The sequence below is a fragment of the Aegilops tauschii genome, chromosome 2, assembly GCF_002575655.3.
Source record: "Aegilops tauschii subsp. strangulata cultivar AL8/78 chromosome 2, Aet v6.0, whole genome shotgun sequence".
Lineage (NCBI taxonomy): Eukaryota > Viridiplantae > Streptophyta > Magnoliopsida > Poales > Poaceae > Aegilops > Aegilops tauschii.
The window spans coordinates 379,376,972-379,449,060 of record NC_053036.3 but is presented as its reverse complement, the minus strand read 5'-3'; the positions used below and the strand labels follow the sequence as shown (position 1 = coordinate 379,449,060).

General features: G+C 44.7%; 3 protein-coding genes across 3 annotated transcripts; 2 read left to right on the top strand and 1 right to left on the bottom strand.

The window, feature by feature from the left end:
* The first annotated feature begins 33,328 nt into the window (after positions 1-33,328).
* LOC109786005 (ABC transporter B family member 29, chloroplastic) lies at positions 33,329-37,838 on the top strand. The gene is made up of 10 exons (XM_020344591.4): positions 33,329-34,143; positions 34,358-34,444; positions 34,540-34,647; positions 34,739-35,005; positions 35,754-35,837; positions 36,208-36,424; positions 36,587-36,672; positions 36,905-37,092; positions 37,190-37,319; positions 37,404-37,838. Exons 1-10 carry the CDS (start codon positions 33,532-33,534, stop codon positions 37,566-37,568), a joined length of 1,944 nt encoding a protein of 647 aa, XP_020200180.1. The 5' UTR covers positions 33,329-33,531; the 3' UTR covers positions 37,569-37,838.
* A 310-nt stretch (positions 37,839-38,148) lies between these two features.
* On the bottom strand, positions 38,149-46,539 carry LOC109786004 (protein transport protein SEC23 D). Its single transcript, XM_020344590.4, has 14 exons — positions 46,092-46,539; positions 45,959-46,021; positions 45,310-45,363; positions 45,029-45,201; positions 44,723-44,909; positions 44,389-44,534; positions 44,162-44,316; positions 43,353-43,434; positions 43,150-43,265; positions 41,000-41,095; positions 40,525-40,648; positions 39,349-39,617; positions 38,956-39,167; positions 38,149-38,687 (listed from the first exon to the last, which is right to left on the bottom strand). Exons 1-14 carry the CDS (start codon positions 46,423-46,425, stop codon positions 38,476-38,478), a joined length of 2,223 nt encoding a protein of 740 aa, XP_020200179.1. The 5' UTR covers positions 46,426-46,539; the 3' UTR covers positions 38,149-38,475.
* A 344-nt stretch (positions 46,540-46,883) lies between these two features.
* On the top strand, positions 46,884-47,477 carry LOC109786006 (uncharacterized). The gene has a single exon (XM_020344593.1). It carries the CDS (start codon positions 46,884-46,886, stop codon positions 47,475-47,477), a length of 594 nt encoding a protein of 197 aa, XP_020200182.1.
* The last annotated feature ends 24,612 nt before the right edge of the window (positions 47,478-72,089 follow it).

The following is a 72,089-nucleotide window of genomic DNA, read 5'->3' as shown; positions in this document are numbered from 1 at the left end:
GCTTAGTTAACTACCTAATTAACATTTATTAATTAGCCTAATGAACATATTTAGTCTAATTAAACCTGCTTAATTAAACTAGTCCATGACAGTGGGCCCCATTGCCCTGTTTGACCAGTCAACATTGACCCAGTCAACTGCTGACTGTGCATGCTGACTAGACCCATGGACCCCACTTGTCATCCACTAGGGCTAGATCCTAGTGGGTACAATAGGTATATTCTAGTTTATTTAGGATTAATATTAAATTTCAGAATATTGTTTAAACTTCGGAAAATCATATAAATTAATCCGTAACTCGGATGAAAATACTTTGTACATGAAAGTTGCTCAGAATGACGAGCAGAATCTGGATACGCTCTTCGTTCATCTGTCACATGTCCCTAGCATAGCGGACCTGCAACCGTCCCCCTCTATTTCATCTGTCCAAAAAATGCCAAACTTCGGGAAAGCATTCCTGGATGTTGTCCCCCTTCGCCGGTAGCGTGTAGGGCCACGTTAGAACACGCCTAGTGTTGCTTATTGTCATGTCATGCTTTATGTTTGCTTGTATTTACTGTTTCTTCCCCCTCTTCTCTCTGGTAGACCCCGAGACCGCTGTTGATGTCCCTGTGATCGACTACGTCGACGACGACCCTTCTTTCCTTCTCAGCGGAGCTTCCAGGCAAGCCCCCCCCCCCTTTGATCATCCAGATATCGCCCATTCCATTCTCTCATGATTGCATTAGATTTTGCTACTGTAATTGATTGCTCCTATTCTGATGCATAGCCTGCTTTTGTAACGTGCTCATTGTACCTTACCTTCTCATCCTAAACTGCTTAGTATAGGTTGGTTAGTGATCCATCAGTGACCCCCACTTGTCCTTGTTGCCCCTGCTTCAGCATCGATGCATCGATCAACGTGATCGACGACCAGAGCCCGACACCTCACATCACATCATGCCCCTTTAGTTGCTTGACTCTGCAGAGCTACTATCGAGTGCCGAGGGTGATCCCTCATAACGCACTCCTGATGATAATTCTGTAGTGTAGCTATTCGGTCGTGGTAAACAAGGGTGGTTCCTCTTTCACCATTCCCGATACGGCTCTGTCGTGCAACACCTCAAGTGTGAACCTTGAGGGTGGATCCTCTTACGTTCACCTTGATGATTACATCGAGTGGAATCCTCCATGGGTGATTCCTCGGGTTTTCCCCTTGATGTTTGGACACACGGTTACCTTGACTTTACTTGAGACCATTGTTGAAGTCGGGTCGGCCCTAAGGGGTACCCGCGAGTTGATGTGAGAGTCGGGCGGGCCCGTGGAGCACCCGCGAGTTTTCTATGTGGCACGGCCGGGCAGTCTGGGCCCTTGCCGTAAGTCCATGAGACGGGGCGACGGGGTCACATTATCGTGAGTCTCTGCTCATCTCCACGAGCCCCCAATGCAGTAATAGGTTTGGGTATTTGTTCTGAGTTGGCCTCTGGCCTTCATGCACTAACCACCACGCGAGAATAGATATGGGCCTCGACGTCGCAGTATTAGCCGAAGCTTTGTTAGACGTCCAGTTCAACATTGCGGCACGGCTGGGCCGGCACCATCCTGTAGTGGTGGAGCGTGGTCCGCCCTCCTCGCAACGACCCGGAGTGCAACGGGCGATGGGCCCAGACCCCGGAGTGCTTAGGATGTAGACCGGCGGGGACCTCTCTGCTGAGCCTAGGTAGGGCTACGACATGTTGATCTTCCGATGCCGGGCATTGACCCTAGAAAGGTGTGTCCGGCCAGAGCGATCGAGCGTGTTGGGTAACGTGGTGCACCCCTGCAGGGAAGATATATATTCGAATACCGTGTCCACGGTAATGGACGTTCAGACTTGTATCCCAATCTGATATAACTAGAAGTGGATACTTGAGATTGTGATGGATATGTGGCTCCGGGATTGCTTTCTCGTAGGGAGTCGAGGAAGGATCTCTGGGCGTTAATGCTACAACATGTTTGTTAAATATAAACTGCTATTCTTTACTCTTCTACATGCTGCAAGATGCTTGGAGCTGCTTGAAGATGCTAGTCTTCGATAGGCTAGGCCTTCCCCTCTATTCTGGCATTCTGCAGTTCAGTCCACAGATACAGCCCTTTCATTTGATACCAACGCATACTTAGTATAGATCTGATGCTTGCGAGTACTTTGATGAGTACTTACGGTTGCTTTGCTACCCCTTTCCCTCCTCTTCCTTCTTTCCGGTTGTTGCAACCAGATGGTGGATCCTTGGAGCCAGATGCCACCGCCGACGGATACTACTACTTGGAGACCACCGACGACCAGGAGTAGTTAGGAGGTCCCAGGCAGGAGGCCTTGCCTCTTCGATCGTGTTGCTTTTGTGCTAGCCTTCTTAAGGAACAACTTGTTTAACTTATCTCTGTACTCAGATATTGTTGCTTCCGCTGACTCGCTTGTGTATCGAGCTATGTATTCAAGCCCTCGAGGCCCCTGGCTTGTAATATGAAGCTAGGATCTTTTCAATTTGTGTTTAGAGTTGTGTTGTGATATCTTCCCGTGAGTCCCTGATCTTGACCGTACACGTTTGCGTGTATGATTAGTACGATTGAATTGGGGCGTCACAAAGAACAAGAAAGATTCTTCTTCTAGTAGTAACAATAATCATGTTAAATCCAATGTTGTTGCTTCTAGTAGTTCTCTTGATTCCACTAATGATTCTCTTAGCCAAGTTACACTTGAGCAAGAAAATATCTTATTGAAGGGAATTATAGAGAAAGGTGTTTACAAGAGCCTTGCCGGAAGTAAGCAATTTGAGGAAATTGTACGCAAGCAAGGAAGGCACCAGAAGAATCAATGTGTTGGTTTTGAATGAAAGTTCAATGCCAATGGAGTTGAGTGGGAAGAAGATCAATACCCCAAGATGAAGTTTGTTCCTCAACAAGAGAAGTATGATCCTACTTCTTTCAAGGGGACACAAGCTCAAGATGATCTTCCACCACAAGACCACAAGCAAAAAGGCAAGGACAAGCTTCAAGAGGAGATTGATGCATTTGAAGAAGCTCCCAAGGCCTTGGTCAAGTGGGTTCCCAAGACAACATCAAGTACGACTACAACTCCAAGGATTCCCATCAAGGTGATGTGGATCCCGAAGAAGAAGAACTAGAGAGTTCTTGAGGGTGACTCCGCCAACATACTTCACTCATATTATTTTGGCGAGGACAAGTGCAAACAACTTCCACATCTTGTACTAGTTCAAGGAGTCACACACCCTCTTGTTGGTAAGACAAGGGACAAGGTAACCTAAAGCTTTCATGGACATCAACATGTATGAAATTCACTCTATGTCTATGGATATCCTTGTTTGTTCCTTGTGGGACTAACCCGTGTAGGTATTGAAAGTGCAACTCACTCCAATGGATTGCTCCAAATGATCTACATCAACATTGAGCATCCACATCTTCAACATCTACATGAAGTCATCATCGACAAAACCCAAGGCTAGTTCATCCCTCTTAGGGGGGATATCACATCTAGGGGGAGCTTTACTCTAAATATTGAGCTAAAGCAACTCTAATGGTGTGAACACAACAATGCTTTATGTAAAAGTGGCAACCCCACTTGTGCTTAAACGATGAGTATGACCTATTATCAAATGTTCTCATTTGACTCCTAAGTCCATATACTCATATATAGATGACCTAGTCATCGCCAATTGCTTGATAGATGCTAGAGTGTTTGTGCATGCTTTGTCACATATTTCATTTGCTATTTTATTGTGTGAGCATGTTGGTTGCATATTTTACTCATTCAAGGACATCCATTTGTTGCTTTGATTGTTTGGCTCTTTTTGTTTTGCCAAATGGATGGACAAGAATGCCTAAGAACTTCCTCTAGCTATCTATGCTTTTCTTGTCTCAAACTCTATTCTTGCTACATCACAAAGTTTGATCAAGCCAGATTTGAACACTCTGTGTGAGGAGCACTCAGAGTCCTCGATTCGTCATAGACTTAAACTTTCAAAACCTCTCTGTGCATTTCAGTCTAACCGATACATCCTTTTCGGTCTGACCGAGTTCACTGAGTTGATCTAGGATTTCAATCCCGGTGCAACCGATTAGAACTTTTTGGTCACACCGAGTTGCAGTAACCGTTTGCGATTCTGCATCTCGGTGCCACCGAGTTGTTCCACTCGGTCACACCGACAGGGTCAGGATATATATACCGGCGGGTCAAATTTTGGAAATTCCTCCAAAACCTCTCAGCCCGCGCGTGTCCTGCTCTGCCGCCTCGGGTCTCCGGATTGTCCTCTCGTCGCCAGCGACCTCCCCCTGCTGGTCTCCGTCGCCGTCAACGGAATTCAACCCCGCCGTTGCCACCATAGCGTGCTCATCACCGAACTAGGGCATGAGTTTGAATCTGTGTACTGTTCCTTACTCTGATTCTTGGCACGCGTTTTCATCTTGACTCTCCGGTAGAAACTTTGGGGCACTCTTTGAAGTTCTTTGTGTTGGTTTGAACTAGCAATATGCCCGTGCGTTGAAACGGGAAAAATTAAACATATGTAATATGGTTAGTGAGTTCAACCATCTTTAATCATTGAAGGAACTTACATAAGGTGAGTTGATTCTAAGTAAATCCAATCCATTAAAACTTTGCACATTAGGTATTAGACCAGATGCGCATTTCGAACTGGGTCATTTCTTGTGCATCCAAGTGAAAAAAATTATCATGGGAAGGTCATGGATAAAGGGTAACATTTTCTCGGATAAAGAACACAAACTAATGAAAGTATGTAAACAAATAATAATTATCCATCATCTCACAACTTGAAAAAAATGGTATGGCATGTTGGTATGTTCGACCAGACATGAGGGAGACGATAGATCAATCAAAAATTCATTCCTCCTTGGTGTTGCATTGTCCACCTATAGTGCTTCCTCACATCCCTACCTTCCGATGCCGCAAGGGCCAAATGCCGAGCTCCTCAAGATTTCGGACTTGCAGAACCAAAGCAAGGGTTCCCATAAATAAACAAAAATAAATTTATCATAATAAAATCGCTGTTATAAAGGATGCAAGTATGATGAAAATATGCATCTAGGTTTACTTCCCTTATATCATCAGTAGTCATTACCCCGCAAAAAAGAAAAATCATTAGAAGTAATAAGAATTTCAGAACAAAACAGCAATGCATGGGGCAACTACATCAGCGACACATATGGGGCAGCCCCTTTTTTAGGTGCATGGGGCATCCGTTACACATGGGGCAGCTTTTTCTTAGGTGCATGGGTCATCCGTAGCACATGGCGCGGCCTTTTTTAGGTGCATGCATGGGGCAGCCGTTTCTAGATGTGCGGAGATTAGTATTTGCGTTTATAGTGAGCAGTGGTATGGTCTGCCTGCCGAATTTATTTTATTTTTTGAGAAACCCCGCTCCTCCTATAATATATATAGAAGTTTCCTATGTTTGCACACAATCACAAGCCATATGAGTTGGTTAGTCTTCTGTGCACACTTCGTGCCCACCTTGGTTCAAGACCTCATGAGTGCAATTTTTTCCCTTTCTGTTTTACAAAACGGACAACGTACAAAAAACATAAAAGGACGACGTACAAAAGGACCCGATGACCAAAAAAAGTGGAGAAACAATCCTCCTTTTAATATTAGGTAAAGATAGATGAATCTAAGATTGTGTGATGCATATCGTATAAACAAACCCGCGGATATTTGTGGTGACATTGGAGTATCTAGGTGACATTAGGGTTTTGGTTGATGTGTATCTTAAGGTGTTATTTTAGTACGAACTCTAGGGCTGTTTGTGACCTTATAGGAATAGCCCAATAGATCGATCAGAAAGAATAACTTTGAGGTGGTTTCGTACCCTACAATAATTTCTTCGTTTGTTCTCCGCTATTAGTGACTTTGGAGTGACTCTTTGTTGCACGTTGAGGGATTGTTATATGATCTAATTATGTTATCATTGTTGAGAGAACTTGCACCAGTGAAAGTATGAACCCTAGGCCTTGTTTCCAAGCATTGCAATACCGTTTTCGCTCATTTTTGCTACTAGTTACCTTGCTGTTTTTATATTTTTTTCAGATTACAAAAACCTATATCTACTATCCATATTGCACTTGTATCACCATCTCTTCGCCGAACTAGTGCACCTATACAATTTACCATTGTATTGGGTGTGTTGGGGACACAAGAGACTCTTTGTTATTTGGTTGCAGGGTTGTTTGAGAGAGACCATCTTCATCCTACACCTCCCACAGATTGATAAACCTTAGGTCATCCACTTGAGGGAAATTTGCTACTGTCCTACAAAACTCTGCGCTTGGAGGCCCAACACGAGTCTACAAGAAGAAGGTTGCATAGTAGACATCATACGGCTCGATGACGTCTCCTCCTACTTGATGCAGCAAGAGAAGGCGGAGAAGTAGATGGGATCACAAGCAGCACAACAGCATGGTGGTGATGGTGGCGGTGGAGCTAGTTCAGCAGGGCTTCGCCAAGCGCTACTAGAACAATGACAGAGGAACTACGGAGTAACGGGAGAGAGAGGGGCGCCAAGGGCTTGGTGTGTCCTCTTGGGGCGCCCCCTCCCCTATATATATAGGTGGAGGGGCGTGGGGAACAGCCCCTCCAAGCCCTAGGGCGCAGCCTGTTGGGGAACGCAGTATTTCAAAAAATTCCTACAATCACGCAAGATCTATCTAGGAGATGCATAGCAACGAGAGGGGAGAGTGTGTCTACGTACCCTCGTAGACCGAAAGCGGACGCGTTTATCAGCGCGATTGATGTAGTCATACACCTTCACGATCCGTCCCAATCAAGTACCGAACGTACGACACCTCCGCGTTCAGCACACGTTCAGCTCGATGACGTCCTCGCCTTCTTGATCCAGCAAGAGGGGCGAAATAGTAGATGAGTCCCGGCAGCACGACGGCGTGGTGACGGTGTTGGTGAAGAGCAATCTCCGCAGGGCTTCGCCAAGCACTATAGAAACTATGATGGAGGATAAACTAGAGGGGATGGGGTTCACGGCTTGGTGATTCTTGATCTCTCCTGGGTGCTAGCCCTTCCCCTCTATTTATATGTTGAGCCTCGGGGTCGAAACTATTGGGGAACGCAGTATTTCAAAAAAATCCTACGATCATCCAAGATCTATCTAGGAGATGCATAGCAACGACCGGGGAGAGTGCGTCCACGTACCCTCGTAGACCGAAAGCAGAAGCGTTTAGTAACGCGGTTGATGTAGTCGAACGTCTTCGCGATCCAACCGATCCAAGTACCGAACGCACGGCACCTCCATGATCTGCACACGTTCAGCTCGGTGACTTCCCTCGAACTCTTGATCCAGTTGAGGCCGAGGGAGAGTTTCGTCAGTACGACGGCATGGTGACGATGATGATGAAGTTACCGACACAGGGCTTCACCTAAGCACTACAACGATATGACCGAGGTGTAAAACTGTGGAGGGGGCACCGCACACAGCTAAGAGATTGTCTGTTGTTCTATTGGGGTGTCCCCCTGGCCACGTATATAATGGAGGGAGGGAGAGGAGGCCGGCCTAGGAGGGGCGCGCCTATAGGGTGAGTCCAACTAGGATTTCCAATCCTAGTTGGAGTCCCCTTCCTTTTCCAAGAGGGGAGAGAGGGAAGGAGTAGGAGAGGGAGAAGGAAAGAGAGGGGGGTGCCGCCCCTCCCTAGTCCAATTCGGACTTGCCATGGGGGCGCACGGCCACCCCTTGAGGCCCTTCTCTTCTTTCCCGTATGGCCCATTAAGGCCCACTACTTCCCCCGGTGAATTCCCGTAACTCTCCGGTACTCCGAAAAATACCGGAATCACTCGGAACATTTCCGATGTCCGAATATAGCCTTCCAATATATCGATCTTTACGTATCGACCATTTCGAGACTCCTCGTCATGTCTGTGATCTCATCCGGGACTCCGAACAACCTTCGGTACATCAAATCACATAACTCATAATACAAATCGTCATCGAACGTTAAGCGTGCGGACCCTACGAGTTCGAGAACTATGTAGACATGACCGAGACACATCTCCAGTCAATAACCAATAGCGGAACCTGGGTGCTCATATTGGCTCCTACATATTCTACGAAGATCTTTATCGGTCAAACCGCATAAAAACATACGTTGTTCCCTTTGTCATCAGTATGTTACTTGCCCGAGATTCGATTGTCGGTATCATCATACCTAGTTCAATCTCGTTACCGGCAAGTCTCTTTACTCGTTCCGTAATGCATCATCCCGCAACTAACTCATTAGTCACATTGCTTGCAAGGCTTATAGTGATGTGCATTACCGAGAGGGCCCAGAGATACCTCTCCGACAATCGGAGTGACAAATCCTAATCTCGATCTATGCCAACTCAACAAACACCATCGGATACACCTGTAGAGCATCTTTATAATCACCCATTTACGTTGTGACGTTTTATAGCACACTAAGTGTTCCTCCGGTATTCGGGAGTTGCATAATCTCATAGTCATAGGAACATGTATAAGTCATGAAGAAAGCAATAGCAATAAACTAAACGATCATAGTGCTAAGCTAACGGATGGGTCTTGTCCATCACATCATTATCTAATGATGTGATCCCGTTCATCAAATGACAGCACATGTCTATGGCTAGGAAACATAACCATCTTTGATAAATAAGCTAGTCAAGTAGAGGCATACTAGGGACACTCTGTTTTGTCTATGTATTCACACATGTACTAAGTTTCCGATTAATACAATTCTAGCATGAATAATAAACATTTATCATGATATAAGGAAATATAAATAACAACTTTATTATTGCCTCTAGGGCATATTTCCTCCAGTCTTCCACTTGCACTAGAGTCAATAATCTAGTTCACATCGACAGGTGATTTGACACCAATAGTTCACATCGCCATGTGAACAACACTCAAAGGGTTTACTAGAGTCAATAATCTAGTTCACATTGCTATGTGATTAACACCCAAAGAGTACTTAGGTGTGATCATGTTTTGTTTGTGAGAGAAGCTTAGTCAATGGGTGTGTCACATTCAGAGCCGTATGTATTTTGCAAATTTTCCATGTCTACAATGCTCTGCATGGAGCTACTCTAGCTAATTGCTCCCACTTTCAATATGTGTCCAGATTGAGACTCAGAGTCATCCGGATCGGTGTAAAAGCTTGCATCGGCATAACTCTTTACGACGAGCTCTTTATCACCTCCATAACCAAGAAATATCTCCTTAGTCTTGTAAGGATAATTTTGACCATTGTCAAGTGATCCACTCCTGGATCAATATCGTACCCCCTTGCCAAACTCATGGCAAAGTACACAGTAGGTTTGGTACACAGCATAGCATACTTTATAGAACCTATGGCTGAGGCATAGGGAATGACTTTCATTCTCTTTCTATTTTCTGTCGTGGTCGTGTTTTGAGTCTTACTCAACTTTACACCTTGCAACACAGGTAAGAACTCCTTCTTTGACTGTTCCATTTTGAACTACTTCAAAATCTTGTCAAGGTATGTACTCATTTGAAAAAACTTATCAAGCGTCTTGATCTATCTCTATAGATCTTGATGCTCAATATGTAAGAAGCTTCACCGAGGTCTTTCTTTGAAAAACTCCTTTCAAACACTCCTTTATGATTTCCAGAAAATTCTACATCATTTCCGATCAACAATATGTCATTCACATATACTTATCAGAAAGGTTGTAGTGCTCCCACTCACTTTCTTGTAAATACACGCTTCATCGCAAGTCTGTATAAAACTATATGCTTTGATCAACTCATCAAAGCGTATATTCCAACTCCGAGATTCTTGCACCAGTCCATAGATGGATCGCTGGAGCTTTGCACATTTTGTTAGCACCTTTAGGATTTACAAAACCTTCTTATTGCATCATATACAACTCTTCTTTAAGAAATCCATTAAGGAATGTAGTTTTTGACATCCATTTGCCAGATTTCATGAAATGTGGCAATTGCTAACATGATTCGGACAGACTTTAAGCATTGATATGAGTAAGAAAATCTCATCGTAGTCAACATCTTGAACTTGTCAAAAACCCTTTCTCGACAAGTCGAGCTTTGTAGACAGTAACACTACTATCAACGCCCGTCTTCCTCTTGAAGATCCATTTATTCTCTATGGCTTGCCGATCATCGGGCAAGTCAACCAAAGTCCATACTTTGTTCTCATACATGGATCCTATCTCAGATTTCATGGCCCCAAGCCATTTTGCGGAATCTGGGCTCATCATCACTTCCTCATAGTTCGTAGGTTCGTCATGGTCAAGTAACATGACCTCCAGAAAAGGATTGACGTACCACTCTGGTGCGGACCTTACTCTGGTTGACCTACGAGGTTCGGTAGTAACTTGATCCGAAGTTTCATGATCATCATCATTAGCTTCCTCACTAATTGGTGTAGGCATCACCGGAACTGATTTCTGTGATGAACTACTTTCCAACTCGAGAGAAGGTACAATTACCTCATCAAGTTCTACTTTCCTCCCACTCACTTCTTTCGAGAGAAACTCCTTCTCTAGAAAGGATCCATTCTAAGTAACGAATATCTTGCTTTCGGGTCTGTGATAGAAGGTGTACCCAACAGTCTCCTTTGGGTATCCTATGAAGACACATTTCTCCGATTTGGGTTTTGAGCTTATCAGGTTGAAGCTTTTTCACATAAGCATCATAGCCCCAAACTTTAAGAAACGACAGCTTAGGTTTCTTGCCAAACCACAGTTCATATGGTGTCATCTCAACGAGATTTAGATGGTGCCCTATTTAACGTGAATGTAGATGTCTCTAATGCATAACCCCAAAACGATAGTGATAAATCGGTAAAAGACATCATAGATCGCACCATATCTAATAAAGTACGGTTATGACGTTCGGACACACCATTACGCTGTGGTGTTCCACGTGGCGTGAGTTGCAAAACTATTCCACATTGTTTCAAATGAAGACCAAACTCGTAACTCAAATATTCGTCTCCGCGATCATATCGTAGAAACTTTATTTTCTTGTTACGATGATTTTCCACTTCACTCTGAAATTCTTTGAACTTTTCAAATGTTTTAGACTTATGTTTCATCAAGTAGATATACCCATATCTGCTCAAATCATCTGTGAAGGTCAGAAAATAACGATACCCGCCGCAAGCCTCAACACTCATCGGACCAAATACATCAGTATGTATTATTTCCAACAAGTCAGTTGCTCGCTCCATTGTTCTGGAGAACGGAGTCTTAGTCATCTTGCCCATGAGGCATGGTTCGCAAGCATCAAGTGATTCATAATCAAGTGATTCCAAAAGCCCATCAGCATGGAGTTTCTTCATGCGCTTTACACCAATATGACCTAAATGGCAGTGCCACAAATATGTTGCACTATCATTATCAACTTTGCATCTTTTGGCATCAATATTATGAATATGTGTGTCACTACGATCGAGAGTCAATAAACCATTCACCTTGGGTGTATGACCACAGAAGGTTTTATTCATGTAAACAGAATAGCAATTATTCTTTGACTTAAATGAATAACCGTATTGCAATAAACATGATCCAATCATATTATGCTCAACGGAAACACCAAATAACATTTATTTTAGGTTCAACACTAATCCCGAAGGTAAAGGGAATGTGCGATGGTGATCTTATCAACCTTGGAATCATTTCCAACACACATCGTCACCTTGTCCTCAACTAGTCTTTGTTCTTTTTGTAACTCTTGTTTCGAGTTACTAATCATAGCAACTGAACCAGTATCAAATACCCAGGGGCTACTATGAACACTAGTAAAGTACACATCAATAACATGTATATCATATATCTTTTGTTCACTTTTCCATCCTTCTTATCCGCCAAGTATTTGGGGCAGTTCCGCTTCCAGTGACCATTTCCTTCGCAGTAGAAGCATTCAGTTTCAGGCTTGGGTCTAGCTTTGGGCTTCTTCATGGGAGTGGCAACTTGCTTGCCATTCTTCTTGAAGTTCCCTTTCTTTCCCTTGCCCTTTTACTTGAAACTAGTGGTCTTGTCAACCATCAACATTTGATGCTTTTCTTTATTTCTACCTTCGTCGATTTTAGCATCACGAAGAGCTCGGGAATCGTTTTCGTCATCCCTTGCATATTATAGTTCATCACGAAGTTCCAGTAACTTGGTGATAGTGAATAGAGAACTCTGTCAATCACTATTTTATCTGGAATATTAACTCCCACTTGATTCAAGCGATTGTAGTACTCAGACAATCTAAGCACATGCTCACTGGTTGAGCTATTCTCCTCCATCTTGTAGGCAAAGTACTGTTAGAGGTCTCATACCTCTCGGCACGGGCATGAGTATGAAATACCAATTTCAACTCTTAGAACACCTTATATGCTCCGTGGCGTTCAAAACGTTTTTGAAGTCCTGGTTCTAAGCCGTAAAGCATGGCGCACTAAACTATCAAGTAGTTATCATACCGAGCTTGCCAAACGTTCATAACGTCTATATCTGCTCCTGCAATAGGTCCGTCACCTAGCGGTGCATCAAGGACATAATTCTTCTGTGCAGCAATGAGGATAATCCTTAGATCACAGACCTAGTCTGCGTCATTGCTACTATCATCTTTCAACATAGTTTTTCTCTAGGAACATATCAAAAATAAATAGGGAGCTACATCGTGAGCTATTGATCTACAACATAGATATGCAAATACTATCAGGACTAAGTTTAAGATAAATTAAAGTTCAATTTAATCATATTACTTAAGAACTCCCACTTAGATAGACATTCCTCTAATCATCTAAGTTATCACGTGATCCATATCAACTAAACCATGTCCGATCATCACGTGAGATGGAGTAGTTTTCAATGGTGAACATCACTATGTTGATCATATCTACTATATGGTTCATGCTCGACCTTTCGGTCTCAGTGTTCCGAGGCCATATCTGCATATGCTAGGCTCGTCAAGTTTAACCCGAGTATTCTGCGTGTGCAAAACTGGCTTGCACCTGTTGTATGTGAACGTAGAGCTTATCACACCCGATCATCACGTGGTGTCTCGACACGACGAACTGTCGCAACGGTGCATACTCAGGGAGAACACTTATACCTTGAAATTTAGTGAGAGATCATCTTATAATGCTACCGCCGTACTAAGCAAAATAAGATGCATAATAAGATAAACATCACATGCAATCAAATAAGTGATATGATATGGCCATCATCATCTTGTGCCTTTGATCTCCATTTGCAAAGCACCATCATGATCACCATCGTCACCGGCTTGACACCTTGATCTCCATCGAAGCATCGTTGTTGTCTCACCAACTATTGCTCCTACGACTATCGCTACCGCTTAGTGATAAAGTAAAGCAATTACATAGCGATTGCATTTCATACAATAAAGCGACAACCATATGGCTCCTGCCAGTTGCCGATAACTGTGTTACAAAACATGAACATCTCATACGACAATTTATATAATCACGTCTTGACCATATCACATCACAACATGCCCTGCAAAAACAAGTTAGACGTCCTCTACTTTGTTGTTGCAAGTTTTACGTGGCTGCTACGGGCTTCTAGCAAGAACCATTCTTACCTACGCATCGAAACCACAACGATTTTTCGTCAAGTGTGTTGTTTTAACCTTCAACAAGAACCGGGCATAGTCAAACTCCATTCAACTAAAGTTGGAGAAACAGACACCCACTAGCCACTTGTGTGCAAAGCACGGCGGTAGAACTAGTCTCATGAACGCGGTCATGTAATGTCGGTCTGGGCCGCTTCATCCAACAATACCGCCGAATCAAAGTATGACATGCTGGTAAGCAGTATGACTATTATCGCCCACAACTCTTTGTGTTCTACTCATGCATATAACATCTACGGATAGACCTGACTCTGATACCACTGTTGGGGAATGCAATATTTCAAAAAAATTCCTATGATCATGCAAGATCTATCTAGGAGATGCATAGCAACAAGCGGGGAGAGCGTGTCCACGTATCCTTGTAGACCGAAAGCGGAAGCGTTTAGTAACGCGGTTGATGTAGTCGAACGTCTTCGCGATCCAACCGATCCAAGTACCGAACGCACGGCACCTCCGCGATCTGCACACGTTCAGCTCGGTGACGTCCCTCGAACTCTTGATCCAGTTGAGGCCGAGGGAGAGTTTCGTCAGCACGACGGCATGGTGACAGTGATGATGAAGTTACCGGCGCAGGGCTTCGCCTAAGCACTACGATGATATGACCGAGGTGTAAAACTGTGGAGGGGGCACCGCACACGGCTAAGAGATTGTCTGTTGTTCTATTGGGGTGCCCCCTGGCCACGTATATAATGGAGGGAGGAAGAGGAGGCCGGCCTAGGAGCGGCGCGCCTATAGGGGGAGTCCAACTAGGATTCCCAATCCTAGTTGGAGTCCCCTTCCTTTTCCAAGAGGGGAGAGAGGGAAGGAGTAGGAGAGGGAGAAGGAAAGAGAGGGGGGTGCCGCCACCTCCCTAGTCCAATTCGGACTTGCCATGGGGGGCGCGCGGCCACCCCTTGAGGCCCTTCTCTTCTTTCCCGTATGGCCCATTAATGCCCACTACTTCCCCCGGCGAATTCTCGTAACTCTTCGGTACTCCGAAAAATACCTGAATCACTCGAAACCTTTCCGATGTCCGAATATAGCCTTCCAATATATTGATCTATACGTCTCGACCAATTCGAGACACCTCGTCAAGTCTGTGATCTCATCCAGGACTCCGAACAACCTTCGGTACATCAAATCACATAACTCATAATACAAATCATCAACGAAGCGTGCGGACCCTACGGGTTCGAGAACTATGTAGACATGACCGAGACACATCTCCGGTAAATAACCAATAGCGGAACCTAGATGCTCATATTGGCTCCTACATATTCTACGAAGATCTTTATCGGTCAAACCGCATAAGAACATACGTTGTTCCCTTTGTCATCGGTATGTTACTTGCCCGAGATTCGATCGTCGGTATCATCATACCTAGTTCAATCTCGTTACCGGCAAGTCTCTTTACTCGTTCTGTAATGCATCATCCCGCAACTGACTCATTAGTCACATTGCTTGCAAGGCTTATAGTGATGTGCATTACCGAGAGGGCCCAGAGATACCTCTCCGACAATCGGAGTGACAAATCCTAATCTCGATCTATGCCAACTCAACAAACACCATCGGAGACACCTGTAGAGCATCTTTATAATCACCCAGTTACGTTGTGATGTTTGATAGCACACTAAGTGTTCCTCCGGTATTCGGGAGTTGCATAATCTCATAGTCATAGGAACATGTATAAGTCATGAAGAAAGCAATAGCAATAAACTAAACGATCAAAGTGCTAAGCTAACGGATGGGTCTTGTCCATCACATCATTCTCTAATGATGTGATCTCATTCATCAAATGACAACACATGTCTATGGCTAGGAAACATAACCATCTTCGATAAACAAGCTAGTCAAGTAGAGGAATACTAGGGACACTCTGTTTTGTCTATGTATTCACACATGTACTAAGTTTCTGATTAATACAATTCTAGCATGAATAATAAACATTTATCATGATATAAGGAAATATAAATAACAACTTTATTATTGCCTCTAGGGCACATTTCCTTCAGAAACTTGGAGTAAAAGCCTCCACAAAGTCGATTTCACCCGAAAGGCGAGAGTCCTTCGCGGACTCCAGGGCCAGACGCCAGGGTTCCTGGCGTCTAGACCCAGACGCCAGGGACCCTGGCGTCTGGCCCCTGGACTCCGCAAAACTTCCTTTTGCGCTTTCCAAAAACCTTGTGGGCTTTCCCCTTTGGCCCAAATAAAGTGTTCTCGTACCCAAACATTTTGGGAAACATCCAGAACCCCTTCCGGTGAATTCTGAAACCCTTCCGGAGACCAAACACTATTATCCCATATATCAATCTTTATCTCCGAACCATTCCGGAGTTCCGCGTCATGTCCGTGATCTCATCCGGGACTCCGAACAACATTCGGTCACCAACATACATAACTCATATAATACTATATCGTCAACGAACGTTTAAGCATGCGAACCCTATGGGTTCGAGAACTATGTAGACATGACCGAGACAACTCTCTGGTCAATAACCAATAGCGGAACTTGGATGCCCATATTGGCTCCTACATATTCTACGAAGATCTTTATCGGTCGAACCGCATAAAAACATACGTTGTTCCCTTTGTCATCGGTATGTTACTTGCCCGAGATTCAATCGTCGGTATCACCATACCTAGTTAAATCTCGTTACCGGCAAGTCTCTTTACTCGTTCCATAATGCATCATCCCGCAACTAACTCATTAGTCACATTGCTTGCAAGGCTTATAGTGATGTGCATTACCGAGAGGGCCCAGAGATACCTCTCCGGCAATCGGAGTGACAAATCCTAATCTCGATCTATGCCAACTCAACAAACATCATCGGAGACACCTGTAGAGCATCTTTATAATCACCCAGTTACGTTGTGACGTTTGATAGCACACTAAGTGTTCCTCCGGTATTCGGGAGTTGCATAATCTCATAGTCCGAGGAACATGTATAAGTCATGATGAAAATAATAGCAACAAACTAAACGATCATAGTGCTAAGCTAACGGATGGGTCTTGTCCATCACATCAATCTCTAATGATGTGATCCCGTTCATCAAATGACAACACATGTCTATGGCTAGGAAACATAACCATCTTTGATAAACAAGCTAGTCAAGTATAGGCATACTAGGGACACTCTGTTTGTCTATATATTCACACATGTACTAAGTTTCCGGTTAATACAATTCTAGCATGAATAATAAACATTTATCATGATATAAGGAAATAAATAATAACTTTATTATTGCCTCCAGGGCATATTTCCTTCAGTCTCCCACTTGCACTAGAGTCAATAATCTAGTTCACATCGCCATGTGTTTTAACACCAATAGTTCACACCTTTATGTGATTAACACCCATAGGGTTTACTAGAGTCAATAATCTAGTTCACATCGCTTATGTGATTAACACCCAAGAGTAATAAGGTGTGATCGTGTTTTGCTTGTGAGAGAAGTTTTAATCTATGGGTCTGCCATATTCAGATCTGTAAGTATTTTGCAAATTTCTATGTCTACAATGCTCTGCACAGAGCTACTCTAGCTAATTGCTCCCACTTTCAATATGTATTCAGATTGAGACGCAAAGTCATCTAGATCGGTCTAAAAGGTTGCATCGACGTAACTCTTTACGACGAACTCTTTGTCACCTCCATAACCGAGAAATATTTCCTTAGTCCTCTAAGGATAATTTTAACCGCTGTCCAGCGATCTACTCCTAGATCACTATTGTACTCCCTTGCCAAACTCATAGCAAGGTATACAATAGGTCTGGCACACAGCATGGCATACTTTATAGAATCTATGGCTGAGGCATAGGGAATGACTTTCATTCTCTTTCTATTTTCTGCCGTGGTCGGGTTTTGAGTCTTACTCAACTTCACACCTTTGCAACACAGTCAAGAACTCTTTCTTTGACTATTCCATTTTGAACTACTTCAAAATCTTGTCAAGGTATGTACTCATTGAAAATCTTATCAAGCATCTTGATCTATCTCTATAGATCTTGATGCCCAATATGTAAGCAGCTTCACCGAGGTATTTCTTTTGAAAAAACTCCTTTCAAATACTCCTTTCCGATCAACAATATGTCATTCACAAATACTTATCAGAAGGTTGTAGTGCTCCCACTCACTTTCTTGTAAATACAAGCTTCACCACAAGTCTGTATAAAACTATATGCTTTGATCAACTCATCAAAGAGTATATTCCAACTCCGAGATGCTTGCACCAGTCCATAAATGGATCGCTGGAGCTTGCACATTTTGTTAGCACCTTTAGGATTGACAAAACCTCCTGGTTGCATCATATACGACTCTTCTTTAATAAATCCATTAAGGAATGTAGTTTTGATATCCATTTACCAGATTTCATAAAATGCGACAATTGCTAACATTATTTGGACAGACTTAAGCATCGATACGAGTGATAAAATCTCAACGTGGTCAACACCTTGACCTTGTTGAAAACCATTTTGCGACAATTCGAGCTTTGTAGATAGCAACACTACTATCAGCGTCCGTCTTCCTCTTGAAGATCCATTTATTTTCTATGGTTTGTCGTTCATTGGGCAATTCCATCAAAGTCCACACTTTGTTTTCATACATGGACCCCATCTTAGATTTCATGGCCTCAAGCCATTTCAGGGAATCTGGGCCCATCATCGCTTCCTCATAGTTCGTAAGTTCATCATGGTCTAGTAACATGACTTCCAGTACAGGATTACCGTACCACTCTGGTGCGGGTCGTGCTCTGGTTGACCTATGAAGTTCTGTAGTAACTTGATCCGAAGTTTCATGATAATCATCATTAACTTCCTCACTAATTGGTGTAGGAATCATTGGAACTGATTTCTGTGATGACCTACTTTCCAATTCGGGAGAAGGCACAATTACCTCATCAAGTTCTACTTTCCTCCCACTCACTTCTTTCGAGAGAAACTCCTTCTCTAGAAAGGATCCATTCTAAGCAACAAAGATCTTGCCTTCGGATTTGTGATAGAAGGTGTACCCAAAAGTTTCTTTTTGGGTATCCTATGAAGACGCACTTCTTCGATTTGGGTTCGAGCTTATCAGGCTGAAGCTTTTTCACATAAGCATCACAACCCCAAACTTTAAGAAACGACAACCTAGGTTTCATGCCAAACCACAGTTCATACGGTGTCGTCTCAACAGATTTAGATGGTGCCCTATTTAACATGAATGCAGGTGTCTCTAATGCATAGCCCCAAAACAATAGTGGTAAATTGGTAAGAGACATCATAGATCGCACCATATCTAATAAAGTACGGTTACAACGTTCGGACACACCATTACGTTGTGGTGTTCCAGGTGGCGTGAGTTGCGAAACTATTTCACATTGTTTCAAATGAAGACCAACCTCGTAACTCAAATATTCGCCTCCACGATCAGATCGTAAAAACTTTATTTTCTTGTTACGGTGATTTTCCACTTCACTATGAAATTCTTTGAACTTTTCAAATGTTTCAGACCTATGTTTCATCAAGTAGATATACCCATATCTACTCAAATCATCTATGAAGGTTAGAAAATAACGATACCCGCCACGAGCCTCAACACTCATCGGACCGCATACATCAGTATGTATTATTTCCAACAAGTCTGTTGCTCACTCCCTTGTTCCGCAGAACGGAGTCTTAGTCATCTTGCCCATGAGGCATGGTTCGCAAACATCAAGTGATTTCAAAAGCCCATCAGCATGGAGTTTCTTCATGCGCTTTACACCAATATCACCTAAACGGCAGTGCCACAAATATGTTGCACTATCATTATCAACTTTGCATCTTTTGGCATCAATATTATGAATATGTGTATCATTACGATCGAGATTCAATAAACCGTTTATATTAAGTGTATGACCATAGAAGGTTTTATTCATGTAAACAGAACAACAATTATTCTTTGACTTAAATGAATAACTGTATTGCAATAAACATGATCCAGTCATATTCATGCTCAACGCAAACACCAAATAACATTTATTTTGGTCCAACACTAATCTCGAAGGTAGAGGGAGTGTGCGACGGTGATCTTATCAACCTTGGAATCATTTCCAACACACATCGTCACTTCGCCCATAACTAGTCTGTGTTCATTCTGTAACTCCTGTTTTAGTTACTATTCTTAGCAACTAAACCAGTATCAAATACTGAGGGGTTGCTATAAACACTAGTAAAGTACACATCAATAACATGTATATCAAATATACTTTTGTTCACTTTGCCATCCTTCTTATCCTCCAAGTATCTAGGGCAGTTCCACTTCCAGTGATGTTTCCTTTGCAGTAGAAGCACTCAGTTCCAGGCTTGGGTCTAGCTTTGGGCTTCTTCATGGGAGCAGCAACTTGCTTGCTATTCTTCTTTGAAGTTCCTCTTTCCTTCCCTTTACCCTTTTCTTGAAACTAATGGTCTTGTTAACCATCAACACTTGATGCTATTTCTTGATTTCTACCTTCGCCGATTTCTACATTGCGAAAAGCTTGGGAATTACTTTCGTCATCCCTTGCGTATTATAGTTCATCACTAAGTTCTAGTAACTTGGTGATAGTGACTAGAGAACTTTGTCAATTACTATCTTATCTGGAAGATTAACTCCCACTTGATTCAAGCAATTGTAGTACCCAGACAATCTGAGCACATGCTCACTGGTTGAGCTATTCTCCTCCATCTTGTAGGCAAAGTACTGTTAGAGGTCTCATACCTCTCGGCACGGGCATGAGTATGAAATACCAATTTCAACTCTTAGAACATCTTATATGTTCCGTGACGTTCAAAACATTTTTGAAGTCCCGGTTCTAAGCCGTGAAGCATGGTGCACTAAACTATTAAGTAGTCATCATACCGAGCTTTGTCAAACGTTCATAACATGTGCATCTGCTCCTGCAATAAGTCTCTCACCTAGCAGTGCATCAAGGACATAATTCTTCTGTGCAGCAAATGAGGATAATCCTCAGATCACGGACCAAGTCCGCATCAATGCTACTATCATCTTTCAACTTATTTTTCTCTAGGAACGTATCAAAAATAAACTGGAAGCTACATCGCAAGCTATTGATCTACAATATAGATATGCAAATACTATCAGGACTAAGTTCATGATAAATTAAAGTTCAATTAATCATATTACTTAAGAACTCCCACTTAGATAGACATCCCTCGAGTCATCTAAATGATCACGTGATCCATATCAACTAAACCATGTCCGATCATCACGTGAGATGGAGCAGCTTTCAATGGTGAACATCACTATGTTGATCATATCTACTATATGGTTCACGCTCGACCTTTCGGTCTCGGTGTTCCGAGGCCATATCTGCATATGCTAGGCTCGTCATGTTTAACCCGAGTATTCTGCGTGTGCAAAACTGGCTTGCACCCGTTGTATGTGAACGTAGAGCTTATCACACCCGATCATCACGTGGTGTCTCGGCACGAAGAACTGTAGCAACGGTGCATACTCAGGGAGAACACTTATACCTTGAAATTTAGTGAGGGATCATCTTATAATGCTACCGCCGTACTAAGCAAAATAGGAAGCATAAAGGATAAACATCACATGCAATCAAAAATAAGTGATATGATATGGCCATCATCATCTTGTGCCTTTGATCTCCATCTCCAAAGCACCATCATGATCACCATCGTCACCGGCTTGACACCTTGATCTCCATCGAAACATCGTTGTCGTCTCGCCAACTATTGCTTCTACGACTATCGCTATCGCTTAGTGATAAAGTAAAGCAATTAAATGGCAATTGCATTTCATACAATAAAGAAACAACCATATGGCTCCTGCCAGTTGCCGATAACTATTACAAAACATGATCATCTCATACAACAATTTATATATCATCACGTCTTGACCATATCACATCACAGCAAGCCCTGCAAAAACAAGTTAGACATCCTCTACTTTGTTGTTGCAAGTTTTACGTGGCTGCTACGGGCTTAGCAAGAACCGTTCTTACCTACGCATCAAAACCACAACGATTTTTCGTCAAGTGTGCTGTTTTAACCTTCAACAAGGGCCGGGCATAGTCACACTCGATTCAACTAAAGTTGGAGAAACAGACACCCACTAGCCACCTGTGTTTGAAGCACGGCGGTAGAACCAGTCTCATGAACGCGGTCTTGTAATGTCGGTCTAGGCCGCTTCATCCAACAATACCACCGAACCAAAGTATGACATGCTGGTAAGCAGTATATTATCGCCCACAACTCTTTGTGTTCTACTCGTGCATATAACATCTACGCATAGACCTGGCTCGGATGCCACTGTTGGGGAACGCAGTATTTCAAAAAAATTCCTACGATCACGCAAGATCTATCTAGGAGATGCATAGCAACGAGAGGGGGGAGTGTGTCTACGTACCCTCGTAGACCGAAAGCGGAAGCGTTTATCAACGCAGTTGATGTAGTCGTACAACTTCACGATCCATCCCGATCAAGTACCAAACATATGGCACCTCCGCGTTCAGCACACGTTCAGCTCGATGACGTCCTCGCCTTCTTGATCCAGCAAGAGGGGTGAAGTAGTAGATGAGTTCCGTCAGCACGACGGCGTGGTGACGGTGTTGGTGAAGAACAATCTCCGCAGGGCTTCGCCAAGCACTACAGAAACTATGACGGAGGATAAACTAGAGGGGACGGGGTTGTCGGCACACGGCTTGGTGATTCTTGATCTCTCTTGGGTGCTAGCCCTGCCCCTCTATTTATATGTTGAGCCTTGGGGTCGAAACTTGGAGTAAAAGCCTCCACAAAGTCGGTTTCACCCGAAAGGCAAGAGTCCTTCTCGGACTCCAGGGCCAGACGCCAGGGTTCCCGGCGTCTGGACCCAGACACCAGGGACCCTGGCGTCTGGCCCCTGGACTCCGCAAAACTTCCTTTTGCGCTTTCCAAAAACCTTGTGGGCTTTCCCCTTTGGCCCAAATAAAGTGTTCTCGTACCAAAACATTTCGGGAAACATCTGGAACCCCTTCCGGTGAATTCTGGAACCCTTCCGGAGACCAAACACTATTATCCCATATATCAATCTTTATCTCTGAACCATTCCAGAGTTCCTCATCACGTCCGTGATCTCATCCGGGACTCCGAACAACATTCGGTCACCAACATACATAACTCATATAATACTATATCGTCAACGAACGTTTAAGCGTGTGGACCCTATGGGTTCGAGAACTATGTAGACATGACCGAGACACCTCTCTAGTCAATAACCAATAGCGGAACCTGGATGCCCATATTGGCTCCTACATATTCTACGAAGATCTTTATCGGTCGAACCGCATAACAACATACGTTGTTCCCTTTGTCATCGGTATGTTACTTGCCCGAGATTCGATTGTCGGTATCATCTACCTAGTTCAATCTCGTTACCGGCAAGTCTCTTTACTCGTTCCATAATGCATCATCCCGCAACTAACTCATTAGTCACATTGCTTGCAAGGCTTATAGTGATGTGCATTACCGAGAGGGCCCAGAGATACCTCTCCGACAATCGGAGTGACAAATTCTAATCTCGATCTGTGCCAACTCAACAAACACCATCGGAGACACTTGTAGAGCATCTTTATAATCATCCGGTTATGTTGTGATGTTTGATAGCACACTAAGTGTTCCTCTCGTATTCGGGAGTTGCATAATCTCATAGTCAGAGGAACATGTATAAGTCATGATGAAAGCAATAGCAACAAACTAAACGATCATAGTGCTAAGCTAACGGATGGGTCTTGCCCATCACATCATTCTCTAATGATGTGATCCCGTTCATCAAATGACAACACATGTCTATGGCCAGGAAACATAACCATCTTTGATAAACAAGCTAGTCAAGTAGAGGCATACTAGGGACACTCTGTTTGTCTATATATTCACACATGTACTAAGTTTCCGGTTAATACAATTCTAGCATGAATAATAAACATTTATCATGATATAAGGAAATAAATAATAACTTTATTATTGCCTCTAGGGCATATTTCCTTCACATCCAAGGGGGAGAGGACTTGGACTCCAAGTCCAATCATATTCCTACTAGGACTCCCCTTTTTTCCCTTCCCTAGCCACATGGGCTTTTGAGGACTTGGTGCGCCTAGAACAATAAGGCCAGGGTGCCTCTCCTCAGCCCATGCCAGCCCTTGGATCATGGTGGACCCACTTGTGGACTTCCAGAATCCTTCGGAACCTTCTAGAAGCTTCACGGTACAATACCAAAAAACTGCATCTTTTTCCGGAACCCAAAATATGATTTCCCATATATAAATCTTTACCCCTCGACCATTCTGAGACTCCTCGTGACGTCCGGGATCTCATCCGGGACTCCGGACAACATTCGGATACCAATTGTCAAATATCCCAATACTACTCTAGCGTCAACGAACGTTAAGCGTGCGACCCTGCGTGTTCGGGAATCATGTAGTCATGACCGAGACACCTCTCTGGTCAATAACCAATAGCGGGACCTAGATGCCCATATTGATTCCTACATATTCCACGAAGATCTTTTATCGGTTGAAGCACGATGTCAAGGATTTGTTTAATCACGATATGTTACTTGCCCGAGATTCGATTATCTCCATACCTAGTGCAATCTCGTTACCGGCAATTCTCTTTACTTGTTCTGTAATACAAGATCCGGTGACTAACTCACTAGTCAGATTGCTTGCAAGCTCTTTAAGATGTTGTATTACGGAGAGGGCCCAGAGATATCTCTCTGTCATACGGAGTGACAAATCTTAGTCTTGATCCATGCCAACCCAACAGATACCTTTGGAGATACCTGTAGAGCACCTTTATGATCACCCAATTACGAAGTGACTTTGGATACACACTAAGTATTCCTCCATTGTTAGGGAGGTACACGATCTCATGGTTTAAGGAACAGATACTTGACATGAAGAAAGCTATAGCAAATAAACTAAATGATCTGATGCTAAGCTTATGGTTGGGTCTTGTCCATCACATCATTCTCCTAATGATGTGATCCCGTTATCAAATGACAACTCATGTCTATGGTTAGGAAACCTTAACCATCTTTGATCAACGAGCTAGTCTAGTAGAGACTCACTAGGGACACTGTGTTGTCTATGTATTCACACATGTATTCAGTTTTCGGTCAATACAATTCTAGCATGAATAATAAACATTTATCATGAACAAGGAAATATGATAATAACCAATTAATTATTTCCTCTAGGGCATATTTCTAACAGGACGTGCACGCCGACCCGGCCGTACTAGCGATGCACAAACGTCGCGTGCACCCCTGTCATCACCGAACTACCCGACGCGGCGTGAGGATGTCGACAGACTGGTTCGGATGGCTCGTCTAGCGTGGGCGCGACGCAAAACCAGCGCATGACGATGGCCACGCGCCTGCTGACCCGCCCATGCCAACAATGCGCAAACATCGTGTACACCGCCTATCGCAACCGAACAACCTGACACGGGGCGAAGATGCCGACAGACGGGTCCGGATGGCTCGTCACGCGTGGGGGCGGCACCAAACCACCGCATAACGATGGCCCCGGGCCCGCCTGTGGTCCACCCGTCAAGGACCGCCAGACGGGTCGTTCGGGTGCGCACAGTTCTGGCAGATCGGACGGTGTAGAGTGCCCCCAAGAGGCCTTCATTGCATGCCACCTGAAAACTAGCGGCGCAGAGGGGCCTCTCGCCTTCGAAGTGTTGGGGAACGTAGTAATTTCAAAAAGATTCCTACGCACACGCAAGATCATGGTGATGCATAGCAACGAGAGGGGAGAGTGTTGTCCACGTACCCTCGTAGACCGAAAGCGAAAGCGTTAGCACAACGCGGTTGATGCAGTCGTACGTCTTCACGATCCGACCGATCAAGTACCAAACGCACGGCACCTCCGAGTTCAGCACACGTTCAGCTCGATGACGTCCCTCGAACTCCGATCCAGCCGAGCTTTGAGGGAGAGTTCCGTCAGCATGACGGCGTGGTGACGATGATGATGTTCTACCGACACAGGGCTTCGCCTAAGCACTGATACGATATTATCGAGGTGGACTATGGTGGAGGGGGGCACCGCACACGGCTAAGAGATCAATGATCAATTGTTGTGTCTATGGGGTGCCCCCTTGCCCCCGTATATAAAGGAGGAAGGGAGGGAGAGGCGGCTGGCCAGGAGGAGGCGCGCCAGGAGGAGTCCTACTCCCACCGGGAGTAGGACTCCCTCCTTTCCTAGTTGGAGTAGGAGAAGGGGGAAGGAGGAGGGAGAGAGGAAGGAAAGGGGGGCTCCCCCCCCCTTGTCCAATTCGGACTAGAGGGGGAGGGGGGCGCGGCCTGCCCTGGCCGCCCCTCCTCTTCTCCACTAAGGCCCATGTAGGCCCATTAAACCCCCTGGGGGTTCCAGTAACCCCCGGTACTCCGGTAAAATCCCGATTTCACCCGGAACACTTCCGATATCCAAATATAGGCTTCCAATATATCAATCTTTACGTCTCGACCATTTCGAGACTCCTCGTCATGTCCGTGATCACATCCGGGACTCTGAACTATCTTCGGTACATCAAAACACATAAACTCATAATATAACCGTCATCAAACTTTAAGCGTGCGGACCCTACGGGTTCGAGAACTATGTAGACATGACCGAGACACATCTCCGGTCAATAACCAATAGCGGAACCTGGATGCTCATATTGGCTCCCACATATTCCACAAAGATCTTTATCGGTCAGACCGCATAACAACACACGTTGTTCCCTTTGTCATCGGTATATTACTTGCCCGAGATTCGATCGTCGGTATCTCAATACCTAGTTCAATCTCGTTACCGGCAAGTCTCTTTACTCATTCTGTAATACGTCATCCTGCAACTAACTCATTAGTTTCAATGCTTGCAAGGCTTATAGTGATATGCATTACCGAGTGGGCCCAGAGATACCTCTCCGACAATCGGAGTGACAAATCCTAATCTCGAAATACGCCAACCCAACAAGTACCTTTGGAGACACCTGTAGAGCACCTTTATAATCACCCAGTTACGTTGTGACGTTTGGTAGCACACAAAGTGTTCCTCCGGTAAACGGGAGTTGCATAATCTCATAGTCATAGGAACATGTATAAGTCATGAAGAAAGCAATAGCAGAATACTAAACGATCGTGTGCTAAGCTAACGGAATGGGTCAAGTCAATCACATCATTCTCCTAATGATGTGATCCCGTTAATCAAATGACAACTCATGTCAATGGCTAGGAAACATAACCATCTTTGATCAACGAGCTAGTCAAGTAGAGTCATACTAGTGACACTCTGTTTGTCTATGTATTCACACAAGTATTTTGTTTCCGGTTCATACAATTCTAGCATGAATAATAAATATTTATCATGATATAAGGAAATAAATAATAACTTTATTATTGCCTCTAGGGCATATTTCCTTCACGAAGCCCCCTAGAAGGCAGGTACTCCAGCATCCTTTATAGGAGTAATAATTGGACAAAAACACTTAACACAACTTTACACACATACCCTCGCACAAAAAACATAACACTATTTGCAAAGAAAAAATAACACTTTTGCCCACTTAAATAAAAGAAAACACTAAAAATCTGAGGTTAGATTTTTAGGCATGACAATCTATATTGACGTGACGACGGCAAATTTAGTGCCCAAGCAAGGCAATTTTCTAACAAAAATGAATTGAGACGGATTTACCACGCTCGTCAACTTAACTTGCCATCCTTAAAGAATATAATTTGTCATAAAAAAATTTGATTTACCATGACAAAAGTTTTAACTCACAATTTTTTAGCACCGTACAGACGGAAGTGCTCAAACATACGCGCATACACTCACCCCTATGAACGCAACACGCACACCCTACCCGTATGAGCATCTTCGAGAGACTGAGCCGGCATATCATCTTTAGATTTACGAAGTCACCGTAGGCGCCTCGTCGTCGACAGGAACGTCTCCTCCCACTAGAAGCGCATCGCCGGAAATCCTGAAATAAATCCAGGAATAATGCAAGCACTAGGACTTAAACTCTGGTGGGCTGGAGATATCACTGTCTCTCTAACCATCTAACCACAGGTTGGTTCACAGCGTCCTCCATCACGCGGATTTCGTTGGCGTTCTGTAACGCTCGGCCTTGCAGCACAAACGTCAAAGGAAGATGGACATCTCCTTAAAAAAGAAAGCTGGACATGACAAGGTATACACATATTGGTAGAATGGTACTCCCACTGTCTCATAATCTAAAATTATTTTTTGACACTATTGGGGCATCTCCAATGGCGACACGCAAAGTTCCTCCCGCATCCGTCCGCAGACAGGGGGGACCAATCCGTGAACACGGATGCGGAAGGCAGCCATCCAACCGTAGTTGCATACATTTCAAACTCTTTTTCAACAAACCGGATGAAATTCTTGCAAACACGGCCGAATTTTATATAAACATAACGGATTTCATATAAATCGGCCGAAAACGTTTACATTTTGGACTATTTTAACTAAAAATGGCAAAACTATATGCACATACGGTCGCGCGGAGCTCCACTCCTACGACACGGATACACTTCACTAATCTACTGTCGGCCGCGGCGGATCGCTTTGTCTTCCCCATGTCGGGTAGCCTGCACTAAAATGCCGGGAGGTATATACTTCAGCGCAAAGGGTAGCTCGTTTCCCTGCCAGCTGATGCTTCGGCGGAGGGGAAGGGGCGCCTCCGCTTTCGTGAAGCCTAGATGGGGGCCGACGATGGTCTGCACTGAAGAAGAACCGGGCAAGACACCGGCTGTGTACATCGGCATCGCCTCGGCGGTGGTCTTCCTGGGACCCAAGCGGCGTCGGCCTCCCGTGTTCTACTTTCCCTCGATGTTGGCGGCGGACGCGGACGCGCTGGCCACCGACTCGTTGATCTCCGCACAGCCGGCTTCTTTCTCTATCGGGAGGACACGTTTACACACGCGTTGACGACAGATGGTGCAGTCGCAGGCACAGGAGGGGCGGTACGACGTGGCATCGGCCACGACAACGATGATGCCTGTGCCGCCGTGCTCCCCGCCGTGCTGGCCTGGAGCAACTCGCCACTCCGCCGCGAGCTGGCTTGGAGTGGCGAGTTGTTGAACCACGCGCCGGCATGGGGCGGCAACTTGCTCTGTCGGCCAGGCGAGGGAGGTGGAGCAACGAATTGCCTCGCTCATATCCGGCGGGCTCGGCGGGCCTGCACCCAGCCGGCTTTTATGCAGGAGAACTGCTTCTCCTACTCGTCGGATGCCATCGAAAGGGCAGAGAAAATGGTGAAAGAAGGAGATGGGGAGCGGCAAAGTGGTGCGAGTCTTGCCCAGCGTCTGGCCTCGTTTAAATAGAGTGCGGATGGGGAAGCTTGCCTGGCGTTGCGTTTAATGCCAGCCCGGTCGTGAACGAACGTGTGGCTGGAGTAGGTTTCTCGGCTTCCACGCGGGTTTATTGGAGGCGTTTCAATGCGGTGAGGAGGCGTGTTCAGTCGGACGTGCAGCGGGTGGCACCCTCAGTCGGCGCGCCGCTTCAATGGCGGAGGCAGTGAGAGGTCGCGTCCGTTCTGAGCCGTCTGCAATGTGGAGTGGCACGCCCTACAGCGACATGAATGTGGGCAGCTGGCACCGGGCGAGAACACTCGGGCGAGGAAGAAGGGGTTTGGGTGGGTTTGGACGGTCAGAAGAGGGCTTGGAAATGGTCTGGACTCTGCGCGGATTGATACATAACCGTGTTTGATGACTTTTATGATCCGAACTAATGTGGGAGGTTTGAAGGTCCGCGTTGGTGATGATCGTTTAGTTCCGAACTACTAGTTCGGATCACATTATCCAACTTTCAACAAACGACTGTTTCTGCGGATAGCGAGAGCCGAGAGAGGCCAGGTATCTCAAGTGGCCCCTACCGTTGGCGCTTGATCCGTGCCATATCGCCATGCATGCGCCCGCTCGAGCGCAAAAGCCGAGGCTGCGCACCACCGGCCCCCACGGAGACCCGCTCTCGATCAGCTCGATCGGCGCCATTATCTTAACTGCCATCACGCGATTACGGATATATAGCCGGCGGCCGGCCACCTCTGCCGCACGTACGTACGTCGCGTACACTGCCATCCACCACCACTGTGCTTCCCCTTGCGCGCGACGACCGTTCGTCCGTCCACTCGGCCATGGCGCCCCCACCGCTCCACCTCCCGCCCTACTTAGCCCCAACCTGGCCCTCCGGGCGCCCCCGTCCGGCGCCATCATTGAGATCACCGTCACCGCTCCACCCCTTCTCCGACCTCCTCACCGAGGCGCTCGGGGCCGAGAGCTTAGACCCCGACGACGTCGCCATGGACGGCGTCCCCGCGGTCGAAGGCTGGGCCCAGTCTTGCAAGAGGCAGCAACACCACCTCCAGGAAGTCGACGACGAAGCCGACCAAGGGTTCGTGATGCCGAGGCGGACGAGGAGCGGGAGGGCGTTCCCGCCGCCGATATCGGTCATCGGCAAGGGCGGGCGGCCGTGGCTGACCCTCCGGGCGCACCGGGAGGACGGCCGGCTCGTGCTGCGGCAGATGCGGCTGCCGTCGCAGGAGCTGCTCCAGTCATGCAAGGAGGACGGGAGGTTCAAGCTGTTTATGCACCCTGAGACCGGTGGCCGATGCGTCGCCGGCGCGGGATCACGCGCCACAACGGCCGTGGCGCAAGACTAGGAAAGCAAGCGCACTTTGAGGCGCCGATCCACCAGATTGATCTGTAAATTAGTGCGTCGGTGACATCACTCGAGTTATTCCTCTCCTTCCGTTAACGTTGGTCGTGATCATCTTGCCTTCCCGTATAATCCATCCACGCATGGCTGGAACAATCGCGGCAAATCATCGCTCACGCGGTCAAGTGTCGCTTGATCTAATCTGTTTCATTGCATGAGAAGTTCAATAACTGAGATACTGCATAGAGACAGTTCAATCACTCAAACACAACAAACACCAATCGCATAAACAAACCATACAAAAAAAAACCATTTTCAGTATTACACTCAAAATCATAATGTAACTCAACTAGTTTTTATCCCAAAAGATTCTAATTTCAACTCTTACAGTCAAGGTGCACTTGTAAATGGAAGCTACTCCCATACACCTTAAATATTTACTCAAGGTCAACTCAACAAAAAATTACTCAAGGTAAAAAAACATAATTGATGGGCATATTTTTCGCAAATACAGATATAGTGTATCATTTTATTTATAGAGAGTGAAAAGAATACAAGGGGTGGATATCCATACTACGTGCGCACTAGAGCGTAGTAGCAGATACCCTAGAGTAGGAGGGAAGGTTGCTCAGCCCAAAGGATTTAGTCACCAAGTTACACGGATGATGCAATCGATGCTGCGGGTGTCTGCCTTTCTCCAACGCTATGCCTCCTCCTCGATTGAGCTGATCATGGCCATGACAGATGGTTGAGCGTTCTCGAAGATGCATGCATTATGATGCTTTCAGATGGTTCAGGCGGTGAGGATGACAATCGAGTCCATGCCCTTACGCATGCAAGATGGGGGTAGCTTCCATGCCATACGACCACCATTCGAAGAAGGCGATTGTGCCAACGGGCATAACTGATGGGCATTATCTATGTGAGGAGGACCTAAGCTACTTTGAGCTTATTTGTGGAACAAGGCGCGTAGGTGTATCCAAAGTGTTTTTAGAAGTGGCTTTCATATACTTCACTTTAGTATTAATAAAAATAAATAATAAAAAATATTTTTATGGGAAAGAGTGTAGATAGGCGACACATGTCTTTAGAGATAGCTATCATACAACTTTGAATAAATAAAATAACCTTATTATATTCCCAAAAATTTCACAAAATCGTCTAAAAAGTTCAGGTATCACTTTCATTAACAACGCCAGGTGTAGCTGGCCCAAAGGCTTGCTTGTAATATCTTAGTGTTTATTTCCGACGAACAAAGTTTGGCCAATCCCGGCTTCCTCGAAGAGTGTGTAAGGCTTGTTTTCCGGTCTGGCCAGATCTAGGGTGTTCTCTAGGCCCTCTCTGGCATTTTTTTTCTACGGGGCTTTACTTTGCAGATTGGTCGCGGGCGTGTTCTGGTCTACATAGATGGCCTCTCGACTGCTGCTTCTCCAAGCTCCTAGATCTCAACAAGTTTATCAGCTAAGATGGAGGTCCAGTCAGCATCGAACTTTTGCTCACAACACCTCGACGTTGGATGTCGTAGGAAGAAGACTTAGGCACCACAGCATCGAACAAAGTTTTTAATTTTTGTAGTAGTGTTTTTGCAAGGGTATGTGCTACTTGATATATGACCTTTGATATTTTCGCAAAAGAAAAGAATTTAAATTTCGCCCTTGTAATTTATTAAATAAAATCGAGCAATACCTGATAGAGATGAATAAATGGTCATAGAGAAAATTAGCCCATGTCACAAGTTAGAAAAAGGAGACCCACAAATTTATTGAATATAATACTCTATAGTAAAGAATTTTTTTAGTCACCTCAAAAATATGAATTTGTTTAGTCATACTTCTTTTGTAACGGAGGTTTAGTAAATTCGAATCCAGTGATTGAAATGTATGAGTCCAGTTGTGACATCAAAATACTCTTCGTCCTATGTCCAATATGAACTTTTCAATTCTAGGCTCAATCGTGAACTGAGCATAGCTCACATGATTAGATTTTTTGTGGTGAAAGCTATCCATCTAGGTTCAAGTCTTAAGCCCTGTTTGTTTCAGTTTCACTTAGATTTTAATCACATATGGATTCGCTTCACTAGCAAAGCTGATTCGCCACCAAAGTACACTTTAAGGTGTTTCAGGATATTGCACTAAAAATTGCCCAAATCCATATTCAACTTCACTGGCAAAGCTGATTTTAAACAACTGTTTGTTTCAGATTCTAGATTCGGCTTCACTGGCAAAGCTAAATCCGGTCCCAGAATTCCAAACAAACAGGGCCTTAGATTTAACACATGTGATCGCATTTTTAGGATGTATTACAGGCTTTTCGGCCCTACTTTTTAAGCGGTATAGTGTGAGCGTCAACTACGAGGCATCTAAGACGACTTTGTCAATTTCAGACTACCCACAGTGGGAGTAACATAGGTAGTAACATCACACATATCTAGGTTAAATAGATGATGTGGCATTGCAATAAATGAAGAAAGAGATGAAAGTGGTAACATAGCTAGTTACTACTAGTATGAGTAACATCACACATATCAAGGCAAGATGTGTCTATAGCCTAATAAATGAAGTGTTACATGTTACCACACATATGTTACTCCCCACTATAGAGGTAGCAACATAGACTAGTAACATGTCATGTTACTAGTCTATGTTAGTACCCATTGTGGCTAGTCTCAAGATTCTCTCGAAAAAATGCTCATATGGGCAATTTATAAATATGTGTGTTCATAGAGATGAGTGTGTGCCTCTATGTAAGCGTCTGTTATGATTGTACTGTGTTTCTTTGAAATAGACTTGATTCATACCAAAAGTGCACTTTACCCACAATGAACTTGTTCTAAGGTTCACGTCACAATCCTAAACTATGATTTGATTCAATTTACCCCATGAAACTCTGAAAACGTTCTCCTTCTTAAAAGAATCTTAACACAATACAACACATATGTTGATATATATGCACATACCCTACCCTCACTTCTACTATGAACGTATGCACACATTCTATCACTCTGAGCACATTATCTTCAGATTGAGGTTGACAAAATCGGCACAGTCGTGGTGGACCGAAACGTTCTCCTTCTCAATTGACCGATTTGCAAACGTGGAAAACATATTTTTTGGGATTCAGGGTCAGTTCGTCCGGCAGAAGAGAACCTCTTCTTCCCGCACATTTCGCATCGCGTTCCAGGCTTCATAGCGCACAGCGCCGCCGCGGCGAGGTATCGGCATGGACTATGGCCATGGCGATGGCGAATCCTGCACCTCTTCCAACCTTCTCCTCGCAATCCCGAGCATTCACCCCAAACATCTCACTGCGAAGCGGCAGAGCTATATCGCGCTCCCGAGCCCTAGCTCTAACCGCAACGACCGCGTGCTCCATCCGCCTCCGCGTGCGGGCCGCCAAAGACTGCTCGCCCCCGCCGTCGTATCCACTCTCTGAGGTTTTCCCCTACGTCGCCGCAGAGTGGCGGACCATCGCGAAGGGGTGGGCGTGCGCCGCCGCCGCCGTGTACTGCCTCTCGCGCACGGTGCCCGCCGCGGGGCGCCTTCCGCGCGCTCTGGCCGCCGGCGTAGGCGGGGGCGTATCGGCCGAGGTTTCCAGGGGCGTGGTCGCGCTCGCGGCTTTCGCCTCTGCGCGCGCGGCCGCGGCGTACGTGCAGCAGGCGTTGCTCTGGGAGGCGGCGCTGCGGGCGGTATGGCGCCTCCGGGAGCGCGCCTTCGAGCGTTTGCTTGCGCGTGACCTCGCGTTTTTCGATGGCAGAGAAGGGATGGCCGCAGGAGACATCGCGCACCGGATCACGGATGAGGCGGACGACGTTGCGGACGCTGTGTACTCTGTTCTCAATGTGAGGTTCTTGCACCCTGCTAGATAGACGTGTTTGATAAAATGTACGAAAGCTGTTTGGAGAAATGCTCCCTCAGCAGTCAGTATAATCATTGATTGTAGAAATTCACTCCCTTTTTTGAACGTTCCTCATACTTGATAGTCATGGAATAGTGGATCGTTTTACTGCACTGGTAATTGTGCCATGCTAATTTTTATTTCTCATTTTCATGCAGACAATTGTGCCGACAAGCTTGCAATTGATAGCAATGGGTACTCAAATGGTGGCGATAGATCCCCAGCTCTCATTAGTTGCAGCAATGGTAACAAATCTCATACTAGTTTGGCCTGCTCTTTCATGGTAACTTCTATAGTTATGTGTGCACTGTTTAATCTCCACTCTACATTACATGGATAGGTAATTCCATGCATGTCCATAGTCATTGCAAAGCTTGGTGAAAGACTCCGTCAAATATCCAAGGAGGCGCGTCTTAGCCTCGCCATGCTCGCAGCCTATCTCAACGATGTCTGGTTCAGTAGCACTCAATTAGTTCATGTATAACAAACATACAAGGCTATGCACGAAAAATTGTTGTTTACTTGAATGCCCTCTGTAGGTACTTCCATCGATGCTCACTGTGAAGGTAAACAATGGGGAGCACAAAGAGATGTTAAGATTCCATGAGTTGGCTTTTGTTGATCTGAAGAATAATTTGGGTAAGAAGAAGATGAAAGCTCTCATACCTCAAGCTGTTCGTACTACATACATTGCAGGCCTGGTAGTGCTTTGTGCTGGTTCAGTAGCAGTTTCTGGAACCACATTTGATCCCGAGGGGTTTCTTTCTTTCCTAACAGCACTTGCTCTTTTTGTTGAGCCTATTCAGGTATCACAATTGCTGCTGAGCATTTACATTTGTCAATTCTTACTATATGCTGTATCGTCGCTTATTTCCCCTGCATGAATGTTACTGAAGTACAAATAAGTGTATAAAACATTTGGATGTTGTGTTAATATCATTTTCTTGCATCGGATTGATGATGTTCATAGAATTGGGAGTCCAACTAATTAATCATTTGTCCTCTGAAGAAAAGAAAAATTACGTGCACATCTTCTTTTACATTTGACGGGACGCATACAGCATTTCCACCCCCACCCCCCACCCCCCAAAAAAACCCTGTTGCACCTGAAGAGCTATTGTACCGGAATATGCAAAAACAATTGTTGTTGCTTTTTATTTCTGTAGCTGTATAGAAGCAAATATCATCAATTTTTTATGGTAAGTATAAGTATGATAATAAACTTAACTTTGACCATTAATTTTATCAACAAAAAGTGAGTTATATGCCATAAAAAGTACGTCATTGGATGCAAATTTCAAAGAACTTTCTAATGATACATTTTTTATGACATATAATCCATATTTTGTTGACCAAAATTATGAGTCAAAAGTGGCCTTGTATAAGGGAATGGAGGGAGTATCATTTTCTTTTGAGAATTTCATTTTGCGTTAACTCTCTTTTTGAGAATTTCTGAGTATGCTTTGTATCATCATGTCTTATTGCATGTTATCATGCACCACTTCCTTCCAACACTCTTGATTTGGTTCTCACGGGAATCTATTCCATGCGTAGGATTTTGGCAAGGCATACAATGAATATAAGCAAGGAGAACCAGCATTAGAACGCATATTTGATTTAACAAGGTTCATCCCTGAGGTAATCGCCATCTCTTGTTAAGGACTGCTTTTTATTAAAATTATAAGATCATCGAACAAATCATTAGTATTTTTTTCTAAGGTTTCTTATGTATGTAATATATGTATTATTTTCGAGAAATGCAATATCCTTAAAGTAATTTTCTTCTGGTTTGGATGATCATGGGGTTTTAATTACGTTTTTCTAGTGGAAAACTGCTTGAAGGTAAAAGAAGTCTATTTGGTTGTGTGAGAAACGAATTCCATAGCATATACCTTTGAGAAAGTATAATTTTGTGGTATTATGTTCTTGGATTTGAATTTCTGTTATCAAGGAAATTTTCTATCATAAGTCGCAACTCATACATCCATGCTGCTTTCGTGTGCTGTAGGTGAGGGATAAACCAAGTGCAGTTCACTTAAATTCTGTTAAGGGAGATATTAAGTTCCATGATGTTACATTTAGATATGTTGCTGGTATGCCACCAACAGTAGATGGTGTGAATCTTCATATCAGAGCAGGAGAAACTATTGCTATTGTTGGACCATCTGGTGGAGGGAAAACCACTCTTGCCAAATTACTCCTCCGTCTTTATCATCCACAAAGTGGTATTGAACTGAACATCAGTAGTACATTGGTGCAGAATCTGTAAACGGTCTTACATGTTTCACCTTTTTAGCTCAAGTTTGGTATCATGAATTCTGGTTTTCTTGGTTATCTAAGCTTCATGATTATCTTCTAAGATGGCTATCGATAAACTTCCCTTTTAGGATATATAGCTCTGGACAACCATGATATTCAAGACATTCAGTTGCAGTGCTTGAGAACACATATTGCGTTTGTTTCACAGGACCCGGTTAGTACCTGTGGTGTATCATTTCCTTCTGTGTCTTTGCGGTTTCAAAGCATCTCATTTGGGGTGTTCGAAAGGATATCTTGGTAATCTTTTGTTTGCAACTCCTGATGGAACTCTGTTTTGGTGGTATCTCAGCTTCCAACACACATAATTTAATATTTCTACATGTTGGACTAAACACATTTTGCACTGCCATTGTTTTCATGCATGTTCATTTCTTCTTATTTCATAGATGTTATTTTCCGGTACAATTGCTAAAAATATTGCGTATGGCGACCCTGTGGGAGATATTAATATGAGAAAAGTTGAGAATGCTGCTAAGATTGCCAATGCCGATGAGTTCATTAAGATATTGCCAGAGGGATATGACTCGTATGTAGGACAGAGAGGTTCTAGTTTAAGTGGCGGGCAAAAACAAAGGTAAAATTCTCCCCAGCACAATGTCTGTCAGCTTTTTTGACTGAATTGGTTTCGATGTTTCATTCAAGCCAACACCATGCGTATTTTCAATCCTCAGGTTATCTATCGCAAGGGCGATCTACCAGAACTCTTCCATACTGGTACTGGATGAAGCAACGTCTGCTCTGGATAGCAGGTCTGAGCTGCTACTGAAAGAAGCACTGATGAATTTGATGGCAAGCCACACTGTAAGTGGCGTATGCAGTAGGAGTATCGTTCTTCAGAGATTTCTATGTCTGCCTGTTTTCATGATGTTCTCCCCACATTTTCAGGTTGTCATCATTGCTCATCGGCTGGAGATGATCCTGATGGCTGATAGAATTGTTTTACTAGAGGGCGGTAAATTGCGAGAGGTCACGAGGTCGGCTTTCTTGTCCCTAGATGGCCGCTTCGGTTCACCACCAGATGTCCTCAGTCGAGAATTAGGAGAGGCTTGAGACTATGAGGGAAAAGTGGTTTGTTGCGCTGCAATGCAGACGTTGAGCCGCAGGCCCGCAGGCATGATTTGATGAGTGATCAGACGGTGGAAGCAGCATGTTTCCATGGACGCCTGTCGGCCAGAAAAGCTCCATTTGTAATAAGCGCATTTGGGCTTCCAAATCGCTGAACGTCAGAATCAGGTACCAAACCAAGTGATGCAGTTAACGATAATGCCACGCAAGAGAGAATCAGCAAATTAATGGTATGAAATGATGGACTTGACTTAACGACAAGTATAAAATCATGACTTGATTTCAATAACTAAAGTATAAAATAATGTTAACTGCTGCTGTTGTTGTAATGTTAACTGCGGCAGCACAGGCACACAGCTACAAGTATAAAATAATGTATTGCCGAAACAATGCAAATCGGAAAGTTGGCATCTATATCTGCTATCAGAAAGTTGCAACACAGGCACACAGCTTTGTTGCTCTCTGCCTATGCCTTGTAACTGCGAGCTGATAATATCAGCATAGTCCTGTGTTTCATGATAAATTGGGCAATATTTACTTTAGTATACGGAAAAGCACAAGCACGTGTGCAAACATTATATAACAAGTAATGATAATAACGTCCTCCCTCTGTCCCATAATATAAGAGTGTTTTTGACACTACATCATCACCAAAAGTGTGTCTGCCTGTTTGGGCAATGTACAAAGCACTTGTTCAAAGACATGCATATTCAACATGGACTATGAACTCCAGAAATATGCAATCATGCCATATTCAACAAGCGGTGATGGTTTCATATCATATCAATGGAGTGGCCCTAGCAACACAACGGATCCTATCCACGCAAGGCCCAGTATGACCAATCATCAATCTTGCATATTGAACAGCTTATACAACAGCTGAGACAGGCCTCTATATTCCAAACTCGGCTACTCTGCTTCTAACCTCCTCAAGGAATGATCTGAAGCCTGTAGAGCCATCCAGCTGAGTGCCATCCAGACCCCGATCCTCAATCAGGTATTTTTCAAATGTTGTTGTATCATCACGTGCACCATGAATAAAAGCAAGCCTGGGAGTTAAGGCCCTTTCTTGCTTCAACCTATCGACCGTTGATCTCAACAGACCTACAAACATAAGTTCAGTGTTAACATATGCATTGGCTGAAATAAGCCGTAACCATACATACTACTACATCCGTTCTTCTGTAGTTGAGGCCTTCAATATGCATGCAGAAATTTAAAAGTCATAACAACAGAATTAGTACTCCCTAATAATATAAGACGTGATCTAAAACGTCTTATATTAGTTTACAGAGGGATTACGATTTAGGGAGGAAACGCAGTAATCTCAGGACAACTAAGTGGCAGTTAAAAAAGATGGTGCTGGACTCACAGTCACGTGGAGGAGGAAAGGGAATTGAAGGGCTGGCTGTAGGCAAGTAATACACCAAAAGGTCAGTGTAGGCGTCAAGTAGGAATATTGGTCTCTCACTGGTGAATACACTGCGACTTAGAGACTGATGCACTTCTGCTTCTGTATCAAGAGAGGAGTACGAACTCAGTGTAGGACATATAGCTTGCCGAAGAGAAGCCGGTTCCAGTGCACTGTAAAGAAAAATAATAATGTTGAACATTATATAAGCAGTACTTCCGTAGCTCAAATAAACTACAGCAGTGAGATAATCTGGATTTTGTAAAAAAAATGTGGAAAGGGAATTTGTGGAATTTTGTCGTTTCTTCCTGTGAGAACTTTATGAACTGCATGGTAGCAAAATATATACTTTACCTGAAGAGGCACTGCAAATATGTCTGGTAATCTGGATGAATATGTTCATCCTGAACTTGAAGCAAGGGGCTTACTAGAAATGCAAATACAAGCCGTGCCAGAGGCTGCAATTGTGAGCAGTTTGAGAAATCAACGTCAATATGAGAAACTACAGAATCAGCAGGTCTGACGTTCTTGTATGCCTTGTTGTACTGGGCAATGAAAATCGCCAACCAATCATGGAGCCATAGCCTTGCTTCTACCACATCACTTAAAGAAGCCAAAATAACCTGGAAAATGAACTTTTTCAGTATCAAATGATCTTCTGCTCGATCTTCAGTGATAACTTTGGTTTTATTCGAGTCTAGAAATATAATTAGGTTTGACGATCATGAACATTTCTCTCCTGTTTTTACGGTCACCAAGATTAGCATTTATAACTAAAATACCACAGAATGCCAAAACTACAATATACATATAATACATTACGTCCCTGCAGAACCGTATTCATTAAACAAGCTGATTCAGATAAGGATTTAAGCTAGGCTAGGATTCCTTATGGTGAATTAATAGATTAGCGTACACTGCGGCCAAATTTAGCTTCTCTTCTTCCATATTAACAGAGTCCTGAGAGCATTTTGGAAACCCAGAACTCAAAACTTGTTGGGTTGGCTCGACTTCAATAAACTGGAAAAGCAGAAACTAGTGCCAGACAACCAGAGTAAACCTAGCTTCAGATTGCAGGGAAGAAGATAAAACAGGCCTGCCAAAATAGGGGCCTAATAGCTCCTAAGCCTAGAAGGGTTGAATAAATATCAATCTTGTAATTGTTGACGAACATTCAAATAAAACCATTAGATGAATATTCAAATAAAACAGCTAAATGAATGTTTAAGCAAAATACAGAAACACTAAGCTTGTGACCAGCTGTATCCCAGACAAAGTTTCCTACCCATAATTTTCTTGTAGAGTTGCACTTAATTGATGTAGCGAGATGTTATAGTCCTACAGAGGCTGTGGCAACATTTGATTGCTATAACTTTCTTGTAGTGGCAGTTAATTGATGTAGTAAGATGCTTTAGTCCTACAGTTAACAGCCTTCGTGCTTACGACAAACAGTTTATCCATCAAAGTTGTACTGCCGCCGTTACAATTTAGGGAGGAAATGCATGCATTAATCTGAAACAGAGGTTGTACCTGGTGTACAAGTATCGTCAATACCACATCTGGGTCAACAAAGTCATAAAGGTCCCAGATATTAGCAGTTGTGTTGTACTGGATAGTCCGCACCCTTAGCCGCCTTTGCACTGAGAACTTAGATCTGGACAAGGTGTATTTTTAAGTTAAAAAATATGAAAATATAGATAACAATGTGTATAAAACTGCTGCTAACATGGAACATCTGCAAATTGACAAAGAAATTGCACACTGCAAATTGACAATTAGACAAACATTAGCAAGCAAGCAATTAACTTGCAAGCCAGTATATCACAGAATCATCAAAAAATAACTTGGACAGCTCACACATAAGGACAATTGTCAGCATGCTTAAACTTATTGACACCAGAGGAATGGCATATCAAATATACTTTAACTTGTAAGAGCAAACAGTAACAATATGTAACATACTACTCAGTATTCACAAATCTGTGACAGGCGATATGAAATTTACCTACTACCAGAATTTGAAGCATCATCTGATGCATCACCATGGTGTACTATCATCGTGTACTTAAATGCGATTTGGAGAATAGGAGGCCTTGACTTCCTGCAGTTGCAAACATCAGGTTGTAAGGGTTTAGGAGATAATATACACGGTCAAAACTGTTTGGCTACAGATGTTATACTGATCATAGTTACAGTTCCCTTGTTTAGGCATGGAAGTTGTTATTGTTACTAAAATACATACTCAAGAAAAGACCGGACTCAATCAACGGTTAGAATGTGTCTTATGATTTACTCTCTGGTCGGGGTATACAGGCCCGCTTCGTATTTCGAGTCTAACATTGGTCACCGATTTAAATAAGAAAATATGATCTATAATTATATATATTGCATTCAAAAGATCTTTCCAACAGTTACTTTTTATGGAACATAGCGCATATTTTACTGGTTAAGTCGGTGGTCAAAGTTAGACTCAAAGTACAATAGGGCCCTGTGTAACCGACCGGTGGTAGTAGTATCCTTTTTGTATTTGTATAGCATAGTTAGTAAGATCCCTGGTAGATAGAGCTTACACATTGTGTACTTTTTTAGTCTTTTTAAGAGCAAATCCCAGACATCCTAACTGGGAATTAGGTTGAAACATCTAAAAGATGATAGGTTCATAGGGGAAAAAAAGGATGGTTAGCTTTAATGCTGAAAATTCTATCAAGATTCCCGGTAGATAACATGCTTATACATTGTGCACTTTTTTAGTCTTTTTAAGAGCAAATCCCAGACACACTAATTGGGAATTAGGTTGAAACATGTAAAGGATGATAGGTTTCATAGAAGAAAAAAAGATGGTTAGATTCAATGCTGAAAATTCTAGTTTTTTTCCCTTTTGACAATGAATGGTATAGTTTATCGGGTTTTCTCCTTCTCTTAGTAATGTGCTGAGCCCATCCTAGCGTGTTTTGTTTTACAAATATCTATAATATTTAGAAGTAGAGAAGGAACAGCTAGGATTAACTAGACATAAGCAATAGAAAAGGAAAGCCTCAGATTAATTTGGCATATATAGGTTAAAAAGAAGCACGGATTGATTGGAAGGAGACATCTAAATAACCATAACCAAGATAGTTTAGAAGGACGACCAGACAAGGAGAACTTGCAAATGTATCGTAAATCTATTCCTATGGTGCCATAAAGAAGATCCCTCTTTTTTTGTGGGGCGTAAAGAAGATCCCTCGTGTGGTACAGATTAGTGATGCATATAAACTACATCAGGGCTCGCAGTGTAGGTAATTTTCCTAACTTACTATTGATAGAGGGATCACTAGTTCACTACTGTCCAATTTGTGTTCCAATAGATTAAGACTCATTGTGGGCTTATCAATTTGAGCAAGTGTGTAAGGCAAACACTCTATGTAATGGGGTGGCAACATGATGAACAAATCAATCATAGAACTAGGCCTATCGTTTTGTTTGCTCAGCATGTCCTATCACTATCCCCTGCACCTGGGGTTTCAGCCCTAGCCGCACACTTCTCCACGGTGCCCAATCGGTAAGTTCCTGACCTAGCCGAATCCTCCCATATTGCGTCTGTTCCAAAGGTTCAAGCACTAACAACAGGTAAGAAAGAATTTGAAAATCCTAGTTTCAGTTATGGGTGTGGATCATGATGACTTCTCTATTGGTGCAGTCAGTAACAAACTAAATTCATTTATCACAAGGCTTATACTTCTTCAACCAGACCAGCCAACTTGTGGATAATCTGATACAGGGATCCATATATAGTAGAATGAAACAACAGGTCCAATGGCAGATTTAAGCTGGAGTACAGAATACATAAAATCCTAAATGCTCGTCATTATGCAAAGGCTCGTGTACTCATTCGGTGTTGACCACAAAAAATGTCACCCTACCTGTAGGGAAGAAACAAATGTCTGATACAAAGATCTGGCTACGAATTGGCATAATTACTAGCAAGGCCCAACACTGTAAATGGATGATAGAGTTTCCTATTTGGTTATCTCTTTGAACCGTGGAAATCTAAACTTTCAATTTGTCAGAGCAAAGAAGGAAAGTACCACATTCCTGCTAGTTAGTTCAAGTTCATCAAATTTTAACACATATAAGCACATAATCTACAAAAGTTAGAAACAGCGTGACCTTTACCTGGAAAACTGAGAATCCTTTTCAAACTCAAAGTCGTAAGTGTAGCTAGCAAACAAATCACAGCAATTTATGTGCTGAACATGCATGTATTGAGGATCTGGAAAGAAATGACCATACTGTTGGACATGAATTAAACAATATCAGCTGAAGGAACATATAAAAAGGTTCACTAGGTAAATTTGCATATCTCTCAGAGTACTTACAGAATCAGCAATCTTGATCTCTGGAGATGTTCTCAACCGCAGTACACATCCAAAGGCATATGGACGCTTTAGCATTTTGTATCTGAAAGGTAAAAACGGTGGATAAATGCATATTACTGCTTCACAGCTATATTGTAATCAATGGCTCAAAGCATGTGAACGACATGTGGACCATATTTTCACATTCTTGCACATATATTCGTGTATAGATTGTATTTACCATGTACCAGGCATCCAACTACGTCAAACCCAGTCTGCTCAATTTATAGTATGGACATTTGGGGCAGTGCACAACCAACAATCAGATAATTTATTAGATCTTTGGCATCAGGCAAGTCAACATGATCTAAATCTAAGGTTCAACAGTGAGTAGTAACAGAACCTGTTGCCCACAAAAGAATACTAGGAAGAAGCCTATTCAGATCTCACCGCCCCAGAAGGCCAGAATAAAGCCCCAAAGTTAGCCTTGGGTAACAAACCCCCTGGCACGGAGACTTAACAAACAGCCATCACACGTTGAAATCAAATTACAACAAACAAAATCACTAAATAGACCTGAATGTCCATAGATGTGATCCCGACATTATGGGGGTTCCAAGCACACTATTTTCTTGAGCTACGCTAATGTACAAAGCATGAGCATATGTTATCCTATCAATCTGACTGACCTACAAAGAGGAAGCAAATAACATAAACAGACCAGACAGTGCTTGAGAACTGAACCACATTAGGATATCTCCTAGTTGAGGAGATACAGTTGGACTGCTGAATAAAAAGAGCACAGAGCCAGAGATGATGACTGAACTTACATATCTTGTGGAAGTGTTGATTCATCTGTATTTGAATACAGAAACAATGAGCCACCACTCTCAACACTCAGAACTTTTAGGGAAGTAAGATCAGTGTATTCATTTGTAATCGCGAAAAGGTCCACACATGCACCTGCTTGAACAGCACTAGCAGCCTGTGATATGGCAATCAGGATACCTCCCAAAATATTCTCAGAATGCATTGATCAATATTTATGCAAACCTACCAGATTTTTGTAGAAACTTGTCTCTTCGGGCAGTAATGTATTATTTGAATCCACCACTTTACCAGTATTGTGGTCCCCCTTGCTTCTTGCGTCTAGTTGGCCAGCCCCATAATTCGGAGGCCCAGATAAAAACGCAAATATTCTAGCTGTTACAAAAATACCAGGAGAATGCATAATATTAGAACGCAAGGCCATGTACTTTGAAGAGAATAAGTATGTTTTTTACTAATAAAGCCTTTAAAGAGAATATGTATATCTTCTACTAATAAAATAACAGAATAGTAGTGTAATCAATACAATAAGATGCCAAGTTCCCTGCAAAAAAATTGCATACCAAGTTCAAAGGTAGTTCCATTTTCCACACTTAGGTAGTTGACAAGAGCATCAATTGCTACCCCAAACCCACGGGTATGATGCAATGCGTGATCTTGAACTTGTGATGCAGTTGTTGCCCTTTCCCAGGAAGCTATTGGTTTAATTGTTTCTAGTGCTTCAGCAATGCGGTCTTTGAAAGTGCCAACCTGTTGAGATGTAATTAAAATAAGCATATACAGGAGAAACCAATGCTCTAGGGATACAGGTTGAGTACATGATTGAACTGAAAATTGAAGGAATTAAATTAAGAGGATAATGTACATACAGGAGCCAAAAATGAACAAAATGGCATGGCATCTTTAAGGTCCACGTGCAAGGTGCCGTCAGAATCAGGAGGGATGAAAACGTTTTTCACAATTGGTATTGGACCTTGAACATCATATAGTCCTATCTTGCTGCTAAATGTTAAAATCCCAAATAATGATCCTGGAGAAAGAGCTGCAAGGCATCAATAGATCAGTGTACGCGTAGCTGTATCATGTATGTCCTTTCAATAACAGAGTTGTATAAATAGATTAGCTCCTAAAGCTTGTGAGTGGATCTCACCTTCAAGAGCTGCCAGAAGAGCACTTTTGACTAGCTCCAAAAACTCCTCAGAAGCTAAAAACAACATGAAGAAATAAATTATGAGAAGAAGACATAAACAAGTGAGCTCTAAATAAAACAAAACAGAAGGTCTCAAAATTCTAGAGTTATTCTCATGAAAATCAGAAATATTTTGATCAGGACAACAGGCACCAAAGGTGGAACCTATCCTAGCTAGATGAATTCAAGCTAAACTGGGATGGATTTGGATTCATTAATCCATGCATCATGTTAGTGGAAAACAAAATCTACCAACATAACAAGATCTTGGATTGGTAGAGTTGCTCACTATAATGCTGCAATGATTTTCCCTTTTACAATACAAAGGAAGCAACAAAAAAAGGCGTCCAGGGGTGCCACAAACACCACACAGGAACCCCACGATCATATCAATCACTTACTGGACCGAACTAAGGACTGTTTTATTCTCCATTCATCTGTGGTACAATCTTATTCGATGTTCATATTTTGCCATATTTAGCAAGCTTAAAACTTAACAGCCATCCATTTCCCTTGTCAATTTATCACTCTTTTGTGTGGAGACGAAGGCGAGGGTACAACAAATAAGCTGAACCATAAGGCGAAAAATCTTGAGATCATCACATCTTACAGGATAAGTCGATCGCTGCCACGTACACGGGCGTCGTCGCAGCCGCTGCCTCACCCTCCTCCCCTGGAAAAAAACACAAGTCCGTCATCTCACTGCACCACATTGCACCAGATCGGCACTGCGGAAGCCCTACCCGGGAGGAGGAGGTCGACAAAGGCGGAGCGCAACTCGGGCGGGTCGTGGCTGCCGTCGCGCGCGTAGCGCGCGGCGGCGTCAGCGGAGAGGTCGTTGTCTTCCGAGCAGATGGGGCACGTCCACGACCAGCGGTGCAGCGAGCAAAGGGTGCTGAAATAGGCGAAGCAGGACGTGCAGCGAGGGATGAGGTCGCCCTCGTCGCCGGTGACCGGAAAGGAGCCGCGCTCGTCGGTGGAAGAGAACGGCGTGACGGCGACGCCCCACGGTAGGCCCGAGGAGTCGAGGAGCGCGTTGTCGGAGGGGAAGTACGCGAGGCTCGGGCGCACCGCCATTGCTGCGCCGCGCAGTTTGGAATGTGGATCTGGTGGAGTGGTGACGTGAGAGAGATCTGTGACGAGGGAGACGGAAGCGCGGCTGCTCAAAGTGCCTGCGCAGTGTGGCTTTGCGCTGAACTCTTCTGCTGCGGCAGACGATCAGGACCGTCCACTTGCTAACGTACGTCTCGAAGGCTAGGTGAGCGTTGACTGTGCTGCTAGAGCTCGACCAAAGAGCATCTCCAACAGCCGTGCCAAAAGACGCGCGCGCGGTAAACTGGCTTTTCAGCGCGCGCGGTACGTTTTCGCGCGCTCCAGCGGTGGAGGGGAAAACTAGTGCGTGCGGGAAAAGGCGGCAGCTCGCGTGCTAGATTTGACGCACCGCGTCCGGCGCGCCTATCAAATTGCAGCGCCCTCTGCCGCTCTCTAATCGCTCCTCTACCGCTTTCTCTCCTCGCCGCTGACACGACACCACCATGCCGCCTCGCCGTCGGGGAGCTTCGGGCTACCGCGACGTCCGCGTGCGTTCGTCCGGCACCTACTCCACCGAGATTCGGTCGGGCGGCGGCATGCGCCTCCGCCTCGGAACCTTCGACGCCGCCCAGGATGGCGCTCGCCCGTACGACGCTACGGAATGGCGCCTCCGGCGGTCCCGTCAAGACATGAACTTCCCCGTCGTGGCAACGCGGGAGCGAGCACAGGAGTTGGCGTCTTTCCCGCGGCTTATCACCGACGAGGATCGTCGCAAGAACCAGAGGCGGGAGCGCCGTCTCAACCTTGCCGAGATGGACGAGGAAGCCATGGCGTTGTGGAGTCACCGCTTCCCGCAAAACATCATCAACGAGGAACAGTTCTTCGCCGAGAGGAGAGCGGAGAGGGTGAAGAGGAGGGAGGAGCGAGCCGCCTATCGAGAGGACAAGCGAACGCGGAAGGCGGTCGCTAAATACAACATCGCGCTAGGAGATGCGTCCTCCTGGGGCTCCAGCGACGAGCGGTTCCTTGACGCCTACGCTCAGACATCGGAGGAGGACATCACCGAGGCAGAGTCCGAGTCGGAGAATGACGAGTAGTAGTAGTTTTTCGTTTTATTTTGTATCGTAGAAGCAGGCTATGTGACGAATTATGAATTATCTATCATAGGAGAAGACTATGAACTATCTACGCATTATTTTGTATCGTAGAAGCAGGCTATGTGATGATGAAGTATCTCCATATTTGTACTATCGAAACCAAATATGTATCGAATCGTAGTTCATCACATAGTAGGCAAAGGGGAAAAAAGATAAAATATAGCACGCCTGCTGGAGCGGCTCGGGCGCACTTTATTTTGTGGCGGCCGCTGGAGCGAGCGCACCGCTGCGCGCAAAAGCTGGCTCACCCGGCGCTGTATTTTGATTTTTAGCGTGTTGCGCGGCTGTTGGAGATGCTTTAAGGCCATCTCCAACGCGGTCCATCCAAATAAACATCCCAAATATCCACACATGCACAGACATATTCACAGATAGCTATAGAGGAGACTGCCATCCAACCATGTACATCAAGGGCGCGTTTGGTTACCTGTATTAGGTCGGCCAGGCCCGTGTGGACAGTATTTGGTATGTTTGGTTGCCTGGGTCGCATGCAATTCGTGGCCCGCATGAACCTCAAAGCAGGCCTGGGCCTGGCTCGGAGGAACGGCCAAATCAGCAGTTTTTTGCGAGCCAAGCTCGCTCGAGCCACGTGTGGCGAGCGCCTGCACGCCCGGGGAAGCGCGGGAGACGATGTGACGGCTCATAACTCCCCACGCCCCCTCACGTCACCTCCCTCACCAGTTCACACCCACTCCTTCTCTCTCACCTCACCACCCGTTCAGTTTCTCCGATGGCCACGCCGCCATCTTGCCACGCCCCACCCACTCCGGTCATCGCCGGCAGCAATCCCATCCAAGAGAGGTGGATTGCCGGCCTCTCCGCGGCCGGAGTAGATCTGGCGGCGGCACTGCAAGCTCCCTCCCCTTTCTGCACCATGTCGCCGCCCCGGGCCAATGGAGCGCCGGCATCGGTCGCTCCGGCTCCGCCATCAGAGTCAGTGATCCTCTCCACCGGCTCAAACCTGACGGGGATCCAATACCCCCTGGCGTCGTCCTTTGCAGGCCCCTCTTATGGCGGTGTTTTTACCCCCATAAGAGGGTTTTCTTCTCTGCGTCCGGTGCAAGGGGAGGGGAGCTCCAGAACGCCGGCGTCATCTTCAACCGGCGTAGGACGAAGTACACGGCCGCGGCCCTCGGAATGGTCGGGTCCTCTTCATCGGCGGCGGCAGCACCCCTCTTCCCGCCAGGTTTTTCGCCACGGTCGGCGTACGCTACACCGGCACCCCCACTGTAAGCTCTCAAATCTCCCTCTGCTTCGTACTTAGGGTTCTTAGGGTAGTTCTAAGTGTGTTAGATTAGATTGTGGCCCGTACATTGGACCTGATTCGGTCCGATTCGACTGGATTCGACCGGATTCAACCGGATTCGATCAGAATCCACTATTTTGGGGATGAACCAGAGTGCATGCTTACTTTGTTCATCCCACATGGCTACATTGTTCATAATGCAATGTTAGTTTGCATCGTTTTAGTGCCACAATGTTACTTTGTACTACCAAATTGTTAGTTTGTAGTGGCACATTGTTACTTTGTACTGCCACATTGTTACTTCTTAGTGTTGTTACTAGTGTATATGCTATTGTTCTTGTTGCTGTTGTTAGTTCTTAGTGCTCCTCTTGCTCTTGTTGCTAGGGTACGTGAGTGCATGTGGCATGCAAGTAGGACATATCTGAATGCCAAAAATAGTAGGTGCAAGTAGGACATGTGAGTGGTGGCCTCATCTGATCAGTGTTAGCACATCAGAGTAGCACTGCTCATCTGGTGGTAGTGATCATTGTAAGCTGTGTTCAGTGAGCATAGATGATGTCCTAGTTGTTAGCTTTCATCATGTGTCATATGTTGCTAACTGATGTCCATCTTGCTGACAAGATAATGAAGACGGGGTGGGACACAGCCGGCGATGGTGCGCAGGTCGTCGTCGGCGCAGAGGGGTGGAGAACCTCATCCCCACCAACCGTTGGTTGAAGAGGGTGGTGCTCCCTCGCAGGGTGGACTGCATGAGGATGCCGCTAGGCGCTGGTAGGAGGCTGAGGACCGGCCACGAGGAGGGTGCATGGGACCCTATCAGGTTCTACGTGCAGACCAGTGACCAGGAGGACATAGCCATGCTCATCATCCCGCGTAAATTCAGCCTCATGATGAAGCAATGGTTGGTCAACTGCCCTCCTCGCATCGTCAGCCTCTCCGCCAACAAGTGGTGCGAGTTTTGGTTCCAGGTGTAGATGTTCAAGGGGCACATGGTGCTGGGGCGCGACTGGGAGTACTTCTGCGGCCAACACAAGATCGTCCCCAGCGACCTTGTCGTCTTCAAGCTCTCCGGCCTAGGGCTGAAGGTGCAGATCTTCAACGCCAACAGCTCCAAACATCTGCATTCCGGTGCTCGAAGCACAGCTGCATCGGTGACATCACTTAGGCCCTCTAGTTCGCCTGTCAAGTCTGATCTCTCATGCTCGTAGTCTGAACTGAAGTAGTGTAGATTTGAACTGAAGCCCGATTGTCTCTTTTGCTGTGAACTTGTGTATGTTTTTCCTGGGGAGCAGCACCCTCGGGTCCAACAGGGCCATGGGATGCTCTGTTGTTTTAAACTTATGCCTAGTAGCATACGATATGCATGTTCTTTGCTTTGTTCTTGCTGTTTTTCTGCTACTATTGATCACAGTGTGCTGTGTGTTATCAAATGGGTGGTAAGTCCACCGCATTTGAAAGGGGCGAGCAGATCAAGAACTTGCACACACAACCAAACAGTTGTGCTTTGCATCTGCTCACACCCGAAGCACAAACACAGGCAACCAAACAACATGCATCCAACTAGGCCTTGATGCAATGCAGACAACCAATCAACATGCAGATGATGGTTTTTGTCTACATATGCTCAGCCAGGTCCAACTGGGTCAAGTATTCAAAGTGGCAAAAAATGGTGCAAGTAACCAAATGCGTCCTAGATTTCTGCAACTCAAGTTCGCCTTCCTCCATTTGACATGCATATTAGATCAATAGCAAATTATATAAAGTGCAAACATATGCAATCACAACCAAAAACACCGGATGTTCATAAGTTTTATACATGCGACAAATCCAAAAGTTGTCAGTCCGACTGTCTGTGCAAAAAAACTCATTTTTGGCCTTCCAGGCGATTCTTCACCATGCGGTTGGCTCCTCCAAATCGACCGTCAAGCGCTTCAACATCCTAGCACAATAGGCTTGCACGATCTTCACGGCATCGTGATCCAAGTCCTACATCTTCATGGCCAACATCTTGGTGTAATTTGAAGTGGCTACGAGCTCAACCTTCTTCTCTTGGAGCATGATCATCTTCTCTTGCACCAGATGAACTTGTCAAACCTCTCGCCCTTCTTTTCCTCCTTCACGGCATTGTGCTTGACTCATGTCTCCTTCTTCATGATGTCCTTGAACCTATCTGTGAACTTGGTCGTTGCACCTTCTTGCTTCTCCTTCTCCTCTCCCACTTCCTCCCCCAGTTCCTAGCCATCCTTCTGGTCGAAGCAAGGCCTTTTGTTGGATCACCATATTCACCTGCATTGAACATGGCGGCGGTCTTGATGGAGCTGACGACGACATTGAGCTACTTAGGGTGCACATTCAACTTCAACCAATAATGCGTGAAGATGAAGTGCTTCTTCTCTACATTAAGAGCAATGTGACCGCACGACCAGACAACAAAGAAAATGCATGATCAACTAGTTGCATATCGGGTCAAATGACTAACACATATAGCATATCCGACCAAATGACTAACACATATAGCAAAAAAACTCAACCTCTTGGAATGTCGCGCCGCTTGGCCAGTGGACTTTTAGTTATTTGTAATAGTCGCAATACTTGCTTTGTGGCTGCTTGAAGGGTGTACCATCGATTACTGAGTGACTTCGGGTTACTCGTTCACCACAATTCACAATAGGCATGAGGGTAGAACTTCTAGCGTATCTGGAATTGACAATTCATATCCTACCATAACTAGTTGGGTTCTATCTTAGTGAGGAAGTATCAACAAAAATAATACCGAATAAATATAACATAAATATATGTTTAATGATGCATCCAATGATATTTATTTAATATTATAAATGTTGATATTTTTCCTTATAAATGTAGTCAAAGTTTGACTTTTGAAATTTCTTATGTGCACTATATTTAGGAATGGAGGGACAGAAGGGCCATATATTTGTTCATAAACTTAGAAAACCTTTGCGTCATGTACAAGTTTCAAGGAAAATAAAATAATAGAAAGGGGCTATCATACCTCAGTGATGTTATCGTCTAACAATTTGATACCACTGTCGGTGTTCTGGGAACCAGGGTACCCAGACTTGCCTGCCTGCGGCCCACGGTACGACCCATCTGCAAGACCGCCAAGACAAGACCCTCGCGAGGGGCCAAGCCTCGCGAGGCGGACGACACCAAGACCTCCTGAGGGAGCGGCCTCCCGAGGAGCGGAGATTTCTATGCAGGTACCCAGCCTCGTGAGGCTACGATGACGCAAGCCATGACGACCAAGGCCAAACGGGCGCCAGCGGGCGTAGAGAAGGCAATTTCCTCTTTGGCGCTAAGGAGGCAAGGACAGGCGTGGGTTCCCGAGGAATCCGGCAAAGGTTTCCATTCCGGTGCAACAAGACCAAGAACGCCAGGACGGCAAGACGGATGTCATCGTCGAGCCCACTGCTGCGGCACGACCAGAAGCTTTGCAGCCGAAGACCACCTTTCGCCAGGATAAGATGTACTACTTGTCCCCTTTCAAATTGGCCACTGTTGGATGCCTTCCTGAAGGAAATATGCCCTAGAGGCAATAATAAAGTATTATTTATTTCCTTATATCATGATAAATGTTTATTATTCATGCTAGAATTGTATTAACCGGAAACATAATACATGTGTGAATACATAGACAAACAGAGTGTCACTAGTATGCCTCTACTTGACTAGCTCGTTAATCAAAGATGGTTATGTTTCCTTGCCATAGACATGAGTTGTCATTTGATTAAACGGGATCACCTCATTAGGAGAATGACGTGATTGACTTGACCCATTCCGTTAGCTTAGCACTTGATCGTTTAGTATGTTGCTATTGCTTTCTTCATGACTTATACATGTTCCTATGACTATGAGATTATGCAACTCCCGTTTACCGGAGGAACACTTTGTGTGCTACCAAACGCCACAACGTAACTGGGTGATTATAAAGGTGCTCTATAGGTGTCTCCAAAGGTACTTGTTGGGTTGGCGTATTTCGAGATTAGGATTTGTCACTCCGATTGTCGGAGAGGCATCTCTCGGTCCACTCGGTAATGCACATCACTATAAGCCTTGCAAGCATTGTAACTAATGAGTTAGTTGCGGGATGATGTATTACGGAATGAGTAAAGAGACTTGCCGGTAACGAGATTGAACTAGGTATCGAGATAACGACGATCGAATCTCGGGCAAGTAACATACCGATGACAAAGGGAACAACGTATGTTGTTATGCGGTCTGACCGATAAAGATCTTCGTAGAATATGTGGGAACCAATATGAGCATCCAGGTTCCGCTATTGGTTATTCACCGGAGAGGTGTCTCGGTCATGTCTACATAGTTCTCGAACCCGTAGGGTCCGCACGCTTAACGCTACGATGACAGTTATATTATGAGTTTATATGTTTTGATGTACCGAAGGTTGTTCGGAGTCCCGGATGTGATCACGGACATGACGAGGAGTCTCGAAATGGTCGAGACATAAAGATTGATATATTGGAAGCCTATGTTTGGACATCGGAAGTGTTCTGGTGAAATCGGGATTTTTCCGGAGTACCGGGAGGTTACCGGAACCCCCTTGTAACTTAATGGGCCTTAGTGGGCCTAGGTGGAAGAGAGGAGAGGAGGCTAGGGCAGGGCCGCGCCCCCTTCCCCCCAGTCCGAATAGGACAAGGAGAGGGGGGCGGCGCCCCCCCTTCCTTCCTCCCCTCCACCTCTTCCCCCCTTCCTCTCCTAGTCCAACATGGAAAGGGGGAGTCCTACTCCCGGTAGGAGTAGGACTCCTCCTGGCGCGCCACACCTCCTAGGCCGGCGGCCTCCCCCTTCCACCTTTATATACGGGGGCAGGGGGGCACCTCTAAACACACAATTGATCTACGATCTTTTAGCCGTGTGCGGTGCCCCCTCCACCATATTACACCTCGATAATATCGTAGCGGAGCTTAGGCGAAGCCCTGCGTCGGTAGAACATCATCATCGTCACCACGCCGTCGTGCTGACGAAACTCTCCCTCAACACTCGGCTGGATCGGAGTTCGAGGGACGTCATCGAGCTGAACGTGTGCTGAACTCGGAGGTGTCGTGCGTTCGGTGCTTGATCGGTCGGATCGTGAAGACGTACGACTACATCAACCGCATTGTGTTAAACGCTTCCGCTTTCGGTCTACGAGGGTACGTGGACAACACTCTCCCCTCTCGTTGCTATGCATCACCATGATCTTGCGTGTGCGTAGGATTTTTTTTGAAATTACTACGTTCCCCAACAGTGGCATCCGAGCCTGGTTTTATGCGTTGATGCTATGCACGAGTAGAACACAAGTGAGTTGTGGGCGATATAAGTCATACTGCTTACCAGCATGTCATACTTTGGTTCAGCGGTATTGTGAGATGAAGCGGCCCGGACCGACATTACGCGTACGCTTACGCGAGACTAGTTTCACCGTTGCGAGCACTCGTTGCTTAAAGGTGACTGGCGGGTGTCTGTCTCTCTCACTTTAGTTGAACCGAGTGTGGCTACGCCCGGTCCTTGCGAAGGTTAAAACAGCACCAACTTGACAAACTATCGTTGTGGTTTTGATGCGTAGGTAAGAACGGTTCTTGCTAAGCCCGTAGCAGCCACGTAAAACTTGCAACAACAAAGTAGAGGACGTCTAACTTGTTTTTGCAGGGCATGTTGTGATGTGATATGGTCAAGACATGATGCTATATTTTATTGTATGAGATGATCATGTTTTGTAACCGAGTTATCGGCAACTGGCAGGAGCCATATGGTTGTCGCTTTATTGTATGCAATGCAATCGCCATGTAATTGTTTTACTTTATCAGTAAGCGGTAGCGATAGTCGTAAAAGCAATAGTTGGCGAGACGACAACGATACTACGATGGAGATCAAGGTGTCGCACCAGTGACGATGGTGATCATGACGGTGCTTCGGAGATGGAGATCACAAGCACAAGATGATGATGGCCATATCATATCACTTATATTGATTGCATGTGATGTTAATCTTTTATGCATCTTATCTTGCTTTGATTGACGGTAGCATTATAAGATGATCTCTCACTAAAATTTCAAGATAAAAGTGTTCTCCCTGAGTATGCACCATTGCGAAAGTTCTTCGTGCTGAGACACCACGTGATGATCGGGTGTGATAGGCTCTACGTTCAAATACAACGGGTGCAAAACAGTTGCACACGCGGAATACTCAGGTTAAACTTGACGAGCCTAGCATATGTAGATATGGCCTCGGAACACGGAGACCGAAAGGTCGAGCGTGAATCATATAGTAGATATGATCAACATAGTGATGTTCACCATTGAAACTACTCCATCTCACGTGATGATCGGACATGGTTTAGTTGATTTGGATCACGTAATCACTTAGATGATTAGAGGGCTGTCTATCTAAGTGGGAGTTCTTAAGTAATATGATTAATAGAACTTAAATTTATCATGAACTTAGTACCTGATAGTATCTTGCTTGTCTATGTTAATTGTAGATAAATGGCCCGTGCTGTTGTTCCGTTGAATTTTAATGCGTTCCTTGAGAAAGCAAAGTTCAAAGATGATGGTAGCAATTACACGGACTGGGTCCGTAACTTGAGGATTATCCTCATTGCTGCACAGAAGAATTACGTCCTGGAAGCACCGCTGGGTGCCAGGCCTCCTGCAAGAGCAACACCAGAAGTTATGAACGTCTGGCAGAGCAAAGCTGATGACTACTCGATAGTTCAGTGTGCCATGCTTTACGGCTTAGAACCGGGTCTTCAACGACGTTTTGAACGTCATGGAGCATATGAGATGTTCCAGGAGTTGAAGTTAATATTTCAAGCAAATGCCCGGATTGAGAGATATGAAGTCTCCAATAAGTTCTACAGCTGCAAGATGGAAGAGAATAGTTTTGTCAGTGAGCATATACTCAAAATGTCTGGGTATAATAATCACTTGATTCAACTGGGAGTTAATCTTCCGGATGATAGCGTCATTGACAGAATTCTTCAATCACTGCCACCAAGCTACAAGAGCTTCGTGATGAACTATAACATGCAAGGGATGAATAAGACAATTCCCGAGCTCTTTGCAATGCTAAAGGTAGCGGAGGTAGAAATCAAAAAGGAGCATCAAGTGTTGATGGTCAGTAAAACCACTAGTTTCAAGAAAATGGGCAAAGGGAAGAAGAAGGGGAACTTCAAGAAGAACAGCAAGCAAGTTGCTGTTCAGGAGAAGAAACCCAAGTCTGGACCTAAGCCTGAAACTGAGTGCTTCTACTGCAAGCAGACTGGTCACTGGAAGCGGAACTGCCCCAAGTATTTGGCGGATAAGAAGGATGGCAAGGTTAACAAAGGTATATGTGATATACATGTTATTGATGTGTACCTTACTAATGCTCGCAGTAGCACCTGGGTATTTGATACTTGTTCTGTTGCTAATATTTGCAACTCGAAACAGGGGCTACGGATTAAGCGAAGATTGGCTAAGGACGAGGTGACGATGCGCGTGGGAAATGGTTCCAAAGTCGATGTGATCGCGGTCGGCACGCTACCTCTACATCTACCTTCGGGATTAGTTTTAGACCTAAGTAATTGTTATTTGGTGCCAGCGTTGAGCATGAACATTATATCTTGATCTTGTTTAATGCGAGACGGTTATTCATTTAAATCTGAGAATAATGGTTGTTCTATTTATATGAATAATATCTTTTATGGTCATGCACCCTTGAAGAGTAGTCTATTTTTAATGAATCTCGATAGTAGTGACACACATATTCATAATGTCGAAGCCAAAAGATGCAGAGTTAATAATGACAGTGCAACTTATTCGTGGCACTGCCGTTTAGGTCATATCGGTGTAAAGCGCATGAAGAAACTCCATACTGATGGAATTTTGGAATCACTTGATTATGAATCACTTGGTACTTGGGAACCGTGCCTCATGGGCAAGATGACTAAAACACCGTTCTCCGGAACTATGGAGAGAGCAATAGATTTATTGGAAATCATACATACAGATGTATGTGGTCCGATGAATATTGAGGCTCGTGGCGGATATCGTTATTTTCTCACCTTCACAGATGATTTGAGCAGATATGGGTATATCTACTTAATGAAACATAAGTCTGAAACATTTGAAAAGTTCAAAGAATTTCAGAATGAAGTTGAAAATCATCGTAACAAGAAAATAAAATTTCTACGATCTGATCGTGGAGGAGAATATTTGAGTTACGAGTTTGGCCTACATTTGAAACAATGCGGAATAGTTTCGCAACTCACGCCACCCGGAACACCACAGCGTAATGGTGTGTCCGAACGTCGTAATCATACTTTACTAGATATGGTGCGATCTATGATGTCTCTTACTGATTTACCGCTATCGTTTTGGGGTTATGCTTTAGAGACGGCTGCATTCACTCTAAATAGGGCACCATCAAAATCCGTTGAAACGACACCTTATGAACTATGGTTTGGCAAGAAACCAAAGTTGTCGTATCTTAAAGTTTGGGGTTGCGATGCTTATGTGAAGAAACTTCAACCTGATAAGCTCGAACCTAAATCGGAGAAATGTGTCTTCATAGGATACCCAAAGGAGACAATTGGGTACACCTTCTATCACAGATCCGAAGGCAAGACATTCGTTGCTAAGAATAGATCCTTTCTAGAGAAGGAGTTTCTCTCGAAAGAAGTGAGTGGGAGGAAAGTAGAACTTGATGAGGTAACTGTACCTGCTCCCTTATTGGAAAGTAGATCATCACAGAAACCAGTTTCTGCGACACCTACACCAATTAGTGGGGAAGTTAATGATAATGATCATGAAACTTCAGATCAAGTTATTACTGAACCTCGTAGGTCAACCAGATCAAGCTCCGCACCAGAGTGGTACGGTAATCCTGTTCTAGAGGTTATGTTACTAGACCATGACGAACCTACGAACTATGAAGAAGCGATGGTGAGCCCAGATTCCGCAAAATGGCTTGAAGCCATGAAATCCGAGATGGGATCCATGTATGAGAACAAAGTATGGACTTTGGTTGACTTGCCCGATGGTCGGCAAGCCATTGAAAATAAATGGATCTTCAAGAAGAAGACTGACGCTGACGGTAATGTTACTGTCTATAAAGCTCGACTTGTTGCGAAAGGTTTTCGACAAGTTCAAGGGATTGACTATGATGAGACCTTCTCACCCGTAGCGATGCTTAAGTCTGTCCGAATCATGTTAGCAATTGCCGCATTTTATGATTATGAAATTTGGCAAATGGATGTCAAAACTGCATTCCTGAATGGATTTCTGGAAGAAGAGTTGTATATGATGCAACCGGAAGGTTTTGTCGATCCAAAGGGAGCTAACAAAGTGTGCAAGCTCCAGCGATCCATTTATGGACTGGTGCAAGCCTCTCGGAGTTGGAATAAACGCTTTGATAGTGTGATCAAAGCATTTGGTTTTATACAGACTTTTGGAGAAGCCTGTATTTACAAGAAAGTGAGTGGGAGCTCAGTAGCATTTCTGATATTATATGTGGATGACATATTGCTGATTGGAAATGATATAGAATTTCTGGATAGCATAAAGGGATACTTGAATAAGAGTTTTTCAATGAAAGACCTCGGTGAAGCTGCATATATATTAGGCATCAAGATCTATAGAGATAGATCAAGACGCTTAATTGGACTTTCACAAAGCACATACCTTGACAAAGTTTTGAAGAAGTTCAAAATGGATCAAGCAAAGAAAGGGTTCTTGCCTGTACTACAAGGTGTGAGATTGAGTAAGACTCAATGCCCGACCTGTGACGCCCGGATAATCAAGCTACAGTAAAACTCTGCTAATGATGCCACGTCACCTCCGTTACTGTTTCTAATCCTTCGTTAGTTCAAAACCGATTCAAAAATCAATTCAAAATATGGCAAACAACAAAATTTTTCAAACATTGAAACAAAAATGTTGGGGTGTTGCCAAATAATGCATAGGTAATTATTGTGGAGAAACCACATTTTTATAAAAGGTTTAAATGCACTTAAATGATTAAAACAGTAGGTAAAACTATTAAATAAATACCTTTTGAATATTATAAATTGCTAAACTATTTTGATCAGGGGTAAAACTTTATGTGAAAGTAGTTGGAGTTGTAACTCTATTTTAGGTACGGGTTTTACTTTTGTAAAACTATAAATTATTAAATAGATAAAAGAAAGCAGAAAAGAAAAAGTAGAAATAAAACAAAGCTAAAAAAAGAGAGCAACCCCCCCCACTGGGCTCCGGCCCAGCAGGCCACAGCCCCACTGGGTCAGGCCACCAGGCCAACCGGCCAGCCCACCCCGCTCCCTTATCCCCCCACCTACCAGAACCCTAACCTACCGCACCCCCACTCCTCCTCTCGTTCCCCACTCCCCATGTTCTGGATCGAGGCAAACCGCCCCGACCGCATCGCCCCTAGCGCCGTTGCCCGTCGCCCCGCCTCTACCTCGCCGGTGTCGCTCGCGCCACGCGCCTCCCTTGGCCACGCCAGGCCGTGGCCGGGCCTGCCTGCACGCGTGGGCGCTCGCCCGCAGTTCCCTCCACCATCCTTCGTGCGCCCCCCCCCCCCCTCCAGATCTGCCAGCGCCCGGCGCCTTCGCCATGGGCGTCGTCACCCGCGCGCCCCACGGCCTCGCCATCGCCTAGGAGCACGCCCACGAGCTCCGACGTGCTCTGCTCTGCCTTCCTCGACCCCGGCCTCAAGCTCACCGCCTCTGCATCATCCTCTCCGCCGGATTCTTCTTCGCCGGACTGCCTCCCCGTCGTCGCTCACCGTCGACCCGGTCCTCCCCCCCGCGCCCCATTGCCCGTGCCCCTACAATCACCGTGAGCACCGCACCGCTCCTTCCTCCTTCTCTCCTCTGCCGCTGCTCTGCATCGCTCCGTCACCGCCCGCACGCGCCACCGCGCGCGTATGCCACCCCGCTCGCCCCCTCTACTTAGGACCGCCCGCGGCCACCCCGTCGGCCACCGCGACCATCTGCACCCGCCTCCGACGCGCTGGCCCCCGCTCCAGTCCCTCCCTTCGCCGCTGCCGTACGCAGTCGCCGGTCGTCGGCCACGCCCGCTCAGTCCCGCTCCGGCCGCGGCCTTGCCTTGCCCCCCCGGTCGGGCTCGGCCTCAGCACGGGCGACGCCAGCCCGCACGCCCCTGCCCGCTAACCCGCTAAGACCACCTGTGCATATGACAAGTGGGGCCCCGCCCCTAAAACGTTTAGTAAAAAAAAGAATTTAAAATAATAATGAAAATAAAAATAATAAATTAATTAATAAAAATTAATGAATAAATAAATAAAGAAAATAAAAATAAAAATAAAAATAATAAATTAATTAGTTAATTAACCCTGTTTAGATTAATCTAATTTAATTAATTAGTTTAATTAATAGTTAATTAATTAGTTAGCCCTAATTACCCTAATCAGTCTATGACATGTGGGACCCACGTGTCAGATGACTGCTGACGTCAGCATGATGTCATGCTGATGTCATCGCAACACTGTTTTGGATAATGTTGAATTAAATAATTAATTAAAATTCAGAAAATTAGTAAATCTGTAGAAAATCATATCCTTTTAAACCGTAGCTCAGATGAAAATACTTTCTACATGAAAGTTGCTCAGAACGACGAGCCGAATCCGAATACACAGTCCGTTCGTCCGCCACGCGTCCCTAGCATAGTGAACCTGCAACATTTCACCTCCGGTTCATCTGTCCGAAAACGCGAAACACCGGGGATACTTTCCCGGATGTTCCCCCCCTTCGCCGGTACCACCTACTGTCGCGTTAGGACACACCTCGCACTGCTCATTGTCATGTCACGCATCGTCATGTTTATGTTTGCATTGTATTTACTGTTTCTTCCCCCTCTTCTCTCCGGTAGACTACGAGACCGACACTGCTGCTGCCCAGTTCGACTACGGAGTTGACGACCCCTCCTACTTGCCAGAGCAACCAGGCAAGGCCCCCCTTGATCACCAGATATCGCCTAGTCTTCTCTATACTGCTTGCATTAGAGTAGTGTAGCATGTTACTGCTTTCCGTTAATCCTATCCTGATGCATAGCCTGTCTTTGTTACTACAATTGTTACCCTTACCTGCTATCCTACTGCTTAGTATAGGATGCTAGTGTTCCATCAGTGGCCCTACACTCTTGTCCGTCTGCCATGCTATACTACTGGGCCGTGATCACTTCGGGAGGTGATCACGGGTATATACTATATACATTATATACATGACACATGTGGTGACTAAAGTCGGGTCGGCTCGTTGAGTACCCGCAAGTGATTCTGATGAGGGGGCTGAAAGGACAGGTGGCTCCATCCCGGTAGAGGTGGGCCTGGGTTCCTGACGGCCCCCGACTGTTACTTTATGGCGGAACGACAGGGCAGGTTGAGACCACCTAGGAGAGAGGTGGGCCTGGCCCTGGTCGGCGTTCGCGGATACATAACACGCTTAACGAGTTCTTGGTATTTGATCTGAGTCTGGCCATTTGGTCTATACGCACTAACCATCTACGCGGGAGTAGTTATGGGTATCCCGGCGTCGTGGTATCAGCCGAAGCCTTCGTGACGTCAGCGACTGAGTGGCGCGCGCCGGATTGGACTGGAACGCCACTAGGCTAGGTCTGCTTCCGGCCGCGTACGCAACGTGCAGGTGTGCATAGGGCGATGGGCCCAGACCCCTGCGCGCATAGGGTTAGACCGGCGTGCTGACCTCTCTGTTGTGCTTAGGTGGGGCTGCGACGCGTTGATCTTACGAGGCCGGGCATGACCCAGAAAAGTGTGTCCGGCCAAATGGGATCGAGCGTGTTGGGTTATGTGGTGCACCCCTGCAGGGAAGTTTATCTATTCGAATAGCCGTGTCCCTCGGTAAAAGGACGACCCGGAGTTGTACCTTGACCTATGACAACTAGAACCGGATACTGAATAAAATACACCCTTCCAAGTGCCAGATACAACCCGGTGATCGCTCTCTAACAGGGCGACGAGGAGGGATCGCCGGGTAGGATTATGCTATGCGATGCTACTTGGAGGACTTCAATCTACTCTCTTCTACATGCTGCAAGATGGAGATGGCCAGAAGCATAGTCTTCGACAGGACTAGCTATCCCCCTTTTATTCTGGCATTCTACAGTTCAGTCCACTGATATGGCCCTTTACACATATACCCATGCATATGTAGTGTAGCTCCTTGCTTGCGAGTACTTTGGATGAGTACTCACGGTTGCTTTTCTCCCTCTTTTCCCCTTTCTATACCTGATTGTCGCAACCAGATGCTGGAGTCCAGGAGCTAGAGATCCCGAGGATGATGCTACATGGAGTTCGGCTTCGAGGAGTAGTTAGGAGGTCCCAGGCAGGAGGCCTTGCCTTTTCGATCGTTGCTACTTTTGTGCTAGCCTTCTTAAGGCAAACTTGTTTAACTTATGTCTGTACTCAGATATTGTTGCTTCCGCTGACTCGTCTGTGATCGAGCACTTGTATTCGAGCCCTCGAGGCCCCTGGCTTGTATTATGATGCTTGTATGACTTATTTATGTTGTAGAGTTGTGTTGTGATATCTTCCCGTGAGTCCCTGACCTTGATCGTACACATTTGCGTGCATGATTAGTGTACGGTCAAATCGGGGGCGTCACAAGTTGGTATCAGAGCCGACTGCCTGTAGGAATCCCCCTTTCCAACTCCTTGGCCGAAGTTGAGTCTAGTCAGTGAAAACTATTTTACTAACATGGCTGTGTGGCTTACGGGCCCACGTCGCCATTGGGTGGTAGTAGGATCTTTTATTCCTCAACCTATACTCTGGGACTCTGACATCTCTTCTATTCGGGTTAAATGAATTTTGCTAAATCTAACATTAGGATCTCGTTATCACTTTCACCCGGAGAGCCCCTTTATTACTGATGATCGTCTGCTGCACGTGAAGACCCTGAAGGTACTCTCCGCTGATACCCCGAGAACTTGTGTTCATCGCTTTTGCAATTCCCTTTCATCAATAAACTCCTATGGATAACCACGTATACTCGCCACTCATACAATGTTTCCCAGTTGATCTTGTTATTACAAGATACCCCGAAATTCTCTCTGTTGTTCCGAGAATCCTTTGAGCTTACTGCCTTGCTGTTCTTTGTCACCTGAATACCCCTACGGATAATTCTCGCACTTACCGAGTATCCGGTCATCCCCAGTTGATTCAAGTATTCCACAATAGTCTTCAAAATACTATTCGATCTTCCGAAAATCCTCAGGAGCCTATTGCTCTTGAAATTCTTGTTTGCTTGCATTATGGTTAATCCCAAAATTCTCGTAATCTTATTGGCATCTCTTGTCATTATCATTTTGAGTCCGTTGATTCAATTTGTTGCGAATGCTCGCAATCCTCAATCATATCCTAGAATTCATTCTTCCGGCTCAGACGTCATTTTAAACGTGAGCTGGATCTCGACCTATCAAATTGCCATCGATTGTACCCCTAAGCCTACTCAACTTATCCATCCTTGATCAGAGCATTGCTTCTGACCCCCTGATTTGGAAATCATAATTCTTTTGCATTTGAACTTTGAGTTAGTCAGTTGTTTCTATAATCAGATCTCCTTGCATTCTTCTTCCTCTGGTTGAGTACCGATGCTCACATCAGATCCCTTGTGGACCATCGGTTCCTTTCTTGGATTTTATCCGACAGTGTCCTTCCTATTGAATGACCTTGTGAGCCTTTCCATGGGTATATAATGCCTTTGGTAAATTGTATCATCTGTTTTGTGAACCATGCTCTCCTTTCGAGCTTGTATTATTTACTCCGAAGTTGTGGTATATGTTTCCACGATGCCCCGATGGGTTGAACCTATGACTTCCATAATATGTGTGAACTCGAAAGTTTTCATGAGTCATACTCTTCTAGTATTTTGCCAGATAAAATTTCAACACTACAACTTCTTTGAAAAATGAGAAGTAAATGAAAGGTTATGCGTTGAACAAGTGGGAGTCGACCTTGAACCCTGTGTTCATGCCCATGGACACGATGTATACCTTATCATGGAAGCTTCTCTTAAAATAATTATCCCCTTGTTATAAGTTCATCTTGTATCCGTGGTTCGATCATTTATGATCGTGATTTCTGACCATGTTCTCCTTTAAATACCATTTCTCGTGCAAGTTTAAGCACTTGTCTTCTGCAGAGTAATACCCCAGTCCAACCTCTACTTTGAATTGTCGTCGAGTATTACCCCCTGGTATCTCGAGATTATCACGGATCTGCATAACTTCTTATGAGTTCTTCATCAAGTACTACCTTCTCACCGATTCCAATTTTTCCTGGATTCTGAGTAGTTAGTCACTCAAGTACACCGATAACTAAATCGCATCTGTTCTGCGATTCAACAATTCTTAGCAATCTTCTTTGCTTACGAGTTTGTACCCGATCACGTCATTCCTAGCCAACTTGGTTATATCATTATCATGATGATTTTAATTGTGCTACCTGGTCCTTATTCCCGGAGCACAACTTTCGACGATGAGCTAAGCTTGCGTCGATTTTCGTCATCATATCTTTTCTCCTTGAACAACAAACTTGATTTCAAGTTTGTGTCCTACCTGTGGTTCCAATAACCTTTCACTTCATCATTCCTTTGACTTGATGTCATCGTCGATCGATTACATCTTCGTGAAATCTCACGACAAATGTGTCGTGATCATCATCAGCCTTCCGAGCTCTTCCAGGATATCAATTGAATTCATGATGAGAAATACCATCCTTGCCCTCGATGAATTGTATTATCATCGACCACTTTATTGCCTTCCCACCAACACAAACTTGTTCATGTTTGGTGTTATACCTTGACTTCCTTGCTATCCAGCAATTGTTCTTCTTTACCTTGGAATATTACCATCTGTATGTCGAGGATGTTGTGAGAATTGTTCCACCTCTTGAGAATTCTTGACATAGTAGTACGTCTCGCCATCTCCGTTCATTCCTTGGTCCCCGTGTTGTTTCTAACCAGAAAACCGACAATTGATCTATGGCATGCGAATTCGAAACTTCTAGCAAGCCTATTGCTTTGAAGTTATTGTTGACATTTCATTCTTAGACCATTGGTTATCGAATCACCATTCTAACATTTATCATGCTACCTATGCCCATATTTCGGGTGCACATTTCAACCAATGTTTAACTGTGTATGTTTTCCTCAAGCATACATCATTAAGTCATTCGATCTAGCTAATGTTATCTCCTTGTTCACATAATTGTGGAAATCCATCTTTTGGAAATCTCGATGAATTGTCCTTAGCCCATCAGCCACCTCATCATCCTCTCCTTGGTTTAATGATGAACCCTTGTTTCAGAGCCTTGCTTCTGGACGCCATTTCCCGAGAATCTTGCAACGTCAATTCGTCAATTGGTGTTGCACCTTTTCTTTTCAAGCATCCCGAGTCTGAGGTATCCTGACACCAATCAGATCTGAATTTTGGTCAGATATGATGGTTGGATCATATTCCCAAGAGTTATAACATTTTGTTGTTATATGGCCCATTAAGGTGATGTCATGCCTAGCACACCTGGCCGGAGGACCTATTATTATAGTTTCCTCTTTAGCAAGGTTAACCATTCTTCCATGAGGAAATTGTAAGACTTATTCTATAAGTTGTTCCTAATAAGTCCTTTGTGTATCTAGAGTCTGACCTTTGCCTGAAGATCATGTCAATGCTATCTCGAAGCATGTATGTGGTACTCCAATTTTCAATAAGAACATCTGAAGCACCATGCTGAATTTTCTTTATCAAATGATCCAAACACCGTTGTATGGGTATTGTCATCAAATTCCTCTCCCCTTACCTAAATGGTTTCTACTTTCTATCCTGTCGTGGATATCTTGTTCTGCTTGTCCTTGGGAAGGGTATACCCCTGGTATATGTGTCAAACACATTTTCCTTTCCATTGTTCTGTTTGATCTGATGATCACATTTTCCTTTCCATGGATTTGTTTAACCTTCCTTGTGATCCATATGATCTAAGTAGTATTATTCTCCTGCTTATGTAAACACCTCGGTGTACAACTCTGTCAGTAAGACCCTGTTAATATTGTTGGTGACATTTTGTTAACCACTGATGGACGAGAACTTTGCCTACTGGTCCGCCTCGTTCAATGAGCAGGAAAATGGTTCTCTTCGTCCCTCTCCCTTGGTACCGACGTTGTTGCCGACATAACTGACAGGCTACCCTCTGACATGCCTTGCTTGCATGATCACGCAAGACGTCTCCGCCTTCCTACTTTTAACCCACATGGTGGGCCCATAACCCACAGTTCCACAGGATCGAAACCTGACTCTCCTGTACACCTTGTTACCAAAGTTATTCCTAGAGCTTGACTTTGTATGTAGTTCACGGGCCACCTGCCTAGTGATCTATTCTGGTATCAGACGCAATACTTATTCCGATTGCTTTGAACCCCTTTCACACTTTGTTTCAGGCTTCGAACGATTGCCTACCCGTTTGAAACTTCTCATGGTACTGTTGGAAATATGCCCTAGAGGCAATAATAAATAGGTTATTATTATATTTCCTTGTTCATGATAATCGTTTATTATCCATGCTAGAATTGTATTGATAGGAAACTCAGATACATGTGTGGATACATAGACAACACCATGTCCCTAGTAAGCCTCTAGGAGACTAGCTCGTTGATCAATAGATGGTTACGGTTTCCTGACCATGGACATTGGATGTCGTTGATAACGGGATCATATCATTAGGAGAATGATGTGATGGACAAGACCCAATCCTAAGCCTAGCACAAGATCGTGTAGTTCGTTTGCTCAGAGCTTTTCTAATGTCAAGTATCATTTCCTTAGACCATGAGATTGTGCAACTCCCGGATACCGTATGAATGCTTTGGGTGTGCCAAACGTCACAACGTAACTGGGTGGTTATAAAGGTGCACTACGGGTATCTCCGAAAGTGTCTGTTGGGTTGGCACGAATCGAGACTGGGATTTGTCACTCCGTGTAAACGGAGAGGTATCTCTGGGCCCACTCGGTAGGACATCATCATAATGTGCACAATGTGACCAAGGAGTTGATCACGGGATGATGTGAGTTACGGAACGAGTAAAGAGACTTGCCGGTAACGAGATTGAACAAGGTATAGGGATACCGACGATCGAATCTCGGGCAAGTAACATACCGATGGACAAAGGGAATTGCATACGGGATTGATTGAATCCCCGACATCGTGGTTCATCCGATGAGATCATCGTGGAACATGTGGGAGCCAACATGGGTATCCAGATCCCGCTGTTGGTTATTGACCGGAGAACGTCTCGGTCATGTCTGCATGGTTCCCGAACCCGTAGGGTCTACACACTTAAGGTTCGATGACGCTAGGGTTATAGGGAAAGTATGTACGTGGTTACCGAATGTTGTTCGGAGTCCCGGATGAGATCCCGGACGTCACGAGGCGTTCCGGAATGGTCCGGAGGTAAAGATTTATATATGGAAAGTTGTTGTTCGGGTTCCGGGAAAAGTTCGGGTTTTTTCGGTATTGTACCGGGAAGCTTCCAGAAGGTTCCGGAGGATTCCGGAGGGGTCCGGATGTCCGGAAAATGTTCCACCACATCCAATACAGCAGCATGGGCTGTAAGGGGGCGCCCTAGCCTTAATGGGCCAGGGGCACCAACCCCCCCCAAGGCCCATGCGCATGGGAGAGGGGAAACCCTAAGGGGGAGGGCCTCCACTTGACTTGGGAGGCACTCCTCCCCCTTTGGCCGCCCCCCAAGCCCCATCTAGGGCTGGCCGCACCCCTTGAGGGGGAAACCCTAGATGGGGGCGCAGCCCTTCCCCTCCCCTATATATATTGAGGTTTTGGGGCTGCCATAGACATGAGAACGTCTCCTTTTTGGCGCAGCCCTACCCCTCTTCTTCCTCTTCCTCTCCCGCGGTGCTTGGCGAAGCCCTGCGGGATTGCCACGCTCCTCCACCACCACCATGCCGTCGTGTTGCTGCTGGATGGAGTCTTCCCCAACCTCTCCCTCTCTCCTTGCTGGATCAAGGCGTGGGAGACGTCACCGGGCTGCACGTGTGTTGAACGCGGAGGCACCGTTCTTTCGGTGCTTAGATCGGAATCAACCGCGATCTGAATCGCTACGAGTACGACTCCCTCATCCGCGTTCTTGCAAAGCTTCCGCATCGCGATCTACAAGGGTATGTAGATTCACTCCCCTTCCCCTCGTTGCTAGATTACTCCATAGATTGATCTTGGTGATGCGTAGAAAATTTTGAATTTCTGCTACGTTACCCAACAGTGGCATCATGAGCTAGGTCTATGCGTAGTTTCTATGCACGAGTAGAACACAAAGTAGTTGTGGGCGTCGATGTTGTCAATTCTTCTTGCCGCTACTAGTCTTATCTTGTTTCGGCGGCATTGTGGGATGAAGCGGCCCGGACCGACCTTACACGTACGCTTACGTGAGACAGGTTCCACCGACTGACATGCACTAGTTGCATAAGGTGGCTAGCGGGTGTCTGTCTCTCCCACTTTAGTCGGAACGGATTCGATGAAAAGGGTCCTTATGAAGGGTAAATGGAAATTGGCAAATCACATTGTGGTCATACGTAGGTAAGAAACGTTCTTGCTAGAAACCTACAAACCACGTAAAAACTTGCAACAACAATTAGAGGACGTCTAACTTGTTTTTGCAGCATGTGCCTTGTGATGTGATATGGCCAGAAGATGTGATGAATGATATATGTGATGTATGAGATTGATCATATTCTTGTAATAAGAATCACGACTTGCATGTCGATGAGAATGACAACCGGCAGGAGCCATAGGAGTTGTCTTTATTATTTTGTATGACCTGCGTGTCATTGAATAACGCCATGTAAATTACTTTACTTTATTGCTAAACGCGTTAGCCATAGAAGTTGAAGTGACCGTTGGCGTGACAACTTCATGAAGACACAATGATGGAGATCATGATGATGGAGATCATGGTGTCATGCCGGTGACAAGGATGATCATGGTGCCCCGAAGATGGAGATCAAAGGAGCATGATGATATTGGCCATATCATGTCACTATTTGATTGCATGTGATGTTTATCATGTTTTTGCATCTTATTTGCTTAGAACGATGGTAGCAAGTAGGATGATCCCTTATAATAATTTCAAGAAAGTGTTCACCCTAACTGTGCACCGTTGCGAAGGTTCGTCGTTTCGAAGCACCACGTGATGATCGGGTGTGATAGATTCTTACGTTCGAATACAACGGGTGTTGACGAGCCTAGCATGTACAGACATGGCCTCGGAACACACGCAATACACTTAGGTTGACTTGACGAGCCTAGCATGTACAGACATGGCCTCGGAACACGGAGGACCGAAAGGTCGAGCATGAGTCGTATAGAAGATACGATCAACATGGAGATGTTCACCGATCTTGACTAGTCCGTCTCACGTGATGATCGGACACGGCCTAGTTAAACTCGGATCATGTTTCACTTAGATGACTAGAGGGATGTCTATCTGAGTGGGAGTTCATAATCAGATGAACTTCATTATCATGAACATAGTCAAATAGGTATTTGCAAATTATGTCATAGCTTGCGCTTTAGTTCTACTGGTTAAGATATGTTCCTAGAGAAAATTTAGTTGAAAGTTGGTAGTAGCAATTATGCGGACTGGGTCCGTAAACTGAGGATTGTCCTCATTACTGCACAGAAGGCTTATGTCCTTAATGCACCGCTCGGTGTGCTGAACCTCAGCGTCGTCTGTAGATGTTACAAAACATCTGACATACACGTTTTGATAACTACGTGATAGTTCGGTGCGGTTTAGAATTGTGGCACCCAAGACATTTTTGAAACGTTGCAGAACATGTGAGATGTTCCGAAGACTGAAATTGGGATTTCGGACTAGTGCCCACGTCAAGAGGTATGAGACCTCTGACAAGTTTCTTAAGCCTGCAAACTAAGGGAGAAAAGCTCAATCGTTGAGCGTGTGCTCAGATTGTCTGAGTGCCACAATCGCTTGAATCGAGTGGGAGTTAATCTCCCAGATGAGATAGTGATAGTTCTCCATAGTCATTGCCACCAAGCTAGTAGAGCTTCGTGATGAACTATAACATATCAAGGATAGTTATGATGATCCTTGAGCTATTCGCGATGTTTGACACCGCGAGAGTAGAAATCAAGAAGGAGCATCAATTGTTGATGGTTAGTAAAACCACTAGTTTAAGAAGGGCAAGGGCAAAAGGGATACTTCATGAAACAGCAAGTCGTTTGCTGCTCTAGTGAAGAATCCCAAGGTTGAACCCAAACCCGAGACTAAGTGCTTCTGTAATGATAGGAACGGTCACTGAAGCAGTACTACCCTAGATACTTGGTAGATGAGAAGGCAGGCAAGGTCGACAGAAGTATATTGGATATACATTGTATGAATGTGTACTTTACTAGTACTCCTAGCAGCACCAGGGTATTAGATACCGGTTCGGTTGCTAAGTGTTAGTAACTCGAAATAAAAGCTGCGGAATAAACGGAGACTAGCTAAAGGTGAGATGACGATGTGCGTTGGAAGTGTTTCCAAGGTTGATGTGATCAAGCATCGCATGCTCCCTCTACTATCGAGATTTGGTGTTTGCGTTGAACATGATTGGATTATGTTTATCGCAAAACGGTTATTCATTTAAGGAGAATAATGGTTACTCTGTTTATTTGAATAATACCTTCAATGGTCTTGCACCTAAAATGAATCTCGATCGTAGTGATACACATGTTCATGCCAAAAAGATATAAGATAGTAATGATAGTACCACATACTTGTGGCACTGCCACTTGAGTCATATTGGTATAGAACGCATGAAGAAGCTCCATGTGGATGGATCTTTGGACTCACTCATTTTTGAAAAGATTGAGACATGCGAACCATGTCTATTGGTATATATGCATGAAGAAACTCCATACAGATGGATCGTTTAGACTCACTTGATTATGAATCACTTGAGACATGCAAATCATACCACATGGGCAAGATGACTGAAAGTCCTCGTTTTCAGTAAGATGGAACAAGAGAGCAACTTATTGGAAGTAATACATTTTGATGTACACAGTCCAATGAATGCTGAGGCACGCAGTGGATATCGTTATGTTCTTACTTCACAGATGATTTGAGTAGATGCTGAGTGTATTTACTTGATGAAACACTAGTCTGAATTATTGAAAGGTTCAAGTAATTTCAGAGTGAAGTTGAAGATCGTCGTAACAAGAGGATAAAATGTCTGTGATATGATCATAGAGATGAGTATCTGAGATACGAGTTTGGCACACAATTGAGACATTGTGGAAAGTGATTCACAATTAATACCGCCTGGAACACCATAGTGTGATGGTGTGTCCGAACATCACAACTGCACCCTATTGGATATGGTGCACACCATGATGTTTCTTATCAAATTACCACTATCGTTTATGGGTTAGGCATTAGAGACAACCACATTCACTTTAAAAGGGGCACCACGCAATTCCGTTGAGACGACACCGTTTATAGAAACCTAAGTTGTCGTTTCTTAAAAGTTTGGGGCTGCGATGCTTATGTGAAAAAGTTTCAGGCTGATAAGCTCAAACCCAAAGCGGATAAATGCATCTTCATAGAATACCCAAAAACAGTTGGGTATACCTCCTATTTCAGATCTGGAAGCAAAAGTAATTGCTTCTAGAAATGAGTCCTTTCTTGAGGAAAAGTTTCTCTCGAAAGAATTGAGTGGGAGGATGGTGGAGACTTGATAAGGTTATTGAACCGTCGCTTCAACTAGTGTGTAGCAGGGCACAGGAAGTTGTTCCTGTGGCACCTACACCAATTGAAGTGGAAGCTTATGATAGTGATCATGAAACTTCGGATCAAGTCACTACCAAACCTCGTAGGACGACGAGGATGCGCACTACTTCAGAGTGGTACGTGATCCTGTCTGAGATATCATGTTGTTGGACAATACTGAACCTACGAGCTATGGAGAAGCGATGGTTGGCCCATATTCCGAAAAATGGTTAGAAACCATGAAATCCGAGATAAATGGATCTTTGAGAAGAAGACGGACGTGGACGGTAATGTTACCGTCTATGAAGCTCGACTTGTGGCAAAGAGTATTTTCACAAGTTCAAGGAGTTGACTACGATGAGTTTTTCTCATCCGTAGCGATGCTTAGGTCCGTCGGAATCATGTTAGCATTAGCTACATTTATGAAATCTGGCAGATGGATGTCAAAACAAGTTTCCTTACCAGTTTTCGTAAGGAAAGGTTGTATGTGATACAATCAGAAAGG

Coding starts and splice junctions, on each gene's coding strand:
- LOC109786005 (XM_020344591.4), top strand. CDS start 33,532: ATGGCCATGGCGATGGCGAATCCTGCACCTCTTCCAACCTTCTCCTCG. Junction 34,445..34,539: donor TCTCATTAGTTGCAGCAATG/GTAACAAATCTC, acceptor TTACATGGATAG/GTAATTCCATGCATGTCCAT. Junction 36,673..36,904: donor CGTTTGTTTCACAGGACCCG/GTTAGTACCTGT, acceptor CTTATTTCATAG/ATGTTATTTTCCGGTACAAT.
- LOC109786004 (XM_020344590.4), bottom strand. CDS start 46,425: ATGGCGGTGCGCCCGAGCCTCGCGTACTTCCCCTCCGACAACGCGCTC. Junction 44,535..44,722: donor TGGAACTACCTTTGAACTTG/GTATGCAATTTT, acceptor TTTTTGTAACAG/CTAGAATATTTGCGTTTTTA. Junction 39,168..39,348: donor TATTTGCAGTGCCTCTTCAG/GTAAAGTATATA, acceptor TTTTCTTTACAG/TGCACTGGAACCGGCTTCTC.
- LOC109786006 (XM_020344593.1), top strand. CDS start 46,884: ATGCCGCCTCGCCGTCGGGGAGCTTCGGGCTACCGCGACGTCCGCGTG.